The sequence below is a fragment of the Lontra canadensis genome, unplaced genomic scaffold (assembly GCF_010015895.1).
Source record: "Lontra canadensis isolate GAN:19392208 unplaced genomic scaffold, GSC_riverotter_1.0 scaffold65, whole genome shotgun sequence".
NCBI lineage: Eukaryota > Metazoa > Chordata > Mammalia > Carnivora > Mustelidae > Lontra > Lontra canadensis.
Window position 1 is genome coordinate 6,452,465 of NW_022631059.1, and position 72,089 is coordinate 6,524,553.

A 72,089-nucleotide genomic window follows, 5' to 3' on the forward strand; every position below is an offset into this window, starting at 1 on the left:
GTCCTGGGAATATCCAGATACGATTTCACCAACATAACCTATATATGTGTTCAATTATACCATTGAATCGACTGCCTTTTTATATAAACAGAGGATGACCGCTGAGCCCTCCTTGAGATCAAACCTACTCTGATTTCATTCTTCCCAAGAAAGATTATGGAATATTTATCCCAGAAAAATTTTTAAGGAAATAGATTTGGGCCATTGACAGTTTTATCTGAATGTTGGCTTTCAGAATGTGTGGTTTCTCTAGGCATCCCCTGGTCATGATAATTTTCCAGGGAAAAAAGAGAAATTAAAATTACCTTGAATCAGTCATCTTGTTGATTGAAAGGCCTTCTTCATGCCTTCCGTAACCCCCAGTTCTCTTAGCTACTGTAGGTATGACCTATGGTTTTCCTGTAGTATTATTGGAATAAAGCCCTTAAAATTCCCCTTTCCTGTCTCCATTGGCTGACTGATATTGGGTATCAGTGGGCGTACTATCCCTTATCCCAACCCTCCTTCACTACTTGGTTTGAATTATATGGTTTTGCAGACAATGAAAAGATTCGAAGATGAAGACAAGGTCTGGGGAAAAAACAAGTTACATCTTGTCGTGTCATAGTCCCATAGCACACCAGGAGATAAGCTAGTCAAACCCTTCCCAATAAATGTTAAAGGTATTTCCCCTCTATGGCCCACTGCTCTTTATTGGTCTCTTTTATTTTGCACCACTGGCAAAAAAAAAAAAAAAAGAGCAAAAAGAGAGTGTGAGCTTGCTGATTTCATTTTATGGGCCAGTATTTGCAAGGCGTGTCTTCATGACCTTGACAGATAGTCTACCCAGTGGAGGCAGGAGTCTGGTTTGTTTCCCAAGCACCCCCGAGGGGTTTTGTGTCTAAATTCCAAATCTTGCCCAACTGTGAGCTCGGACTTAAATCCTTATGCAAAATAACTGCTGAACGAAAATGGTATTTGCACCAAGTCCTCTCTAAATTCAAGCAAAATACAGTCCATAGAATTATGAAGGAAGTGTTGATTAAGAAGTGACAGGAGAGATTTGTGATAATGAAGGAAGGAACCACTGTTGTTTGGAGACCCGCCAGCTTCTTGCAATTAATTTTGCTCAGAAGTCAGCAGGATGCCCTCCTCTGGCTCGCAGACTGAGTGGGCATTTTGCCTCCCAGATTGGCTGGGAGTTGGTTTGGTATTTGAATTTAGGAATGTCCCCCACCCCCTTTACCCCAGATTTCTAAAGCAACCATGGTTTCATATGGAAAGCGAGGGTCATTTTTCTCCCTGTCCATGGAGCGAAATAAAAAGGAGAAAATGTATCAATAGAACAGTGGTCTCATCAGAGGCCTCCTCCTATGTCATTGTGCCTCAGGTGTAGAGCGGGAACATGGGTTGCGAAAGCGAAGTGAGTCATTTCCAAATGCACGGAAAGGCCCACATATGCAGTAGACATAGCATTATACATCTGCCCTATCAGCTCCAGGCTGGCTGGGGCTGAGCCTGCGATGACCTCCACGAGGTGTTTGGATGAACTATTTGGCCATGATCACGAATAGGAAGAGGGATTTGTGCTAAAATCACTGGGTGAGTTTGTTAGGGAACAGAGTAATTACACAACATCAATATATCTTCCCATAGCTTACTTTTATAAAGGGACAAAAGACACCTTTACAGCAAGGGAGTCTCCCAGAAACTACCGCCATGAGATCCAAGGTAACATCACCGATAGGATATCTTGAGAAAGACACATGATCTCTCTCTCTCTCTTTTTAAAAAGATCTTATTTATTTATTTGAGAGAGTGAATAAGAGAGAGCACGAGAGGGTAGAAGGTCAGAGGGAGAAGCAGACTCTCTGTGGAGCTGGGAGCTTGATGCGGGACTAGATCCCAAAACTCCAGGATCTTGACGGGAGCTGAAGGCAGTTGCTTAACCGACTGAGCCACCAGGCGCCCACGTGATCTCTTAAACAGCAGGTGCCTGTAACTGGAATCTAATCGCGTGGAGGTAATCTGACAGATGGAAATAGAGGGGATCAGACAGACGGAAATAGAGGGCTGTTCTACAAAAACAGTCCCATGTCTGTCCCGTGCCCTTCGAAAACTCTCAGAGCCGTGTCTGTTCCAGATTGAGCACACTAAAGAGACAAGATGATTAAATGCAGGGCATGACCCTGGCTTAGATCCTGGGTCAGAAAAGAAAAAAAAAAAAAGGCCAAAGTTTGTTATTGGGACAACTGGTGACGTTTGAATATGGAATATCTATTAGCTCTTAGACATTAGGTAATATATCAATCTTAATTTCCTGAATTCAGTTATTGAATTGGAGTTATGTCAGGTAATGTCCTTATCCTCAGGAGCCTCAATACATCAGCTGAGGATGTATTGAGGATGAGCTGTTCAGCAAAATAATAATAATAATAGTGTGTGTGGCAGTCATGCCTGCATGGGTACACGTCGGCACACTCGTTCACAGAGACAGCAAATGGGATAGCAGTAGGGATTTAAACGAGCAGTGTATAGGGTGCTATTTTAGAAGACAGGGCCGTAGTTTGGCAATTTTTCTGTAGGTTTGTATTATTTCAAAATGAGAAGTTAAAAAAGCGGCAAAGAAAGAGGGGATTGGAGAAGAAGACAAGAGAGCTTTGGAGATATTTGAGGCCCATTGTAGACCCTTGTAGAGATGCTGAACCCCCCTGCTCAGAGACCCCAAACTGTGCTCAGAGACCCCATCCTGGGCTAGATGAGAGATCCCATTCACCATTTGTTATGCTCAGATCACCTGTAGTTGCCTTCAAATCCACTGAGACAAAACAGTGGGCAGAAGGCAGGGTGTACTCACCCTTTGGCTTTTGAGTTTGGAAGGTCTGTGCATAGAGCAACAGAGAAAGTTCCTCCTTTAGCTCAGCAGCTCCCTCAGTGTGAACTCCATCACGATGGACTTGCTGGGACTTCTAAAGCATCTAGTTTCCCCTGGAGATATCCCATCGACCACCCTTTTCCTTAGATAGTTCTCTATTCAGTGTTGCCAGGGCCCGACTAACTAACCAATTAACCAACCAACCCAGGGCTGTTTTTTCTTTTCATGATAGCCGAAGCTCATCTTTCTATCATCCTAAACTGGCCTTTGATTTGTGACAGGAATATTCTTCCTGCTCCGACCTTCCAAAAAAAAAAAAAAAAAAAGTTCAGGAAATAATGAAGAAGCACAAAATTCCTACCTTCAAAAATCTTCAACTTACCATATTGATTTGATGACAGTTTTGCTGGGAAGTTGGAGGCGGTTTTCCCAGCACCATTTATTGAAGAGACTGTCTTTTTTCCACTGTATATTTTTTCCTGTTTTGTCGAAGATTATTTGACCATAGAGTTGAGGGTCCATATCTGGGCTCTCTACTCTGTTCCACTGGTCTATGTGTCTGTTTTTATGCCAGTACCATGCTGTCTTGGTGATCACGACTTTGTAGTAAAGCTTGAAATCAGGTAACGTGATGCCCCCAGTTTTATTTTTGTTTTTCAACATTTCCTTAGCAATTCGGGGTCTCTTCTGGTTCCATACACATTTCTGGATTATTTGCTCCAGCTCTTTGAAAAATACCGGTGGAATTTTGATCGGAATGGCATTAAAAGTATAGATTGCTCTAGGCAGTATAGACATTTTAACAATGTTTATTCTTCCGATCCAAGAGCATGGAATGGTCTTCCATCTATTAGTGTCTTCAATTTCTTTCATGAGTGTTCTGTAGTTCCTCGAGTACAGATCCTTTACCTCTTTGGTTAGGTTTATTCCCAGGTATCTTATGGTTCTTGGTGCTATAGTAAATGGAATCGATTCTCTAATTTCCCTTTCTGTATTTTCATTGTTAGTGTATAAGAAAGCCACTGATTTCTGTACGTTGACTTTGTATCCTGCCACGTTACTGAATTGCTGTATGAGTTCTAGTAGTTTGGGGGTGGAGTCTTTTGCATTTTCCATATAAAGAATCATGTCATCTGCAAAGAGAGAGAGGATGTGGGACAGAAAGCCATTGTGGAAGAAATTATATGCAAGCATTTTCCTGAGCTGGGGATTTTCCAAAGCCTGAGAAGGAGGGAAAAGACATTAATTAGTTAAATTTTATTAAATGCAGTTCCCATTTAGCCATTCTATTGTTCATTTACGTTTATGTTGCTTTGAAGATCTCCATTCCATAAAGCCATTTAAAAAATGTTTCCGCTGCATCATTATACTCGGGGGGGCTCTCCCTTATCTCTCTCTAATAGCCTCTGGTTTATAAATGAGTGTCTGGTAACCACTAGACTGTACCCTACCAACGAACTTCTAATAGCTGGAATTTGGTTCTTTAGAAGTAAAGGGTAGAGTGTAGCTCTGGAGGGAGGCAGGTTTTGGGGGACTGACTAACAAACTCCCATGAGGCAGCTTTTGGGTTTTCTCAAAGAGCAATGCTGGGACCTGTGTTAGTGCCGTAACCAATGTATATCGAATGTTTGCAACTTCATGTAGTTCCTTCCCAGAATTGTAGCCCAACATTCTTTGAAAATCCCTTTCCTTTCCATTTGCCTCCCCTGTACCCCTATCGCTCACTGTGGGTTTTTTTTTATTGTTACCTAATAGTTTATTTTTATTATATTTTACAAATAAGGATTGATTTGTGATGAATCAGGGATGGGACGGAATCTGTCTCTTTACTATAGACCATTTGTGAAGCACTTTGGGAATTCAAGACTTGGTTTGTGTTAAATGTTTTAGAAATTCTATCTTCATCTCTTGATTCTGTTTGTTTCTGGAAATGCCCATTGTGTTCTCTCTTCCCTATAGACTTGTCATCTTAACTTCTCAGGTCCCAAAGTAGAACACAGCTTCTGACCAACCCACACATTGAGTCACAGTGTTGCTTCCCACAGCTGAGTGACTTTGAGGAGGGTACTTGCCACCTTGAACTTTACTTTTCTCTGCAATATGGAAATAATACTAAGAGAATTGTTTCAAGGATCGGGTGGGATATTGTGTGTCTAATACTTAGCACACAATGTGTGCTCAATAATAATTAGCTGTCATTTCCATTCAGAATGTAGTTGACTTCTTTTTCAATGGGTCCACACATAAAAATAAATCAGTTAATGTGACTGTTGTCAAATACTTCTTTCTGGTAGGTCTACTCTTCTCCTCTTCACTGCCATGTACCGCCTCACAGGTTGTACACTGCCCAAATTTAAAGGGTATTGTTCACTTAGATGATGATATACACAGTCAAGGTGGAGGTGTACATAGCACAAGGTCCTCATTCTCTGTTAATCAATTAATAATACCAGTCTTTAAATAAAAGGAAAAATATGTGGTGGGATCAGAAACAAATACCTCAATGGTTTTGTAGATGGATTTTCTTTATTATTATTAAAAGATAAAATGAAATTATGAATAGGGAGCTAAGTGGTTTAAATATTATCATACTATTTTAAATATTAGGTGTCATCATTATGATTACTCAATTAAGAACATTTATCTAATTGAGGAAGCTTAATAGATTCTGGAATCTAATTTTAAGTCACGTCACAAATAGAAAGCACTTATTGAATGATTTGGATGGTTAAATGTTAGGAGAATGAGTAAGTGGTTCCTTGATCCACACTTCTCTCTCATTATTCTCCCTTGGATTTCTAGGTAATCTATTAGAGCTATCAGAGACAAAAATTCATTGGGACAAAACTGGATGGAAAAGGGGTAAAATGATAACATGCTGAGGAAAGTCAGTATCTACTTATTTATCAGATAACAGGGAGAACCATTAATCTCCTGTGCATGACCATGAAATGGGATAAATAACAAAATGACAGTTTTATGAAGTTAAGCCTGAATCACATTCATCCTGTATCTTCTAGACATGCCCTAGATGTTTTGCAGTCAAATTACTGTTTTAGTCCACTTCAGGGGCAATGATTAGCATATTTATTGGCTAATGATGAGCTATCAAATTATCAGCCACTGGTCAGAAACATGTTACTTGCCAGGTCCGTGGTGAATAACGTGGAGCCAAACAGATGGCTCTCGGCTCTGGAATGCCAACAGGCTTGTTGGAAGGCTCTGACTCTGCCCCTGACCCAGAGCAGCTGGAAAGAAGGATTTAAGGAGAAAAAAACAACCTTACGCCAGAAAAATCAATTTGCATAAACAAGATGGACTTCTTATTGGGGAGGATAGGGAAAAAGCAGAATCACTGGAGAGAGAGAAAGTAAGAGAGAGAGAGTGAGAGCAAGAGAGAGAGAGAGAGAGAGAGAGAGGAAGTGGGCAAAGAGAGGTAGCGAAGGAGAGAAAGAGAACGCGCGTGAGAGAGAGGGAGAGAGAGCTCTTTGAGTTTTCAGTCTCATATTGGAGCTTTTCTTAAGCTTTATCTTTGAGATAATGATAAAAAGACTTCGGCTGTGCAAAACCATGTGAATTGAGAAAGAAGCAGGAAACGCTGAAAGAGGTGGGGGTATTGAACCTGGTTCAGCAAAGACCTTGAGGAGGCATGCCAGCAGAGCAGTGATGTCTGCAGTGTGGCCCCGTAGAGAAGGTGGTCAGCCAGATTCCTCCTGGTGTCAGAAAGAAGCTCAGGACCCCCAAGTAAAAAATTGCAGAAGGGCAGATTTGAACACCAGCTGAGGAATTCCCCCTTCTTTCTCTGTCTTTCAGAATTATCTGAAATGAAATGAGATAGCTCTGCGGGAGTAAAGGGATGCTTGCAGACAGAGAGACATTTAAGCAAAGCCTGGATCATCCATAGTTAATACACGACTACTGATCTCCCGAAATGGGATTCTGAGATACACTAGACTCTGCTCATGGATGCCCTTGTCCTTGTGAAAAGTTTATTGTTGGGAAATCTCTGATATTTCCCCCCAGCTTTATTTCAAATCATTAGGCTGCACAAATCATTCGTTTCAACAATTTCCCCACCAAGCTTTATAATTTATGTAAGCAATGGCAATTAAAAGCTGCATTGCTTGTCCTCTTGTTTAGTTTGCTTATACTCAAAACAAATTTGTGCTAATTTTTCTGTTATCGTACAATACAGACTGCTAGCTTCTAGTGTCAGACAAGAACAACACTTAGGTCTTCTGTTAATCTGTCACGTATTTACTTACTCCTGTGACATATAAATATATTTGGGGGGGTCCAAATAGACCTCAGGGCAGAGACCTTTCTTCATATGAACCTATTTGCTGAGAAATGAGTTTGATAAGTGTCTTCACACCAGTGGCCTAGAAGGTAGAATATAACATAAAGTTAACCAGATAATATGCTAATTCATCAAATTAATGCCTGTGCATCCAACTCCAAATATATTTCATAATACAGCAGCAGGGCACAGTTACATAAATATCTACAGATCAATGTGTGAGAAGAATCATATTTTAATGCAAAAAGTTTATCTCTTTTAAAAGCTTTTTGCATCTCTAACGATAATAGCTATATTTTGTATTTGTTTGTTTTCTCAGTGCTCTGGAGTCTTTAAGGAACCCTTGGCTCTTCTGTTATTTTTGATGAAAAGTATTGCTCGGCCACAGGTTATAACTTCCAAACTGAAAACAGGTCACCCTGTAATTTAAAGGAAACAAACAAAAAAGTTAATACAATACAGCACTGGAGGAAAATATCTCAGACCTTAATGGGCATCAGCTGATGGGACTGATGGCTGTTTCCTGCAGTGGTACTCAGGGGTCCAAGCTGGACCTGCTGGAATCAGTTTACAACTCAAATCAAATAAAAAGATCAGGAAGATGAGGAGTGGGGGTGGAGGGGGGTGGGGGGTGGCAGACTTGGGATTTAAAATGTGTACTTTTTCCCTTTTGAGTAGAAACTATTAAAGCCCTGTGAAATCTTCCAACAGTCCAGATCAAGAGAGGAAAGTTGTATTTTTTTTTTTTTAAGTCATTTTACGATACATTTTCAGCCTGGGGCATCTGGGTGGCTCAGTCAGTTAAGAGGACTCTTGATTTCAGCTTAGGTTGTAATCTCCTTGCTCAGGGTGGAGTCTGTTTTTCTTTTTCTCTTTGCTCCTCCCCATTGCTCATGTGGGCTGACTCCCTCTCAATCAAATAAATATATAAATAAAATCTTTTAAAAAACGCATTTTCACCCTATGACATTTCTTAAAATGTCCAAATTCTCAATATTTTTAATATCTACACTCTGAATACTAAACCATGAGCCTTATGACTGAGTTGGTCTGATTTGTGGATTTACTCAGGAAGGAGGAGGCTATATTACAAGCTCAAAATGACTTTCAGGCATGTGAAGCCATGGGTGCCTGCCCACATGGGTGCAGAGTTTAGCCTGGGGGGGTGTTGTTTGTTTCCTTTTGACTTTTTCCTTTCTTTGGGGGGATATTATGAACTTACTTTTTGAGTAATTTTGAAAGTTCAGAGAATAATATAACAACTGTATTTTGTGTGTAGCTGTTGCGTATTGTGACATAATGCTATGTAGTTATTCTCTGATTTTGGTAATGTTGAGATGTATTGATTTATGTTACTCATTTTAGTAGCTTCATAATGCCCCATTATGTGCGTACACCATGATTTATGTATCTCGATCACTACAGACGGATGTGTAGGTTATTTCCAATTTTTGACTATCACAAAAAATAACTCTTCAATCAGACATCCCATCTAGAATATATATATATCAGAAGGGAATTGTGGTGTCTAAGCCTACATGCTTGTAAATTGTCCTCCAAATGTCTCAACATAAGTTGATTGGAATACCCCTCTCTCCACACACTTACAAGTACCTGGGGTTCACTTTCTCTTATCTTTAATGGGAGGTAGATGAATTTGAAGTCACTGATTTTCTCTCCAGGTGTAATGTTCTGTGACTGAATGCTTCACGTAGGATCAATGCCCTCTCCTCCTCTCCCCTTGTCCTCCCTCTTTTCCTCTTCTCTACTCCTGTCCTCTTCCCTCTTTTTCCTTCCTCTCTCCTACCCCTTCCTTCCTTTCCCTCATCTCCTTCTTCTCTCTCCTCCTGTTTTCTTCTTGTTTACTTTCACATCCATACCCATGGCTTCAGTTGCCCACTACATGCCAAAGACAACCAGAAATCAAGAAAAGATAGGATTTCAGTGAGGAGGTGGTCAACTCTGGATTGTGAGTAATACCACACAGAGGCACCAGTGTCTCCCCTAGTTGACTAGTACTGTGTCTGTCCCATATCAGATGGTCAATAACATAGTTTGAAAGAAATGAATCTTAGTTAAACATAGAATTCAAAGATATATTGCAAGCTTCTATAACTTTCCCATCTTGTAAAAGAGAGCCATCACAAGTGGCTATTAGGTCAAAATATACAAGGTACAGAGGTCAAGCTGCTTCTTCTTCTTCTTTTTTTTTTTTTTTTTTTCCTGGGCTTTGCTAGATATTTCTCTGTAGTGTTTTAAACCAAATTGCTTAGTAGAAAATGCTCCATGTCTTTGTTCTCTGCTTAAAATGGATTGTTTAGTTATTTTGTATTTTTTTTATGAATAGAGATTCCTCCCCAACTTTGAAGAATTCTGAAATTTAGTCAATTCTAGTGACACCCCAAACACAACAATCACTATTCCGTAGCTCTGGAATAAACAGGTTCTGTCTGGCTTCACTCTACAGCACACTTGAAAGTTTGAATGTGTCATTCACCAGAGGTCGGTGGGTTGGTTCGTTCCTTTTTCTGGGAGAATAAGACTCTCAAAATGTCTATAGTGGAATTGACTTACTAGAAACTTAGAAACCAGATGGACTCTGAGTATGAGGCCAACATAGAGGAGAACAGAGATGTCCCTGTGTCTAGGTCCTGGTGACATCATCATCATGTGGTCAGCCCATTTGGGCCCCGTACTTTTCAGTTACATGGATAAATTCCCTTTTAGTTTAAGTGAACTTTGGATGTATTTTTGTCACGTACAACTAAAAGAGCTTACACAGATCTACCTTTAGCAGAGAATTATGAAACAATAAATACATCCTAACTTCATTCTCTAGAATCTGGAGTACTTAGAATGGTTACATGATAAGGGTCACAAGGAGAGTTAAGGGGTTAGAAATTAACCAACAAGTCTAGTCAGAATACAGCAATACTGTTGTTGGAAAACTGAGGCCCAGGCTTATTCCTCTCTGATATTAGGAAACTTAGATAAAAGGTTTGCTCCAGTAGGTCCCCACTGTCTGTATGGTTCTCCTTCACCTGGTAACTCGAAACCATCCTCTCCTATTGAGGTGAGGACATGAGATATGAAGGAGAGACCCCGAATGGTCCTAAACACCTGCCTGGGTTGTATAAAGTTCCTGAGAATTTAAACACATGATAAATAAGTGTCCTATTAATCAACAAGACTCATGGTGATGGAGTGACCATAAAAATGTAAGCTATTTAGGGGAAGATATACTGTCAGTAGAATGAGATTTGAAAAGCATTTAACACTGGATCATTTTCTTTACAAAAACATCCCATCTCCATCTCTGTCTCCTTGGAACATTAAACACAAATGAGTCCAAGCAAAATAGTAAGTCTTTCGATGATTTATGGTTAATAGTAAATTCAGAGAAAAACACACCAATTTGAGACATTATTGTTATTAAGGGACAGTCAATGCTTTCATCTTCACAATCAGCATGTACACTTATGTTCTCTCTTTTGCATATTCTCAGTCATGGTTATTTTCGAGGCCGTATACATAACTGGATTTTTTTTTGGGGGGGTCACCATGGCTTCTTCTGTTTGGAAAGATTTCATAATTTAATATTTTCCCCAGCAGACAATTTTACTTTCGGAGAAAAGATATGAGGCGATGCTCATGCAAATGGGAAACACATCTGGGATGCTGTGTTATCACCATCTGGCCCCCAGAGGAGTTTTCCTTTTATACTTTCCTCCTGTGCCATTTAACGCACACATTTTTATTCCACAGCTACATGGCTGTGAGTTCCTTTGTCCATCACTTCCCTCATCAGATTGGAAACTGTTTATCTTTTCCTATCCCGTTCCAGCCAAAATGCACTATTTGTACCAAGTCAACAAAACCTTATTTATAAACTATGATAGGACTGAAAACACCTAAACCCAAAAAAAAACGGTTGGTGGTATTCTTTGACAAATTGAACCATTTAAGGAAGACACAGAACTTATCAGATCCTCACTCCAGGTACATGAACTGAGATCATCCTGGGGTTCATTCAGACTTTTCCATTGTGCTTCGGGCGATGACTAAGAATGGGAAGCAGCAATCCCACAACCCCAACCAAACTCCCTTTTCTAAACATCCAAAGCAAAATGGAAAGTTTTTAAATTATCAGGATGGACACTCCCAGGACAGCTACCAGGAGTAACACAATTCAGAGATAATGATGACACACCTAGTTCAAATAAATCTCAACCATTCCCAGTGAGCTTATTAGAACAGCAAACATGTTTATGTGGGAAGATTATGACCTGAGTTTTAGAATAGATTGAGGAATTAATCATATGAAGTTTTAATATTAAAATATAAATGGAATGAACAAGGAGGGGCAAAAAATGTCCTAACTTTATCCCCAGAAAAGTTATTCCCAGCTTGTACCATAAAGAATCTCTTTGTTTCATGTTCTCATTACCATAGTCTACCTTTCAATAAAAGCACAGTCAAGGTTGGGGCACCTGGGTAGCTCAGTCGGTTGAATGCCCAGCTCTTTATTTTGGCTCTGGTCATGATCTCAGAGTTGTGAGATGGGGCCCGGCTTTGGGCTCCAAGCTCAGCACAGAGTCTGCTTGTCCCTCTCCCTCTGCTCCTTCCCCTGCTCATGTGCACTCTCTCTCAAGTAAATAAATAAAATCTTAAAAAAAAATAGGAAATAATAAAAGCACTTTTAAGGTTGAAATTTTTTAAAGATTTATTTATTTATTTGAGGAAGAGAGAGAGAAAGAAAGAGTGGGGGGAGGGGCAGAGAGACACAGAGAGAATCCCTTCAGACTCCGTGCTGAGCTGGGAGCCTGACAGCGGTTCAGTCTCAGGACCCTGAGATCATGACCTGAGCCGAAATCAACAGGCCAACCCTTAACCGACTGAACCACCCAGGTGCCCCAAGGTGGAAATTTTTAAATGTATTTGTGTAGATTCTCAAGGGCAGGGGATGAATAGTTTTTTGTTTGTTTGTTTGTTTTTTGTTTTTTAAATTACCACTAATGCCATGTGTGTTTTTTTAAAGATTTTTTTTTTTTGATTTATTTATTTGACAGAGAGAAAGATCACAAGTAGGCAGAGAAACAGGGGGAAGCAGTCTCCCTGCTGAGCAGAGAGCCCGATGTGGGGTTCTATCCCAGGACCCTGAGATCATGACCCGAGCTGAAGGCAGAGGCTTAACCCACTGAGCCACCCAGGTGCCCCTCTAATGCAATGTTTGATATGTAGGAGATACATACATATTTGTGAATGAATTTAAAAGTTATACAAATAAGTGCCCACTGAATATTGTTTATTGTGGTGATTGGGAGGGAAACCTATGTGTTAAACAATAGGGGAATTGTTTAAAATGTATTTTGGTACATCTATAATAATGTGATGGCATGAAACCAGCAAAATTAATGTTTTTAAAGAATTTTTAAGGATATTGACAAATGGACATGGTACTTAGTGAAGGAAGGCAGGACAAAAGTCTGCACAACTTTGAATAATGATTCTAGGGAATTCGCACAATTTTTTTTTTTTTATCTCTTTCCTTTTCTGTTGCTCCAATTAATTGCTTTAGGGTAATTTTCTTACTCTCCCGTACTCCTCAGATAGGAAGTAATCCCATGGATATGTAAAAGTGAGGCTTAAAACCTCTTTGTGGAACTGTTTGGCTCCTGTATCAGGCTTGGCTCTGAGCATTATTTGATTTCCAGTGTGTCATATAGACAAATAATTCCCTTAGGATTCTTCTATGCACTTCATTTCCATTGAAGACAGGGAATGTAAAAACTACAACTTGTAAAAGAGGATTCTGTTCCATGGGAAAAAACAGAATAAACCCATGTAATACATGATAGCCAAATGCTATGTATCTATAGACTACATTAACTGGAATAAACATAGGGATAGCTTACAGTTTTATATAGTAGACCACTGTTTCTAAGACTATGGTCCAGAGAACACAGACTCCCAGAGATCCTTATCTGCTGGTCCAAGAAGGAAGGGTTTCCACTCAACCAAACTTGAAAAATTCTGTGTACTGTCTCTTTTCTTGAAATTCACAAATTGTATTTACATATTCAAGCTTCAGAAAAGTCCCCCAGCCAATAAAAAACTGATGAACATCATTCGTAATTAAACAAACTTATTTGTGCCAGATAACATTGTTCCCTAGGTGTGTTTGTTAAATTGATACATAGCCACTTTGTATCATTTTCTCTCAATAGCAAGTTAGTAACATCACCGCACCTTTGTTTTTCTGAAGAACAAAACCCTAAGACCTTCTTGAAGCTTCTAGATTCTGGAATATCACTATAACATCTTATTTTATTTATAGAATCTAGTACAATATAATCTTGGGAGCATGAAGGTGTGGACATTTAGTAGCATATAACAAAGCATCTTGAGCAAGCACTGACTCATAGTCACGGGACTTAATCATTTTGCTAAGAAACTTAACTCCCCAAGCAGTAGTATCACAGATCATACTATTCAAGCTAATGAATAAGCAAAGTATAAATTACCATATGTGGTGAATATATGGTGGGTATTTGGGGCCAGTGAAGAGGTGCTTTAATGCTGTGAATTCTGTAGTTTCTATAAACAAGATGAGTTTAGGTAATACACAGCTTAGTTTTTCTAAATTGTTTTAATAACCTACAACCATCTTGTGTACAGGTATCACACTCATGTTAACACTGCATATTTTAATATGAATTAGAAAAAAATATCACCAGCACACCAAACCTGTGATTTTCCAGATGCTATTGTTTAGAATGAGGCTAAAGTAAGTCTAAAGTTTAGAAAATGAGTTGATCTAAAGAAAAATATTATAAGCAGTAACAGTACAAGTGATACACAGCAAAAGTCTCTCAGGGGCTGTGTAAATGACAAATTTGCGTGGACTGTCTCAGGAGATTCTTGTTAATTACCATCTCCCACTTCAAATGACATGGTTCCCCAATCTGACTGTGCACTGGAATCATTTGGGAAGCTTCTACAAATACCAATGCAATTTCCACTCACACCAATTAAATCTAAATCTCTGGACATGGGATATGGGCCTTAGTAATTTTTGAGAGACCCTGGATGACTCCAGAGTACGGCCAGGTTTGAGAACCATTGGGTTTAGGTATCATCCTAATCTTGCTAGTGCTGCCGATTCATTTCTTTCTTCCAGCTGCTTCTGGATCTTTCTCTGATCTGACTTGTCTACATCTACCCCATGCTAGTCCATCTAGCCACACTGGTTAGCTATTTCCTTGAACCAGAACTGAAATATTAGCTGCAGGGAATTCTTGATCTTTCTATGGACATGGTTCACATTCCAGCATTTATACTAGTTTCCTGATTCTATTCCATAGATTTTAAATATTTATTTCTATATCTTAGAGAGAGAGAGTACACACATGTGTGAGCAAGCAGGGGGAGGGGCAGAGGAAGAGAGAAACTTGCAGCAGGCTTACTGACATGGGGTTCATCCCAGGACCCTAAGATCACGTCCGGAGCCAAAACCAAGAGTTGGATGCTTAACTGACTGTACCACCCAGGCACCCCAAATTACATAGGATTTTTTTAAAAAAATTTTATTTTTATGTATTTATTTGATAGAGAAAGGGAGATCACAAGTAGGTAGAGAGGCAGGCAGAGAGAGAGGGGGAAGCAGGCTGCCAGCTAAGCAGGGAGCCCAATGCAGGGCTTGATCCCAGGACCCTGAGATCATGTCCTGAGCGGAAGGCAGAGGCTTAACCCACTGAGCCACCCAGGCACCCCCATTACATAGATTTTATAATTGAATTTTTACTGTTCTAGTGTCTTATGTACAACTGTGCAAATCCCATGTAAAAGTTGGAGATATAAGTTTTCTCCAGTGCAAATGAACTCTGCAACAAAATTCTAAAACATTTGAAAATGGTTTCTATAAGATTTTTCTCAGCAAGTTTTCTATAATTGTGCTGGTCAGTTTCTTTTGTAGATGTCTTTTATTTGGAGATATGAAAACATCTCTTCTGGACTGAGTTAGAGGGTGTTTACCCTATTATTTAAAATTTTCAATTCTGTTCCTTTCTCTGTCCTCCACATGTCTATTTCCCCTGCCCCTGCCAAGTCTGCACAGACTCCCACTCTCAGACTTCTCTCAACTGATGGTACTCAAATAAAAGATGATTTTTGTTTTATTTTTTATTCTATAAGTAATTGCCAACTGCCCATCAATGCATAAAAGGTGGAAGTTGTACATGCAAAAATAGATTTTGTTTGATATATCCAGGTTGTGTGCTCAAATACTTTAGTTCATGATTCTGGGACTGAAGCAGAAAAACTGCAGAAAGCAAAGGGATATGAGGTTATTTCCCTGCCTCAACATTGACCTATTTATTCTCTCACACCTGCAACTAATTTGTTCTTTTCTGAATGCAAGCAAATGTAAAAAAATGATCTTTCTTTAAAAAATATTTATTTATTTGAGAGAGAGAGAGATTGAGAGAATGAGTGGGGAGAGGGCAGAGGGAAAAGCAGACTCCCTGTGGAGCAGGGAGCCCAACATGGGACTTGATCCCAGGACCCTAGGATCATAACCTAAGCCAAAGGCAGATGCTTAACCGACTGAGCCACCCAGGTGCCCAGGTCTTCTCTTTTAAGTCATCCAAATTTTACAGGGCATTTTAGCTGTGGTTCTTCTCCTGTGAATTTTCCTTGTCTACCTTCCATTCCTCTCTTTGTGAACCCCTTCCTTTTGTGAACCTCCCAGTTGACAATAGACTCTTGGGATTCAGAAGGGATCCAGTATGAAATTTTGTGAACTTCTGACATTGAGAACTTCTCTGTGACAGATTGTCAGATCTTTTCTGTGACGGTAAACGTTAGTAAATATTTTCAGCTTTGTGGGTTGTACCGCATCTGTGGCAACTTCTCCACTCTGCCATTGTAGCATGAAAGCAGCTATAGGTGATAGGAAGGAATGAATATGAATGTGTTTCAATAAAACTTTATCTAAAAAAAAAAAAAAACAACAGGTAGAGGGCCAGATTTAGTTTGCTAACTTTAGTCTACAGCATATAATTATTCCCACAAAGCAGGGTAAAGCAAAACTGAGAAATCTTAGTGACATCTGCAAACAACTCAAATAAAAGACTAAAATCACTTACAAAACTATTAAGGTTCATCCTGCCTTTAAAATAAGCTCTGTACATTGTACATTATGTTAGTATGTTTTAGATATTGGTTCTGAACTTCCCTGAATCTGGGATGTTTTATCCACTTACCAGAGGTACTACTTGTAGGAAGACAAGCAGAGAACGACGAAGCGGTGCTAAGATGCACAGGCCAGATGCGAGCCCCACCACTAGCTCAAGTGGTTCATGTCCGCATACCAGTCCTTTCAAAGGGCCATTGACCTTCAGTAACCATGATGAAGAAAGAAGAGTGGAAACTGCAAAGTGTCTATTTGTACATATGAAGACTTCTGTGGATCGGGCAAGTGACCCCTAAGTTATATACACCACCTGCAATCAATCCCTCACTGTTCCGTCTGTCTGACTGGTCGCGTCTACCCAACCAGATGACCCACCCCCATTTGTCCACACCTGCCACAACACTTAGCAGAGGATGAAACACACTGTCAGTAAATGAACGTATTTTAATTCTACAGCCAGTGGCTTAAGACATTGTTCCAGCTCAGGCATTGCTTCGGATTTGAAATATATTCATCAATGAAGGCATTTTGATTACATGAGTGAGCAATATTATGCCAGTTCTGTGGGTTCAGCTGAAGTGGTGGGATCGATGTTTAGGGTGGGTCCCCTCCTTTACATTGCATGAGTGGACCTTGGTAGCCTTCCCTTAATTCTTAAATAGTGTTGATGCTCTTGGCACAACTGGGAAGTTCAAATTACTTGCTTATTATTCTCTATATAGCAATTCTTTACCATGTAAATCTCTGTACTCTAGTACTCTAGTAGTACTCTAGTACTCTAGTACTCTGTGCAAACTGTTGTAACAACAGAGAACAAAGCGTGGTCTCTGTCCTGGAGGAACTCTAGGCAAGTGGGAACGCTGGGCACCCCAAAGGGAATAGTAACTCCATTCTGCTGTAAGAACCATTCAGGACAAGGAGAGAGGCAGAGCAGGAGATTAATGAGGTCTAGGATGGCTTTTCGAAGGGAGTGACATCTGAGCTAAGATGAAGGAGGGATGAGTGAGGGCTAGCTGGGTGAAGGCCAGGCTGAGGGTACAAGGCAAGGTGCTCCAAAAAGAGAGAATGGCTTTAGGAAGCCCCAGGGCATAGCCACATGATCCCAGTCTCTGCAGAAAAATATGCCCAATAATCGTGCTGGCCCCAGGATACGTGATTTTTGTACGGCATGTCCTGGACATCCAGCGACCGGAGAACGGTGGGGAATCCGGGTCACTGTGTTGACTGATTTAACAAATGCTGATACAGCCGAAAACTGGAGCAAATATGCTAGAAGTAATCTTCCCAATGAAGTTAAAAGCGGGAGTTGATTGTGAGGGGAATTTGCGATGTTTCCTCCTTTTGAGGCCGGTTAGGATATGATAGATTGTAATGGACCTCAGAGTGTTTGCAACTACATAATTCTCGCTTTGTCAACAGAGCCGACCTTCAAAAACAAGGAGAAATGAAGAAACCATCAAAAGGCAGTTTTGCTTTGCCTTCAGTTCATCTCCAGACACACGTCACAAGTTTCCGGGTCCACCAGGGTCTTCTTCCCCTCACACTCTGTCCTCGCTCTGACGCTCCCCTTCTGGGCACAGCTATTACAGAAATGCCCTCTCCTAGCATTGTGAAGGGCTCTCGATTTCTGAATTTTCATTCAGAAAGTAAGTCCCTTTTTGTTTGGGTAGCATATGCATTGTTGAGTACAACCCCCCCTCCCCTCCTGCTCCCTTTCCCCACATGGATTCATTTTAGTACATATTTGAATGAGAAAGTACGTGGTTCAGATGAATGTTAAGGAGACGGTAGTGAAGTGCCACCTGCATATTTTGATACTATAAATGATTGGCATTTTGGAAATACTATTTTAGTAAACGGATGTGCATTTTTGGGGTGTAATCAAAGTTTGAATCACAGATTTACTAGGTAACATCTTAGGTAACATTTTAGGAAGTTTTTAAATCTGTGAAGTGGATTAGTGTAACGTGCAACATCAGTTTTGGGTTTGGGAGGCACTGGTTAAGACACTTAAAAGAAGATCCTGGGGCACCTGGGTGGCTCAGTTGGTTAAGCAACTGCCTTCGGCTCAGGTCATGGTCCCAGGGTCCTGAGATCGAGTCCCACATCGGGCTCCCAGCTCTTTGGGGAGTCTGCTTCTCCCCTCTCATGCTCTCTCTCACTCTGTCTCTCTCTCTCAAAATAAATAAATAAAAATCTTTTTTTTAAAAAAAAAAAGAAGATCCTGGACGGAGTGTCTGGTACGTTGCACATGGTGTAAATGTTAGTTTCTCCCCTCACTGCTTCTCATCTCTTCTACCATACTTCGATGCTGTTCTCCTTCACAGAGACCTGGGCCTAATCTTTATGATCTAGCCACCATTTCCTGGCACACTGCTTTCTGCTTGAATTTACAGAGTTTTTTGGGTTTTTTTCCCCCGTTTTGGTTTGCAGCTCTTCATTTTCATGTTCAAAATTATTGAGCAAAAAGGCAAATGACTTTCTCTTTTAGGACCGTCTCTGGGGTTGTAGTCTGTTCTGATAAAGGAGATCACAACCTTATGTTTCTGTGTTCCAATCTCTGTGATTACTGCAATGGTATTAAGATATTTTTATCGTGGGCTTGGTGTGAAAATAAAGTGTGCAGGGTAGAACTTACTGGTGGTGAAATGTAACTCATGCCTCATATTCTCCAGAAGTTAGGTGGTTTTAGTTAATAGAAAAAGCACAAGGTCTTACTGCAAACCCATTTTCAATAATATTGTAAAATCCAGGCTTCATCTGGATTTTGCCATGTTTTCTCATTAATGTCCTCTCTCTATTCCAGGATTCAGTCCTGAGTACCACACTGCATTTAGGTGTTATGCCTCCTCTGTCCACTTTGGTCTATGATAAATCCTTAGTCTTTCTTTACTTTTGTGACCATGAGCGTCTTGAGAAGTATCCTCATATCCTGCAGAATGTCCTCCCATCTTCCAGTCTAGGTCTGTCTGATGTGTGTGTGTGTGTGTGTGTGTGTGTGTGTTTTAATGATTTGACTGAGGTCATGGATTTGAGGAAGAAAAGCACAAAAATGAAGTGCCTTCCTTGTCACATCATAGGAGGATACACATGACATTCACAAGACAACTCTGGTGATGTTGACCTTCATCACTTGGTAAAGCCAGTATCTGCCATGTTTCTCAACCATACATTGCTATTTTTACCTCTCCAGACTCTATTCTTTGGAAGCAAGTGACTAAGTCTAGCCTACTCTTAAGGGGGAGGGGTGGAGACTATCCTCTGGAGGTGGAAATATCTGCAGGTATTAAATAGAATGCTTTTGTAAGGAAAATTTATAAGCTCATTAAAAAGACCTAACTGTTTGTGGGTCTTTCCACTCTATAAATCAACCCAATAGAACATAATAAAATCCATACCTAGAGTGGTCTTGATATTTCCTCTGGTCCTTGTGATTTGAAGTATTTATATAACAAAGTGCTATTGAAATGTATTCCTGATTTTCATCTGTAAAACAGAAAGCTTGGTCTCAAATATGAGTCTTTCTATTTTCTTTTGAAAAAGGAATCCTCATATTAAAATGTTGCAAGATACACGATGCCACAGGGATTTAGCAAAAAGAGTGAAAGATGGATTACCAGCAAGTCTAGATAGCATTTCTGTCAATATTCATGGAGCATTTTCATAAGGCAAATTTTACTTATCTAGAGTAGAGTAATTTCTTCAGTGCTGTTCGCAGATAACAAAGCTATTGCCAGAGATATCTTTCTATCTGAAAGACCTATCTGTATGGCAGGGCTAACATCTAATTACCAAATATCTGCTCTTATTGCCTGTGAGTCACCCTCCTCTCCCTTGAAACTCCAGGACCCTATCCCATTCCTTGGCTCAGGATGGCCTCACCTGCCCAACTTGTCCTTGGGTCTCATATTTTTTTTTATGGAGCTATGGTATATATGGATTGAAGTTTGTTTCCCTCTGGTTAATTTGTCTCCTGTCAATTTAAGGACTAGAGCAGCCAAAAGAATCTAGAAGGGTAGAGGAAAAAATTTCCTTCCCTATACAATGTTACATTTATCTTTTAATATTCATAGACTAATTTGCCATGGATCTTTGTGTTTTGATTTTTGAGAATGTAACTTGTGGGTACATATAATTTGAAACTTGCATAATATACAGTTGTTCTTAATTTTTCTTTGTTACTTAGTTTTAAAAATATTGTAAAACTTAAGTATCTAGGAAAAATGGTTTAAACAAGAAAATAACCAAGAAGAAAATCATTTAAAAAGGCTGACTATGTGCTAGTGCTTTAATCAGCTCTCTCATTTTATCCCCTGGAAAATTCTCGGCGACTAATTGCTACTTCTATCTTTGTTGCCTAAATGAGGTAGCTGAGGTCTGGTGCAGCTGAGCCGCTGAGTCAAAGGTAGAAAGGCTTACATAAATTAAATTGTTTCTACCAGGTCACACAGAGAGTTAGCAGGAGAGAAGGGAATCAATGCAGAGTCTCTGTCTCAGGGTGGAATTCTGCAACGCATTTCCCTCCTAGCCACTCACTTGGATGGCAGACCACCTCCCAAAGAGATGAAGCTGGAAACAAAAATGAAAATTGCCAACTACCCTTCTCCTGTCCCCTGACAACCTGAGCTCGAATCAGAAATTCTAAGCATTAGGCTTTAGGTCTTCCAAATTAAATGTCTTTGTGATATGTTAATTAGAACCATTAATCTCTTAACAACCACACCTGCTACAAAGCTCCTATACCTGTTAATGGGAACTCTTGAGTGGGGAGTAAATGAAGAGGGTTCATTTCTACAGTTCCACTGTCTTTAAAAAACACTGGTAGTTTTATGCAATTTAGAGGGGAAAAATAAAAGCAACTACTTACGATAAAAAATTATGACAGACTTGCATGTAGCAACAGAGAGAGACAGAGATGGAGATAGAGAAAGAGACACAGAGACAAAAACAGAAAGTAAAGAAAGATGAGGAAAAAATGTGTTTGTTTGTTTATTTGCTGTGTTATTAAATACAGGCTGCAATAGGAAGCCTTAGCTTAAGGCTGGAAAAATGGTTGTGCACTCATTTAGAATATGCAAAAAACAAAATTCAATAATGATTGCACTTAAACACATTCAGAGCATACAAAATAGGCATGATGAGCCCTGTTTTGCCTGTGGTGAAGTTCAGACAAAACAGGGGAGGAAAAGTGTTTTTTCAGTAGTAAAGGGCCGTCTAGAAGTAGAGATTATTTTCACAATGGTTATCAATTTCTACCCCAGCGGCCAGAACACGTTTGGTATGCATTTTAATGAAGTGCCCGGTCTCATTGGGTCTCTGTATTCCTGCCGCACAGAGAACAGCCACGGGCATGACGAGCTGTTCTCCATCAACTGGTTGTTTCCTGCTTCTAAATCTTGCTACAGATATTCTTAGGTCTAGATATTACCTCTCATGTCCCCAGTCACGATGCCAGTCCTTGGAGAAGAAACGAATGAACCCCTGCATCAGTAGGAAATATTCTTTGGATGCTGTATTGCCTTTTGCCCTTGTGGTAACATAGTTAATGTAGGAGGTGACAAAGCCATGTTCCTGGGCTGAGTCATGGAGTCCCCATCAGACTGTGAGCGCCAGTCTGGCCCGTGCACCTTTGTCACCTGGAGCATGCTTACTAGACAATAAATATCGTTGCAACACATGAAGGAGTACATAAATGGAGACGCTTATAGGATCCAAATCCAAATCCTGCAGCATTGAAAAGAAGGCACCTTGGCTCTTGATTAAGGAAATGGGTTAGTGGATTCAAAAAAAAAATTTTAACTTAAATAAAAATAGATTTTATCATATGTCTTTGGGTTGTTTCCAGTATCAGTGTGAAGGCTGGTGAGCAAATCTAAGAAAAAGGCAGAAGTCCAGAAAAGCTTAGAGCCAAGGACAGAGCAGAGGTCATGCCAGACAAGTCAGGTCAGGACCCTGCCTTTGACAGTCTGGATTTGGACCCTGGCTGCCATTTTCCCTGCTAGATTCTTAAATCCACTGTAGCCTCTGAAAATCTGCTTTCCCTGTCACCACTTCTCTGAGTGCTTTCATGTGAGATAACATTACGGGCAGGAGCATCTGACTGGCCAGATCTGGGCCTCACGCTTCCTACCAAGGAGCTGGCATAGGGATATTTATGCCAACTGGAAGCTGGGCTGTTGCCTCCCATCACAACCTAAGTGATGGGGAATCTCGCCATCTAGAAAGAGAGCCCCCAAGCCCTGCAAACATCCACCATACCCTCCAGCCTCAGTTTTCTTGCCTGTACCATGGAAATATCCTTTTTAAATTGTTATTCTCTACTATGATATTTTAACCTAATACACCTTTTATCCTTTTCTGTTGCCATGAAGAGTAAATTACATAATGCCTGTGAAATACAATAAATCTTAGTTGTTAATGAGTTTGAATTCTGATGCAGAAGACTATGCTGTTTCCAGCTCTCTCGTGGGGCAGCCGTGCGCCCTGTGGAAAGTGTGCTCTGTCTCTCTCTCCCACTTCCTCTCTCGCTCTCATTCTTACAATGTTTAAAAGCTTTGCATTAGTCATGGTCTTCAGTCGATGGCATGGTACTAGCATTGGTCCTTATAAGGCTCTTCTTGTGTTAGTCATTCATTCACTCATTCATTTATACATTTGTCACCTCACCCCAGTAGTTCCCTCCCATTCAGATGTGTTTAACTGGAATCTTTTTGTTACTTGTATTCTTGCAAAACTAGTGCTTTTGAGCCTGGGTGCGTTTTTACCCGGTGTACGGCTAGGGATCGCACTCTCATCTCTCTAATACAGGTGGCTGGTGCCTCATGCCCCGGGTAGATCAAAATGGTTATTTTTCCTGAACTACCCTTTCTTTCTCTCTCCCTAGGGATTTAAGATCCACCTGCCTTGTTATCCTCATATTTAACTTTTGTCTCCACCAGTGATGGGCACGTTGGTGCAGGGAACATCACCAGACCTATCCCCTCGGCCTCGGGTGAAAACTTCTCAGACACTACACTCGGGGACTGAACGGCTGGTACATCACTAAACAAGGGGCAAGTGAGGGGTAAGCCACAGCCGGCCCCTCCCACAGGTCCTCTCCCCCTCGACTTCCCGCAGCCAGATTACAGCCTACAGGGGATGGGGCCCCGTGGCACCTCTCAGTCTGGCAGGGGCTCCCGCAATCTGGTGACAGAAGCCAGCGGCTCTCAAAGATGCCCTGGCATCAAGATCCCCTCGAGGGTTTGTGAAGAGATTTGGGGACCCTCCCTTAGATTTTCTGATTGACTAGCTCTGCGATGGAGTCGGAAAATGTGTTTTTGCAACAAGTTCAGGGCAGCTGCTGTGCTTTGGTACCCACAGGGGCCCCGACTCAGTGCTGCCCAGAGTCAGAACCAGCACATCTTTAGCGGGTCAGCAAAGTCAAGGTAACAAATGAGAGAGTTGGGGCACCTGGGTGGCTCAGTCGGTGAAGTATCTGCCTCCTTCAGCTCAGGCTCAGGTCATGATCTCAGGGTCCTGGGATTGAGGCATCCCCACTGGGCGACCCGCCCCCGCCCCCTGCGCCCTCCCCCAATCGGTCTCCCTGCTCAGTGGGGAGTCTTTCTCCCTCTCCCTCTGCCTGTTGCTCTACCTGCTTGTGCTCTCTCTCTCTCTCTCTACCTCTGTCAAATAAATAAATAAAATCTTTTTTAAAAAAATGAGAGAGCATTTTTAGTATTAGATATTAGAAACATCCATAAATGCAGCTAACAAGTGATCGGGGGAGTTAGTGTTCGGTTTTCCTTTGCTTACTCCTCCTTAGTCTCTCTACCTCCCTCCTTCCTTCCCGTACTGAGGGTGTCTTCTACAGTATTTGCCCAGCACCTGCTTTTACTCATTTGATGGTGATTGGATCACGTTTACAGCAATTGTGGCTGGCCTAGAAATACGTCAAGTCAAAGGGTCTGATCATGACTTATGTGCAGTCAGAAGTTTTCCACAGCAGTTGTGACTCACTCTAGTGTATGTGTGTGTGTGTGTGGGGGGGGGGTTGCCTGTGCACTGCTGGCTCTATTAACTAGACCAATTACCTAGACCAGGCATGAGTTTTAATATCGCTCATCGCCTTTAGGCAGTTGTCAGTGTGACTTTTGGCCACTTGCTAGGCATTATATCTGATAAGATTAATTTTAATAATAGGGAGCTTATAATTTGATCTGTTTTAAATCAAGGTTTTCTGGTCATTTGGCAATATGTTCCTCTTGATTGAGAGGTTTCTTTGTTTGTTTGTTTTTGCTGTTGTTTTATTGTTCCTCATTCAACTTCTTCTAAATTCAGTATCTGTGTCTCAACCGCCCACTGCTGATCTTCCCCTTTTTACTTAATATGTTTATTAGCTCTAAAACAACCGTTAGTGGGAGAGGACAGGTGCATTTTCTTTATCTCCTACACAATTCCTGAGGAGCTGGGATGACTCTGTTCTCAGGGGCTCACTAGATGCTCAGCCAGTGCTTCCTGAATGAGTGAGTGGACAAGGTAATACATGGATAAAGACTGATTGACTGTTTTTGACTATTTGATAAGTTCTGTGTTAGGTCATTACTATTTTCTTATATTACTTAAAAAAAAAAAGAATTTGTTGATTGAAATGGCCATCTTTTTTTTTTTTTTGTCCTAGCTTGGGACTCTGAAAACTATTATACTGTAGACAAATTATATGCCTGAGAGCTTTTTCCACTTAAGAGTTTAGCTAAATTAAGGGATAGTGCCTAGAAATAAACCCAGCTCTAGTGAATTCCCAATTAAATGCCTGAAATCTCTTTGGTAAGTAGGTGGCAGATAAACAAATGCGTATAAAAAGAATTCCAATTATCTACAATGGTTAAAAATGAGATACTCTGTTTCAAGTTAGCTTTCTCATTATTACAATGTTATTATTAAGTTAGTTTTCTCATTAATAGAGAGTTGTATATTCCATGCTGTATTTTCCAGTTTTCATTTGATAATTTTTATTTTTGGCTCTGATTATAAAAAGCAATCAAAGCCCATTGTAAAAATGTGGGGAGAAAATAAAAGAACAATGTAAAAGAAAAATGCCTACACCACCCAGATAATACCATTGTTAATTTCTTGGCAAACTTACTATAGAAATAGGAGTACACTTAGAATTCTTTCTATATGTTTGTAATATTATACTATTGTGATTACATTGTATTTTGAGCCTTGCTTTTATTTTATTCAGCATTATCTAAGAATTATTTCTCCATGCCAATAAATATTATTTGAAAACAGTCTTATTTTCACTGCTGTGTGGTGCGATATCACAGGGATAGATCAACATTTATTTACCCAGACTTCTGTTCTTTGGGACGGAGGTTGAATAGCCTTACATATATGTGTACCTTTGTCTTCCTCCCTCCTAGTTTAATAAGAATAGATTTGCACATGTGGAGTAAGGAGATAACAGTTGAGACTCTCTTAAAATATTTGATGTGCATAAATATATTTTTCAGAAAGGACTGCCAGTGTCCATTAGCACCAGCAGCTATGAGTGTATTATATTGTCATGGCTAAATATTCCTATGTTATCAAAATGACTACCAATGTGATGGACTAATTTTATAAGCTTCCAGTGCTTTAAAACAGAATATGCTTTAAAATTAAGATATGTTCAATTAGCCTGAAAGCCATAGATGTTGTTATAGAAGCAGGTAAAGATGTTATGAGGCCTTGGAAGGAATACATTCTTCATCGCATGGTAACATTTGACTTTTTCTTTCAGATTAATGATCCTTGTTTCTCTGTTTTTTATTTTCTATTTTTTTATAAAAATGGGGAATAGAATGCCTTTCTGTTGATATGGTTTTCCCATGACCCATCATCCCATCCCTAGTAACCTACCCTCTATGGAAGATTTGTTTTTTCCTTTTCTTTTCAAATTTGCAGGTGAGGACTATGTCTGCTCAAAACAAAGACACCAGGTCATCTGCATTTTATTATGAGGTTGTGGCATCTAGTAAAAATTGAACATCAGAATTTTAGAGTCATTTCTACCTTATTCATAAAAATAATGGAGGGATGATTTTCCAAATGAATGTATGAATGTATGACTCCCTCAAAGTAAAGACCCAGAGTGGTTTCATTCACAATTGTGTAACTTTGTTCATTAAAGGTGCTTAAAATACACCTGATGTACAGAGAGAAACCCATATTCTTTCTGTGCGGTTGACAGAATACTATAAGATAGATTCACATGGAAATTTTCTAAATTTAGAAGGTATATGGCATAGGAGGGGTAATGAATAAAGTAGATGGGAGAGGTTCAAATTTCAGTTCTGCTTCAAGGAAGTATTTTCTAACAAGAGATTTGATATACCCTTGCTGCCCCCACCCTGCAGTCCCTTCCAGTTCCCTTCCAAGCATAGGACAAGAAACATAAAGGAAATCTGGCTCTCCACTGATGACTAACCTTTGGTGCTTTGTGGACTTGCGTTCCATTTTTAGCCTAACGGGGCCACCATATTTTGGCACAAGCTCTTGGGAATCTGACCGTCGCAGACTCTGCTGTATAATCTTTGACAGTATGAGTCCTCTGACTTAATTTTTTTCTTGTGCTGGAGCAAGTGAGGGGGCTGGTGGGAGGACTCCAGTGTAGAATAACCATCCTTAAAGACCCAAGGAAAAGACATGATCAGCATTATTGTTTGCTCTCTCCACTCCTTCTCTTTCTCTTATTTTCTTTTTCTCATTAAACTTTGTTTTAATAGGTCTCAAAATTCTGTGACATATTTTTGATCAAGTTGTTTCCATTAAAAAGTACAGATTTTAAAAACTAATAACTTAAAACTGCCACACACACCCAAAAACAAATGGTCCACAAAACATTCTCCTTTCCTTCTGGAGGTTTTACGATGCATCGTTATCATTCACCAGGCTTTTACTCTTAAACTTAAATGGCCAACTGACACAAACAGTTCTGAGACCCTTCTCCCACCACTGATTAAGACTGAGGTGGCAGGTATTGGGGATAACATTCATTTAGCCTTCTGAACTTTCTGGGCAGACTTGGTGACCTTGCCAGCTCCAGCTGTCTTCTTGTCCACTGCTTTGATGACACCCACAGCAACCGTCTGTCTCATGTCACGGACAGCAAAACGGCTCAGAGGAGGATAGTCAGAAAAGCTCTCAACACACATAGGCTTGCCAGGAACCATATCAACAATGGCAGCATCACCAGATTTCAAGAACTTGGGACCATCTCTAGCTTTTTTTCCAGAATGACGATCTATCTTCTCCTTCAGCTCAGCAAACTTGCAAGTGATGTGAGCTGTGTGACAGTACAGCACAGGTGCATCTCCAGCACTAATTTGGCCTGGATGGTTCAGGATAATCACCTGAGCCATGAAGCCAGCTGCTTCCATTGGTGGGTCATTTTTGCTGTCACCGACCACATTGCCATGACGAACATCTTTGAGAGATATGTTCTTGACATTGAAGCCCACGTTGTCCCCAGGAAGAGCCTCACTCAAAGCTTCATGGTGCATTTCAACAGACTTGACTCCATTTGTAACACTGGCTGGAGCGGAGGTGACCACCATGCCAGGTTTAAGAACACCAGTCTCCACCCAGCCCACAGGGACAATACCAATACCACCAATTTTGTAGACGTCCTGGAGAGGCAGATGCAAGAGCTTGTCAGTTGGACGAGTTGGGGGCAGAATGCAATCCAGAGCTTCCAGCAGGGTGGTTCCCCTGGCATTCCCGTCTTTACGGGTGACTTTCCATCCCTTGAACCAAGGCATGTTTGCACTTGGCTCCAGCATGTTGTCACCATTCCAACCAGAAATTGGCACAAATGCTACTGTGTTGGGGTTGTAGCCAATTTTATTAATGTAGGTGCTGACTTCCTTAACAATTTCCTCGTACCTCTTCTGGCTGTAGGGTGGCTCAGTGGAATCCATTTTGTTAACACCAACAATTAGTTGTTTTACACCCAGAGTGTAAGCCAGAGGGCATGCTCATGGGTCTGCCCATTCTTGGAGATACCTGCTTCAAATTCACCAACGCCAGCAGCAACAATCAGGATGGCACAGTCAGCCTGAGATGTGCCTGTTATCATGTTTTTGATAAAGTCTCTGTGTCCTGGAGCATCAGTGATGGTCACATAATACTTGCTGGTCTCGAATTTCCACAGGGAGATATCAGTGGTGATACCACGTTCACATTCAGCTTTCAGTTTATCCAAGACCCAGGCGTCCTTGAAGGAGGCTTTTCCCTTCTCAGCAGACTCCTTCTTGAATTCTTCAATAATTCTTTTGTCGATCCCACCACATTTGTAGATCAGATGACAAGGAGTGGTAGACTTGCCCAAATCTACGTGTCCGATGACGACGATGTTGATATGAGTCTTTTCCTTTCCCGTTCTGGTTTAGGTTGAGCGGTGGTTTTCGTGACACCTGTGTTCTGGTGGCAAACCCATTGCGGAAAAATCTCTTTCTCTTATTTGAATGTACTCTTCAACATCACTTTACCCATCAATTACTGAGCAGCAATTGCTTGCATGTCATTGAGTAATTTTATTGATTCCATTCTTTTGACACTTTACTCTTTTAAGCACCTTTTTATGAGTAAGATTCTGAAACAAAACCACTGCAATTTCATACTGAGGGTTACACATCCATAAAATCCTCAACCAAATGTGAATGCAATTAGTACCATTATAAATGCCTTTTGGAGATGCACATGGTGCTCCAAGATTGCTTGAAAGAGTTGCTTGACTCAATTGGGAAAATACGGTAGAAAGGACCATTTCTAGACAAAGGAAGCACGTCTAAAGACCCTGAGATGCTGGGGGAATGAATGGCCTTGCAGGGGAATCTTAGAAGGAACATGGACTCTGTTCAGGGAGAGCTGGTAAGCAAGGACTAGATTCTTCAAAACCTTTTAGGTCATAGCAGCATTTTGGTCACTGATGAAAAGTCAGTGAAACATTTTAAGTACAGAATGACATAATTTGCTTTAAAAAAGCCTTTCTTTTAGGGGCAATTTTAAACACATAAAAAATAGAAAAATATAATGAAGCCTTGTGCGCCCATCAACTAACATTTTTTGACTCACATTTAATCATGTTTCCTCATAACCCAAACCACGTTCCCTTGCTTCTCATCACATTTATTTTGAAGTAAAACCCAAGACATCCTATTATTATCTTACTCAGCAGATCTCTAAAAGTCAAGGTCTCTGTCTTCAAAAATAAACATGAATACCTAAAAAAACCCAATAACTCATATTTCTTAATATTATTAAATATCCAACCGGCGTTCAAAGTTCCCAGGTGTATCATGTGGGTTGTGTAGGTATATATATGTGTGTGTCTGTGTGTGTACATGTGTGTAAGTGTGTATGTGTGTGGGGGTAGGTGTGTGTGTGTACACGTGTGCAAGTATGTATGTGTGCAAGGGTAGGTATGTGTGTGTGTATGTGTGCAAATGTGTACGTGCATGGGGGTAGGTATGTATGTGTGTTTGTGTGTGTGTGTACAATTTCTTCAAGGTCCAGCTAAGATTTATACATTGCAATTATTGCTATTTCTCTTAAGTCTCTTTTAATCTATGCATCCTTCTACCATCTCTATTTCTATTCCTTGCACTTTGTTGTTAAGGAATTCATGTTATTTATGACATCATGTCCCCCACCATCTGAGTGTTGAACAGTGTATCTCCATGGTGGCTTTAGCCAGTCTCTCTGCCCCCATATTTTCTGAAAATTGGTAGTCAGATCTCTGGAGCCTGTCCCTTTGCATATTCAATTTCTGGTAAGATGACTTCATAGGTGGTGGTCTGACCTTCAGAAGGCACATAATTGTCTATTTTTACCCCCTTTTCACAGCCATGGGTGATCATTGTCTACTTCATGAATTTACTGGAGTTTAAAAAATAGTGATGTGTGAATTCTACCATTTTTTTTCTTCATTCAATAGGTAGGATGGTTTACAAAAGGAAATTTCCTCATCAGTGATTTGGTTTCCCTGTGGTCCAGTCCCCCAGGAGAGGCAGGATAAATGCTTCCTCCATTCCTCATACTTCATCTTCTTACAATACCACATTGATCCTCCAAATTCCTGCGAAGATGAACAATGAAGGTTTTTGTTTGTTTGAGTTTTGTCTTTAGCATCCATAAAAATTCATGGATTTAAACTTATTTGTTTGTTTTAATCCATTGTACTTATTATCCTTATTGATGCTCTGGAGCCCGAAAGAGCAGTCAGCATTAGGCCTTAAGACTATTGAGGATTTCTATCTCAATCCTCAGTTGAGAACTGGAAACATGGTGTTGTAGAAGGAGGAGTGAAGCGTGCACAAAACCCTTTGGCTTATCTCTTTGATTTGTTTCTGAAATATTCATCTCATCCCAATCAAAGAATGTAGGAATGATCTGGCCCAGAGAGAGAAGGGAGGCAGTTCTAGGTGTGGTAAAGTCAGAGAACAAGGACATCATATTAAGTTTTGTTTTGTTTTGTTTTTTGGTGATACGTAACTCACCACAGACTTAGTGGCTTAAAAGAACCCTCATTTAAAAAATATCTTACAGTTTTCATGCGTCAGGCATCTGGGTACACTTTAGCTTGACCCTCTGCTCAGTGTCTCACCGGACTGCAATCGAGGAAGGTGTTGACTGCGGCCGCATTCTTATCTGAGCCTCAGGGTCCTCCTCCCGAGCCCACTGGCCACTGGAAGAGTTTAGTTCCTTGTAATTGTAATACCGAAGCCCAGAGCTGCTGGAGGCTGCCCCCTGTTCCTGCCACGTGCCTTCTTCACAAAAATGCTGGTTTTCTTCTTCAAGTCCAACAAGAGAATCTAGTGTTTTGAGTCTAGACACTTTCTGAAAGAGAGAGCCTTCTTAGGTCAAGCCCACCCAGGATAACTTCCCTTTTCATTAAGTCAACTGACTGAGTTTTATTTATTTTTTTAAAGATTTCATTTATCTATTTGAGCAAGATAGGCAGAGATAGTGACAGAGGTAACAAGAGAGAGAACAAGCAGGGAGGAGAGGGAGAAGCAGGCTCCCTCCTAAGCAGGGAGCCTGATGCAGAGCCTCAGTCCCAGGACCCTGGGATCATGACCTGAGCCAAAAGCAGATGCTTACTGATGAAACCACCCAAGCACCCCCTGGTTAGAGTTTTAAATTGTATCTACAAAATCTTTACACTGTTGCCATATAATATAACTTAATCAAGGACATGATATCATATCATGTTCACAGGGGAGAGGATCAGATAAGAGCATGACTCATTGGAAGCCATCTTAGAAATCTGCCTACCTCAGCTATTTGTAGCTGTTGAGGAGGAAAAAAAAATTTTCCCCTTCAAATGTTCTTCTAGGTGGCCTAAGAATTAAATCACATGAGACACATTAGCAAGAGAAAATCAAATTTAATTTCCTACATGTAGGAATCCCACATACATGAGAGGTTCAAAGACAAAGAGGTGGAAGGAGGCAAAAATACCATCCTAAGTTAAGAAATTGGATAAAGGTCCAGGGCTTCAAAGGGGAGGAGGACAATTCACAGGCAATAAGAAGAGGAGGTGTTTGGTAATTGTTTTCTCTGCCACACAGATGGGTCATTCAGATAAAATTTCTCTCTGGTAATAACTCTTATTCTGAGAAAGACCTCCCAATTTACATTCTTCTAGGTAGTGAAGGGAGGGGCAAAAGTTTCTCTTGAGCCTGCAGAGACTTGGTTTCCTTCAGGTCAAAAATAGCACATAAACCAGAGTGGCGTATTTTGGGTAGAATTCATAGCTTTATCATGGATTCAGTCACTGTCTTGCTGGGTCCAAAGCCTGTCCCATCTCTGAGCCTCAATTTCCCTGCCTAAACAATGAAAGAACTCAGTTAGATTATTCATAACGCCCTCCCAGCATTAACATTCAAGCGACTAACAGATCTGCTGTTCTCACACTTTAATGAATGTTGGTTCCTTTGCTTAATAGCCACACTTTTCCACAAAATAAAGGAGGAAAAACATGTCCCCAAATCAGCCTCTATAAAGAAACAGACTTGTAAATAATTAAATAAGCTCTGTGGCTTTGGTGGCTGGTTTTTACACAGATCATAAGTCAGTCATTGAGTTTAAAAGACTTGATATGCTCACACTTAGGTTTACAGAATCCATAAATTTGCCTTTTAAAGGTAAAATACTAATTTGACAAGACACATTCATGTGTTCTTTTTCGTTCATTCTAGGAATAAAAACATGCGAACAAACCTTATCATTGTTTTATAGAAATCGGAACAGACGCTACAGTGAGTAATTTTTAGTAAGAGCAATAGCATACTTAGCAGGAAACCCAGTTGATAAAATATCTGTTTAATTTAAGCAATTGGTATACTACTTTTAAAATAATCAGATTAACGTTAAATACAGCATTTGGAATTATTTTTATGTGTACTTTAGGGCTCTATAAAATAAGAAAATGTAATATTCAAGCATTTAAAATAGAATCCTGGGGAGATTGCCCCAATTTAGTAGCTGACGTAACACAATGCCACCTCAACTCCCAACATTCTTCTTTTTCTGCTTTTAGACATTTGAAGAAATGATAATGGAAAACAGACCATGGCATAGTCCAGGAGAGTGAAGATTTGTAGGAGGGCATGCAAGTTGACCTACGACAGTGGCACCAGGATGGCTCAGTCAGTTAAGCATCTGCCTTAGGCTCAAGTTGATCTCAGGGTCCTAGGATTCTGCCTCCCGTTCTGCCCAGCAGGGATTCTGATTCTCCCCCTCCTTTTGCTGTTCCCCCAGCTCATGCTCTCTCTCTCTCTCTCTCTCTCTCTCTGTCGCTCTCGCTCTCTTTCAAACAAATAAATAAAATCTTTAAAAAATTTTGATCTCATTGTCTTAGGTCAATTTTTTAAAAAGATTTTATTTATTTATTTGACAGACAGAGATCGCAAGTAGGCAGAGAGGCAGGCAGAGAGGAAGGGAAGTAGGCTCCCCGCTGAGCAGAGAGCCCGATGCGGGGCTCGATCCCAGGACCCTGATATCATGACCTGAACCGAAAGCAGAGGCTTAACCCACTGAGCCACCCAGGTGACCCAGGCCAATTTTTTTTTTTTTGAAAGATACTTGTCGGTAGCCTTCAATAGTTAGAAGTAGAAAAAAGTTCCAAGTCCTCCCAACTTTGCTGCAGGATGGTGCATTAAAATGAAAGTGGTTTCATGCTCACTTTGGCAGCACATATACTAAAATGAAAGCAGTTTCAGCCTGAATATACAGTTGACCCTTGAACAATATGGGTTTGAACTGTATAGAACCACTTACATGTGGATTGTTTTCAATAAATACAGTACAATACTGTAAATGTATTTTCTCTTCCTTATATTTTCTTTCCTTCTTCTTCTTCTTCTTCTTTTTTTTTTTTAAAAGATTTTATTTATTTATTTGACAGAGAGATCACAAGCAGGCAGAGAGGCAGGCAGAGAGACAGGAGGAAGCAGGCTCCCTGCTGAGCAGAGAGCCCGATGCGGGGCTCGATCCCAGGACTCCGAGATCATGACCTGAGCCGAAGGCAGCGGCTTAACCCACTGAGCCACCCAGGCACCCCTTCTTCTTCTTTTTTTAAAAGATTTTATTTATTTCTTTCTCAGAGAGAGAACACGAGCAGGGGGAGTGGCAGGCAGAGGGAGAAGCAGGCTCCCGGCTGAGCAGGGAGCCCCACGTAGAGCTCGATCCCAGGACCATGAGATCATGACCCAAACTGAACGCAGATGCTTAACTGACTGCACCACCCAGGCATCCCTCTCCCCTATAGTTTTCTTAATAGCATTTTCTTTTCTCTGGCTTACTTAATTGTGAGAGTACAGTCTATAACGCATATAATGTACAGACTATGTGTTCATCAACTCTTCACGGTACTGGTAAGCCTTCTGGCCAACAGGAGGGTTTTAGCAGCTCAGTGTTTAGGGAGTCAAAGTTATATGGTGCCCTTAACTCCGCTATTCAAGAATCAACTCACTAGCGAAGCAGACACAAAAGCAGGCTTATAGCCTATCCTGGAATCTCAGCAAGGTCCCAGCTCTCTCCTGCTAGACCAGGGTTTCTCATCCTTGGCACTACTGACATTGTAAACTGGATAATCCTCGCTTGGTGCTTGTCTTGTGCATGTAGGAAGTTTAGCATCTTTCCTGGCCTTTATCTACTGGACGCCAAGCCCTCGTCTATCCCCTTCTCCAAGTTGGAGGCGGTCAATGAGTACTTGCAGAGGGAATAAATGCTGGTAGAAAGTTTGGAAGGAACAGCAGGGCATGGGAGGGTGTGGAAATCAACAGTTATGCTCTGTGATATTGTGGTTTCTAAGAAATACACCTATTTGGCCATTCATTTCTGATATATATTTGGTCTTCATCCATGGTTCCTGGCTCACAGCTCCCTAAACCCTTGGGATCCCCTGAGCAGAAGAGCAATGGAGAATCTTCTGTTTGGTCTCTTGTCCTCAGCTTCTAGAAACAATTCAGAGCCATAAAGGTGAAATGGGTGTCTGATTATCCATAACAAGCCCCTTTCTACCAAAACTGGGCTTGTATTAATGAAGTGACTTTTGGAGAGGCCCTAAAGATGGGGGCTGGTTTCTAGGGGGATACAATGAGTTAATCAATCGTACCTATGTAATGAAGCCTACATAAAAACCCACAAGGAGGGGGTTGGGAGAGCTTCCAGGTTGGGGAACCAGAAGGCTTCCATGTGCCACTGTGCTGAGCCCCAAACTGCCTTAAGGACAGAAGCTCCTTTGTTTGAGACCTTGGCCTCTCTATATCTTCATCTGGCTGATGTGTATCCTTCAATAGGCTTTGCAATAAATTGGTGGTCTAGTGAGTAAACAGATTTCCTGAGATCCGTGAACCATGAGCCATTTTAGCAACTGAATTGAGCCCAAGGAACCCCTGATTTATAGCCAGTCTACCAGAGATGCAGGTAACAACTCGAAGTTGCGGTTGGCATGCTGAGTTGGATGAGGTTGTTGAAATCTCCAGGTAGTTGATAAGTCAGAAGTACAGGTAACAACGTGGGCTTGAGATGAGTTTCTAAAGCAGAGGGAGACCTTCTGGGGGCTGACCCCTTGACCTGTGGAATCTGCTGTTGTCTCAGGGTAGACAGGGTCGGAACTGAGTTGAATTCTCAGACAACCTGCTGGTATCCATGAATTGCTCATTGGTGTGGGGAAACACACACACCCACGCATGCACACACATACACATATTAGAATGGGGTCCAGGAGCCCAAAAGATACTGTAAAATAAAGGATCTATGACCTGGAAATGCAACAACTGTGAGGCAGGTGGTGCTGGCGTGATCATCCAAGGAGTGGGTGGTCCTGGTTTTTTTGGAATGAGCTCAGCAATCCGGGGTGCTTTAAGCAGGTGTCCACTCTGAGCTCTTATATCAGGATTCAGGAAGCATGTATGCTAAGTTAACCCGAAGGCTTTTTATTTCTCTAGACTTCATACCTTGGTCATTCCTATTCATACGAAATAAGAATTTCCAAAAGAGCTTAGGTCTTAAACTCACTGCCTAGGAGAAATGTTCCCTAAAATCATCTCTTATTGAATATAGGCTTACCTAAGTATTTTTAGAAGTTGTTTTGCAGATTGCTGCAGGGAATTTGCATGTACAATGGGTGCAGTATTTGAAAACAACTTAAATCAGAATGAATTCTGAGAGCACTAGAAGAGTCAGCTGGTCTTCGATATTCCATCCTCCCGAAAGTGTTCACGGATGGAACGTGGCCTTCCCACAGCACTAGCTGTGGGTCACGTCTGTTGATTGTCAGACGTTACTGAACAGCTACCCTGTGAAAGATGCTGGTCAGTGATGAACTGACTCCCTTTGCTATTTGTCACTGACACTTCTTTTTCTAAAATGAATTAAAAAAAATGTACTGATAAGGTGCATAGTGTTGTCTCTACCTTGCTTCATGGGATGAATGAATTGTTACTACTGGTCTCACTTGAAATTCAAGAGATTAACAGATCAAGTAGATTAATTCAATCAAGACAATAAATGAAGATGAACAGAACAGGGTTCCAAATGTGAACCCTGAATGAGCTACAATATATTTCAATTGAGTTCAGCAAACATTCATATCACTTACCAAAATTCATCATGGAATTCACCCTGAAGTCCGTGAAGAATAAGCTTGAAACCAGGAGAAGTCACTTCTGGGGCAGCAGAAGCTTCCAGGGGAATGCCTAAAACTACTTTGAACCCTCTAGTTTTATCTTCAGTATGCCTAGGGATTTTATTCCATTCCAGAAAAACATCATGCATTTATAATAGTTAAGATGTCTACTTCTTCCCTCAAATATTAAGGCATATTGACATTTCAGAAGCATTTCACATGTTGATATAGTTTTGAGAAACTCCACATCTTGTGTTATCACCTCTGCCATATACATCCCGGTTGGGGACACGTCGGGACCCTGGGGGTGAGCTGGGGTAACAGAAACACTGAGAAACCATAGTCTTCCCCCCAAGATGCTTAAATCTGGTATTGATGCTTATAGTTGATAATGGCCATGTACTTAGTCCTGGGATCAAGGCTTTGATATGCCTCATCTCATTTATTTAATCTTTACAATAATTCTGTAAGGTATTAATGGTGATGACAAGTATGTATGTATGTATCTGTCTTGTACTGAAAGTGCTCAGGCAACTCAGCCAAAGTCTTGAAGCCAGAAAGTGGTAAAATCAGAATTTGGACCCAGAAATTCTGGCTGCAGAGGCCACCCCTCCCTATACAGACTGGGCCCCTTATTCTCAAAATCCAGTGAAAATGAGAGAATTCAGTTAGTTATGGGGAAAACATTCTAATGTGTATTGCTTTTCAAAATCTCATTTTAAATTATCAAAGAAAAATATTCTTACTATGGAATGCTTATGAATTTTAGGTGTACAGTGTAATGACCTTTGGCAAATTCTTACATCTGTCTGATTCATACCCTTTAGGATATGGACCATTGTCCTCGTTCCCAGAAATTTTCTGATAGTATTCTTCTTACCTGACCTTGAAACCCCAGAAAACATCTGCTGTTCTGATTTCTACTACAATAGATGAGTCTGGCCTGCTCAAAGATTACTTATTAGTGGACTTATACAGTATGTACCCCATTGCATCTGGCTTCTTCTACTCAGCATTAAATTTTTGAGCTCTGTCTGTATTGTTTTTGGTGTCAGTAGTTCATTGACTTTTATGGCTGTGTTTATAATTTCTACTCATCTATTTCTTTTTTTTTAAGATTTTATTGATTTATTTGAGAGAGGGAGAGCAAGAGTAGGAAGAGGAGCAGAGGGAGAGGGAGAAACAAAAGGGAGCCTGACTTGGGGCTCTATCCCAGGACCCTGAGATAATGACCTGAGCCAAAGTCAGACACTTAACTGACTGAGCCACCCAGATGCCCCTCCTCTTCTATTTCTTTAAATAAGGAAGGATTTTTATCTGCCTATGAGACTTAAAGCCCTAAAAGGGGACTCAACAGAAAGAGGTCAATAGGTCTTCAGGGTCTGTGTGCTACAGGTGTCTGTTACTGGCCTGACCTGGTCCATTCCTGCACACACTCCTTCTGCTGGCTCTGCTCTCTGAGCCTAAGCCCTGGGCCACAGCAGCTGGTTGGTGAAGGACCCATGCATATGCTAAAGGTATGTGCTAGTCTGGACCCAAGGGAAGGTAACTGACTTCTGAGATTCTCTGATGCTACATTGTATCCAAAAAGAAAGCTTCATATTTTACAGTGAACAATGGAATCCATTAAATCCATGTTTGGAAAATGGATATGCAAGGCAAACAAGTGACTAAAACAAGCAATCCGTTAGAATTGTGTTTAGGTCCTGTGACACTGGGTTATTGCTCTGGTTCTCTAGGGCCCAGAGCGATCTGGCCTTCTCACTGTCTCACACCATACATACTTCTGATAACCCCCTAAGACGGAGTGGAACAGAGGTGAGCAGGAGTGTTGGGGACAATGTGGGGAGGTGCGGGCACTAACAGTGGCTCAGAGCTTGGACATTCATCGAGTGGAGCACAATAATTAAGCCAAAATCATGTAGTAGAAGAGAGGGCAATGATATTGTGCAGATAAATTGCATTCAAATTAGGGAATTCTTAAAAGCCAGAGTGAGAAGTTTATACTTAATTTCTTAGGCACTGGGGAGCCATTTTGAGCAGAGTGGAACAGCCCTCCAGGACAAATAGTGTGGCTGAAAACTTTATTACGAAGAGTGAAAGGAAGCCGGCAGTATCTTGAAACCTGAGCTATGGCACCACACAGATCTCAGAAAGCCGTGATTTCACTTCTTGTTGGAAGAATTTCTTTGGTTCTTTTTCCTCATGGTGCGCGTGTGTGTGCATGTGAGCGTGTGTGTGTGTGTGTGTGTGTGTGTGTAATGGACCTGAAATTAGCTTCTTTGCAGCTTTTAAGCATCATTAACCTCACTGTGTTCAAATCTTTAAGTTTGTTATGCTCTAGACCTTAAGCCAAGACACAAATAAACCCAATTAGGCTAGTAATAGCCTTGGATTAAATTATATTAACTATTAAGAGAACACAATTTACACATAGTCAGCATGTTTGATTCTTGTTGTAAAGAAAATTCTGAAATGGTAATTTAATATTGAAACCTGAGAGAAAACAAATCTGCATAATATAATCAAATCGCTTTTACTTTGGGATCCGGATGGGTTGCAGGTAGTGGAATTATTACAGAAACAAACTGTGCTAACGTTTTTTCCAAGTCAGGGCATGAGAATGAGGAAAAAGTAGGTTTCTTGGTTTGGAGGCAACAAGCGTGCTTAGGTGTCAACTGTAATTAAAATAAGAAACTAGGGGTGCCTGGGTGGCTCAGTTGGTTAAGGGGCCGGGTGTTGGTTTTGGCTCGGGGCATGATCTCAGGGTCCTGGGATTGAGCCCCATGTCATCATCATTGGGCTCATGCTCAGTGGGGAGCCTGCTAGAGCATTCTCCCTCTGCCTCTCCCTCTGCCCCTCCCCTCCAAAATAAATACATCTTTTCATAAAAAAGAAACATTCATCTTTGTGTCTCTGAGACGGAAGAAAAGTATGGGGAAAAGGAAAACTACCTATTTCACATTTGGGATGAGCATGTTATAAGAAGAGTAAGTGAAATTGTAGGGGAAAAAAATAATCAAGAACGTTTTCCACATTTACTTACTTTTTCCTCTTCTACTTTTAAACTTGTTCTGAATCGGCCTCTAGAATGATGGGGACTTGAGATAAAACATCCATTATAATTGTCATCAGCCTCTTTACCACTGTGATCATGTATGTTCAGGTGTTTTTCTCATGATCTTTGTTGTAATACACTAATTTAAGTGCATAGTTCAAATGTAAATATAAGTAAATATGTAGCTGGAAAAACCTCTAATAACACACGATAGCAGAGTATGAATATCAAATATCTTCTACAGATAACATGTGCATCTCCAGGATTTAAGAAACATAGTGACCAAAGACCAAGAGAATCAATACTATTTCTAGAGGTTGAAGCTCAGCAGGTTTTAATAAAACATCCCCCTCTGATGTGCGAGGGTTATTAAGATCTAAGTTAAGATGTTTAATCCGGGCTTTTTATAATAGACTGGTTTTCTTTTTGGTCGAGAAGCAGTGCTGAATACTGCTTTGATGTGAGGCTGACTTGAGCAGGAGTCCTGGCTAAGAGATGCGTGGCCAGTGCTTTATCTTTCCGAGACCTTCCTCGTCGGTAAACTAAGAATACTAATGGTGCCATCAGGTCTGCCTTATGGGATTTTTGTGATAAATAAATAAGGTTGTGAAAAATAAGGACAGTGTCTCGTACCTAGAAAGCCCTCAATAAGTCTTTATTATCCTCATCACCCTCATCACCAGAATTCATTACTGTCAGACTTTGTTAGGGGTTAAAGTTTGGAAAGAGATTTCATCCACATACGGTGTTGTCCAGTTAGATAGGGTCTCGGGATATAACTTATCCACAGGCATTTGGATTTGTCTGGCTTTTTACAATAACAAATCATGCTGTAATGATTATGTTTATAAATATTTTAATGCATTTTGAGGCATATCAGTGTAGGATAGTTTCATGACATCAACATTAGGGGACTAAATATTTATATTAGTCATTTTTGTTTTGTTTACGTGCAAACAAAAAACTAGCATTAAGCTAGCTTAAATTAAAATAGTTATATATATTTCTCTGCCTCGGTTATCACACAGTTAAAGTATCAAGGCTTTGTCACAGTATCTACTGATTCTAGCTGGTAAGCCCTTTCTCTTCTTTACTGTAGCAACTTTGCTGCTTCTCCTGTATTTACTCATTCAGATGGACTTTAGAATCAATCTCTTAAATTCTAAAAAACATAGCACGGGGGCTTTATGGGAATTTTATTGAATTGCTATTGGTGAGATTAATTATTAATTTGGGAAGATTAGATAGATTGGCAATATTGAATTTCAGTAAAGCTTTATGGTCTCTTCTTATAGCCTTGGATTTTAAAAATTTATTCCTCAATATTTGATATGTACATATAATCTTCTTCATAATAAAATTTAATTGGTTGAAATGAATATATAGGAAAAACATTCTTTTTTAAATACTATTCACCTTTGATTCAAAACAATAAAAATACCAAACAATCAAAGGAAATTTACAGTGTCTAAGTATATTATATTCAGTATCTCATTTAATCTTCACAGAAATGTTTTAGATGTAATTATTTCTATTTTTATATTTTACCCATAAAGGGTGGGAGGCTTAAAAAGGTTATGAAATGTCCACAGTCACACAGCAAGTGGCTAGGGTGTGGAGCATGTTTTTAACCACCAGTATATATTATCTCCTTTTATTTGGGATAAAAGGATGATTTCTAAGAAATTTAAGTGGATTAGCATGCATTAACAGGTATTTTCTAGAAAATTGATACTTTATTCTTATAGATGATTAATCTTATCTCTTTCGTAAGTTTCCACTTTCTCATTCTTGAGGGAAGATTATCACCACCGTTTTGGGGTTGTGGGAAGGACCCAGCACGGGTAAAAAGGGAATTCCTAGACTCTTAGCTGCCGTTTTGAAATTCTCATAGTTAAAAATAAATCCTTTCCCAAACCCACAGTCCCTGCAGTAAGGGTTGGTTTTATTCAAAGAAAAATGTTTGTATTCTGTTTATTCTGTTCTGTATTCTGTATCTATTCTATATATATTCTATATCAACAGCTAGTTAAAGTGTCTGGAACAGAGTATGTTGAGGCAGTGGGTGTGTTTGGAATAGTGTGTAGAATTTCAAAGCAAGCAAGGCAAAGGACCCAGAGAACACTTCACCTGTAGAAAGGGTGAGTTACAGCAACTCCGTGAGAGAAACAAAAGCAATTATCCAGCTGTTATGGCCGGCCCAGTTTTCAGCATCGCTCCGCGTGATCCTCTAAGTATCATGTTTCTTACAGAGTCACTGGACCTGTTTGAACAGACCATTCGGTATTTCCTTGAATGCAGCTGAGGGCTGTAAAAGGCTCCCGGGCCCCATCTCCAGTCTGGACTTGGGATGTCTGGCAAACAACTCCCAAGCTAATGGTAAAACCCACTGGCCTTAGAATTGTTAGCTCAACCCGGACTGGAAAACAATGGCGGCACTTAGCTGCCACTTAGAGTAGAGAGCACTCAACTTTTCTGTACAGTGTTTAATGAAACAGCTCTTCCTCCTTTCTGAAAACCAGAACAAAACAAAACAAAAACCTGTCCCACTCCTTAGTCAACTTCACAAAATTTTATTATGCAAGATTTAAGTAGAAGATTCCAGGACTAGAGCAATTTCTACCACTTGATCAACAGAACGCAGAACTTGAACCTGTGTTGTAGCAGATAATGAAAACCCATACCTTCATTTTGCTGCTACAAGTACAAATTCCCTTCCTTGAGTACCTTTACAGTGGAAAATTCTGCAGAATAAAGAAAGCCCAGTCTGAGCCTTGCCGAACTGCCCAGGGCAAAAAAGTTTTGTTTACCTGGTTTTAGGGACAATTCTGAGATGAAGAATCACAGACAACACATGCCCTTTTTGCTCTTCCTTAAAGAAAAGTTTTATAAGTTGGGAGAAATGGGTTAGGAATTGTCTCATGCAGTTTGCTCGTGGGGTCTCGGATCTTTTCTGATTTGGTCATTTAACAGGTCGTCATTTGAATTCCCCCGGGATTATTGTCCTCTGCTTAGTTTTCACTATATCCGTGGCTGCAAACCTGTCTACACTACCAGCATCCCTCACCTGACTGGCGGGTCACTAACTCTCGGCCGGTCTTGCTTCCACTCAACACGCTGTCTCCTGAGCACACTCTAGCCAGTCTCCCAATGGCAGCAACAGTGATCGTTTCAAAGGCGGCCTTTTTAAAACCGTGCCACGACTTCCTGTTCTCTCAGGCCTAAGATCAAAATCCTTCATTTGGCTTAGGAATCCTTGCTTCATCTGGCGACTCACATTTCTCCAAATTTATTTTTTAATATCCGTACCTCTATTGCCAACATCGCTTCCTTCCCTCATTCTTCCACCTGGTAGTACGACAACTCGTAGTGTTCTTTTTTTTTTTTTTTTTTTAAAGATTTTATTTATTTTATTTGACAGACAGAGATCACAAGCAGACAGAGAGACAGGCAGAGAGAGAGGAGGAAGCAGGCTCCCTGCTTAGCAGAGAGCCTGATACGGGGCTTGATCCCAGGACCCTGAGATCATGACCTGAGCTGAAGGCAGAGGCTTTAACCCACTGAGCCACCCAGGCGCCCCAACTCGTAGTGTTCTTATGATCTCCTAAGAATCATTCCTCAAGACGCCTGAGATACAGATAAACTCCCTTTTCTTGTGTGCTATCAAAGAGACAAATCCTTTTCTTGCAGGGACTTACATCAGTGTGTATTTAAATATGCATTCATGTGATAAGCTTTATTAATAGATATCTTTTATGCTACACTGTAAAACAACATCTTTTTTTGTTTTTCTAATATTATATCCTAGCATCTAGCCGTATACATCCCTTAGTGCATATTGATTAAATGAATAAGTAAATCTTCTTCTACCCAAATCAAAATATCTTTTTTTCCCCCCAAAGATCACGTTCTTAAAAAAATAGTTTGTCTCAGGAGAATTTCAATTTATCTGGAATCCTTACGTTAATTTTCCACATATAAAATATCTTTCATCCTATCTCCTGGCAAAGATAAAACGAAACTCAGATAATTTCACCTTCAAAGCGCTGATCTCATCATTTGTGTTCTTTCTGCAGTGATTACAAAAGTAACGGTATTTCTAATTTCCGGCCTTCAGTGCCCATCTTTTGTGTTTTAAAAATTCAGAAAATTTAATTGACTCCTAATGTTTGCAGGCTCACACCTGCCTTCTTCTTTCTTCTGAGCCTGAGCACTCCCCATCCCATTACTTAATGGGAATACTCATTGCAAGCTAATGTTGAATAAATATTTTACGGAGCCGCTTGCAATCACTGTCACGTCGCTGATGTGTGGGTCGGCTCCACACGTGGCTGGAATACAAAATCTCGAGAAGGGCTCCCTGGCAAAGCAGATCTGTGACCATCAGTGACAAGGCAACATGTTTCATCCTCTGCCTGCCTCTGGACATACAGAACACAGAGGCAAAGAGAAGCGATTGTATGGCCCTCAGCACGCCTGTTAGGAAGGCCACAAACAACCTGGCCTGGGGGAGTGCTATTGGAATAAAATACACTGAAAAATGGAGAGCAGCTCTCACAAGTTGTTATTTTCTTGCTCAGTCTGTCCTGCAGAGCACAGAATCAGGCATGAGAGAGAGTAGAAAAAGCACAGACCTGGAGATCTGGGCGTAGCTGGCAGATTCCTCCCTGGCAGACTCATTAAACTCACTGGAATGTGAGATTTTCTTTGGTGAAATGCAACTGGGATTTTGTTGCTGGGATTTTTTTTTCTTTTTTTCAGTTTCCTCCTTCCCTTCCCCAGAAAAAGTTGTCCTGGAATGAGTTAAACAGGCAAGGAAGACTATATTCAAGACCGTTATGATGGGGTGGCAGAGAGATTGAACTCATCTCTATTAAGATGGAAGGAATGAGTTTTTAAGTGCTGGGATGAACTAAGGGTGTATTTAGTGGGGAGGTTAGTCAATATGATAAGGTCATCTGTGTTTGCTGATTGGCTCCTATCTAAGTTAGATGCCCCCATAGAGAATGGGAGATAGGAGTCCTAGCTTTCCTTTCCTTTCCTTTCCTTTCCTTTCCTTTCCTTTCCTTTCCTTCCCTTCCCTTCCCTTCCCTTCCCTTCCCTTCCCTTCCCTTCCCTTCCCTTCTCTTCCTTTCCTTTCCTTCCTTCCTTCCTTCCTGTAAGAATAATCAATATACAATATCTTAAAATTTTCAGTGTGCAATAGGCACAATATTGCTAAAAATAGGCAAAGTGTTGATCTATCTCACTCACATAACTGAAATCATCTCACATAACTGAAACTTTATACTCATCGAACAGCAACCCTCCCCTTCCCTCTGCATCTGGCCCCTGGCTACCACCATTCCACCGTCTGCTTCCATGACTTTGTCCGAGATACGTCCTCTAAGTGAAATCATGCAGTGTTTGTCCTCCTGTGGCTTGTTGGTCCCACTTATGCTTGATGATTGCATTTCAAAGGGCTGGTTTTCAGGCCCTTGAGAAAGTCATTCCTGGCTTGTAAAACTGGCAAGAGTCTGGGAGATGATTTACATCTCAAAGGGGCAGACACAGAATTTACATTGCAAGTTTTCTGAAGTAAATTCTCTTCAGAAAAGGGGCATGTGGGGGAGGGGCACTCTGTTCAGGAAGAAATTTGACTGGAGTTTAGTCACTCTGAGGGGAGTACCTAGCGATGCCATTTGCATTTCCCCCCTTCCTCCTTTCGTTCTTCCCTTCCTTTAAAAACTCTAATAATATTTGTTTTAACAGAATTAAACCTTGTTAAAGGGTAGTTTTATTATATTATTTTTCCCATTTTCATTGAGATATAGTTGACACATAACACTGCATATGTGAAGGTATATAACGCAACCTTTGAATAGGTGTACATATCCTGAAATGATCACCATAGTAAGGTAACATACGCCACCTCACTTGGTTACATTCTCTTTCTTGGAATGAGAACTCCTAAGAGTAACTTTCTTAGCAACTTTCAAATATAGAATATGGTACCGTTGACTGTAGCCATTATGCTCTACAGTAGCTCCCAGAACGTACTTATTTTATATCTGGAAGTTCGTAGCTTTTGACCACCTTCACTCATTCCCCTCAATTGCCCCCAGGCCCCACCTCTGGCAACCATGAATCTGTTTTTTTTTTTTTGTTTCTACACGTTCTTTTTTCTTTTCTTGTTAAAGAATAGTTTTAAGAAGATAAAATCACGATTTGATCCATAAAAGAAAGTATACATGTTAAAATGGTATTGAGCTCATTAATTAAATGAGGGAACCGGGCAGATGTCACAACTGATTCAAAGGAAAATAGAAACACCAAACATTTATAGATCAGGAGTATTGAAACAAATGCAGGTAACACTAGATTTTTCCACAGTGGGGGCAGGAGGTCATGGGACGTTTACTGGAAAGAGTTTACATGTCTATACATGGAAATTATTTTACATTGCTAGGAGTTATCTCCAACGTATAGATCCGTAAATAATTCTCATAGAATCAGAGTTAGGTAATCCAGATGGATTTGCTATAGACATTATAATGTTTTTCAGTGAAGGACAATTTTTTTTTATAGGTCTTTACTACCATGACATATTATTGGCCTTCATTGCTTCTTAAGCATCCTCTCATATTTCAGTACTGAGTACCCAATATGGGCCAGGCATACTGAAGTAGGTACAGACCCATAATATAGGCCTCCTGCTCTCAGAGAGCCCAGCCTAGTTCAGATATGCTCACCATGATCAACCCCAAGAAACACTGTGATTCCTGATAATAGCTAGGATCTGAGAAAGCTCTAGGATTTTGCTCTTGGGACTAAACAGGAAGACTTCTCAAAGGATGTGAGAGCTTGTCAATAGCTATGTTCCCAAATAACAGAAGTACATCCTGTTAATAAGACAAAACTTAGTTGATTACTCGCCCTGGTATGAAAGAACACTATCTTTCAAACTTTGACAGTGTTCCAGACAGGGGAAGTTAAAGCCAGAATTCTTAATGCCCTGCTATAGCTTTTTCAAAGTCTTAATAAGTTTGCATAAGGGGCCCCACATTCTTGTTTTGCCCTGGGTCCAGCAAATGTTGTAGCCAGTCCTAACTATGACCACGTGTTGTTTTCCTGATATAGCTACAGTGTTGTAAGATTACACATGAGGAATCCATTACATCTGGGGAGGAAAGAAAGGATGACAGAGATGGTCAGATAAATCAGGGCTCTGTTTGCAAAGTGAGTAAAAGTTCATAAGGCAAAGAGAGAGAGAAACATGGTAGAGGGTACAAGTCGGTGGAGAGGGTACAAAACTCACCTGTTACGTTTGGAAACGATACATCCTTTGCTCACTTCTGTGCACCATGGGCAGTACCATGTCACAGAAGACGGCAAGCCAGGTGCTGAAGGACTTTGAATGATTGCAGTGAGTGGTTTAGAACCTACTCTGTGGACAATGGTGGGAGCCTTGCACATGATTTGAGAAGAGCATTGACAGGCTCAACCAGGGATTTTGGACAGCTACTCAAAATTGGTTGAATTGGGATTTTGAAGGGTAATACTTTAGTTCAAGCATGGCAGACGAATGCATATGCAAATTCCATTCAATTCTGTCATTTTAATGCAAAAAGAACAAAAATGGTCTTCACAATTACTCTCTGGGGAAAATGCTAATGTCAACCACCAAGGGAGGAATCCATAGATTTGCTGAAAGCTGTGTTCAGAGTTTAAAGTGTAAGAATTAGCCTCAAGAACCAGAAAAGAAAATCCGAAGTAAATAGATATAATTCAAGATTTAAGTTCAAAGCTTTATCATGCAGATGTCACAGTCAGCCCCGAACTGTCTGTGTGACTGGAAAGGGGGAAGAAGAAGCAGGTGCAACATCGTGTTTTATTGAGCTATTAACTTGTGTCTCTCCTCCCTTTATTTTCCTCTTTCTGCTGATTTGTTTCCAGCAGGTAACCAGGTGTCGAAGGATAATTTTCCAAAAAAAGATAAAATCATGACTTCCATACAGATATAAAATGAACACCTGTCAAAGATTTTACTTAACTCATTAATGAGAGACCAATGAGGGTTTACAGTTGCTTCAAAGGAGAATTTGAAGTACTATCCTTTTATGGATTAGGAATGCCGACATAAATTTACAAATAGGTGGAATCTGGAGTTTTCTACAGAACGGAGGGGAAATTTTGCTCTGCTCTGGACAAATTGCGTATGTATGGACAAGCAACATTTACATTATTATCAGCTTTCTACAGGATATCTTCTATTTCTACACGTTTGTAAAACAGCCTTGTCAAAACAAAGGAGTGCCCTCCCATAGTAGAAGACCATTCCTGGAGAGGCTCCAGCATTCCACTCAAAGGGTATCTAGTAATCTCTCTTAACACTTTCCAAAGTCTTAAACCTTGTGCATACAGAGGTCCTTTTGTGTCTCTTTGTCTCAGTGGAAATTTGTGTTTCACAGGCTCAAAACCAATAGCCATCTGCCATCTTCTTCCTTTCTTCCTTGTATTAAAACCTTCACCCTTGGGTGGGAGTCTGGGGCCTATAGGGAAGGGTTAGGAGAAAGTCCGCAATGTAGCCAGGATAGAAAACAGAGACCCTTTTAGAACTTGATGCCAGAGTCCTGTGCAGGTGTCAAGGCCTCTGAGAAGGTGGCTTTCCCCAGAAATAGCCAAGCCCCTCCCCCCCCTAGATGGCCCAGACACACAGCATCCGGCATAACCTAGACTGATGGCCAGGGTGACCGTGGAATTCATCATCTCAACCAGGACACATTTGAAGATGAAAGTGGGGCACTATTCCAGGGCAAGAGAATAAACTGGACAATCCCAGGCCATCTAGGCCATGATAGTTTAGCCCATGAAAGACCCCAGGACCACTGCATGTGCTGGTAACAGGAAGGCCATATCTGATTTGATTTTCAGGGGACAATGATAGATGAACTTCAGTCCCTGAAAGGGAATTTCATTGTAATTACCCACGGGTGCTGCTCTTAGAAAAGGCCATTAGCATGCCTGATGGTCATAAAAAAATGATTTCAAAGGCATGTTTTGGGTTGTGGGATGACAGAGTTTGAATATTTCAGAGCAATGAGTTAAATGGATTCTGAAAGACTTTTTTTAGGGATGATATGATAACAGAAGAGGTAGACTTTATTCTTGTAAGGGGGTGTGAAAAATTTCACATAGTTGAAGAGTTTGCGTGACCTCCCTTGAAAGAGTGTCCATTTGAAACTGGTTCTTTGTAACCCACAGGGGCAATTGCTGTCCCTCGCAAAGAAAACTAAGGTCATTTCACTAGATGGGGCCAGCTCCCCCAGGACAGCCATGATTTCTTGGCACTGGCCCTTTAAGAGACATTTCTTGCTGCTTTCCTTAGTTGGAGGTCAGTCCCTATTGTCCAGACCTCAGAATATGAGAGACTCAATGAATTGTCTTATTGGTCGCCTTTTAACTTTCCCCTCACTACCAGTCCCCCACCCCCATTACCTATTTTGAAATCTAGGGCTGTTTAAAGTGAATCCCATATGACTCGGACTGTATTACCTACTACCATGCATTCCTACCCGCACCTCGATTACATTATGGGGAACTGGGAGGGAGAGTTATGCATAACTGCATTTACAGATTTAGAGGGTAACCCAGCATTTGGCTGAAAGAAAACAAAAGAGAAATCTAGGAATGCTTGTCTACTTGAAATGAGGACTGAGAATTGAACATGTTAGGAAGTGAGGACATCATATCATACCCCCCAACTACAGAGAACAGGGCGACTGAGGTCTCCCTTGTACGTCCTCCACGGACTCATTAGGTGGCCTGGTAAGATCAATGGGCACCCCGTCACCGTACAGGTTTTATTTTATTTTTTAAATTTTTAAGAAATTATTTATTTATTTATTCCACAGAAAGAGTGAGAGAATACAAATGGGGGGAGCAGTAGAAGGAGAGGGAGATGCAGACTCCCTGCTGAGCAGGGAGCCCAATGTGGGGGCTCTATCCCAGGACCCCGGGATCATGACCTGAGCCAAAGGCAGACACTTAACCATCTGAGCCACCCAGGCACCCCATCACGATCCAGGTTTTTAGTGCATGCCAAAAATATATAGGGTTACAAACAATAATCAGTACCATTAAAATAGAATTATCAAAATATCTCAATGACCACATTCATACTGTCATGGTGTATGTAATGTATTTCTTTATTCACATACCGAAAAACAAGATCTTAGTAATGGCTCAGCTATGATTACAAGCTAGTGATGAGAGGAAGAGTGATTGTGGGGCACCTCAAAGAACTATAGGAGGGTATGACCTTGAAGGTGATCTCCGTTGGTGATAAAGTCATAGGCGTGTTTATTCTATTGTGCTTTGTTACCCATAGCCCCAGATGGAGGGAATGCTACCCTTAAATTAGAGACTGAAAATAAAAGGGTGATTTATTTACTTATTTATTTATTTAGCATCTGAGTTTGCAGACTCCTTGATTCCTATCTCTGATCTCCCTTGGTAATTAAGGGCCCCACTTTGGGGCACTGTTCTCCAGCTCCCTTCTCCTGGGTTAGTGCCCCCCGGGACAGGTCCACTCAGCCAGCAAGTGGAGAGTGTGCAACCCTGTTCTGCAAATCTGTGGTAGCCGCGAGTGAAACTCCTGTCCAGGGGTTCCTTCCCAGGTTGGAGGAGTTGCTCTTCTGGGGCGTGCGGGGGGCAGTCCGGGGAGCCCCCACTCTTCCACCCTGGGCTCTCAGTCTCTGCCAAGAATTCAAAGCCTTTATTTGCTTTCCTCTCGTGGCACAGAATCTGTAATTTTAACGTCTCTATGATATCGAACGGTTTCCATTTCATCTTTAAATCAGTTTAGTGGTTGGGAACTCCACTGCAGTCTTGAAATTCAATACAAGAGGCGTGGAGGCAATCGGGGGCCGAGGAAGCGGCCAGGCCCCGGAAAGGCCCACGAGGATGGAAGCCAGAGTCAGCACCCCCATTCGGAGGGAAATGATTTTCTTTTTGAGAGACCGGCGGCTGGGTCTTCTGAGGGAGTGATGTGGGACTCCTTAGCATGTTATGAGGCCTGTTATGCGCCTGGTCTCCCACAGCCCTTAGGACAAGATCCAGGTCATCTCCTCTGGCCTGTGATTGAGGGAATGTATATTTTAGCTTATCTGGGACACTCTTGATATACGCCTATTTCCCCTACTGAATTATGAATAAGGACCCTGTTCACTGTTAAAACTACCCTGGTTTGCAGGAGAGCTGGTGTGGTCATCACAGTGGGTGCTGTAGGGTCCCTCTGATCCCTCTTCCAAGACTGAAGGGCCATTTCTGCAGCTGCTGGGAGTGTTGGTGGCCCATGTCTTACTGACACAGCACCTTTGCTTGGAGAACCACTCTGCAGGAGTTCCTGCCCCTAGGGTGTGGCTGGCCAGTGGAAGAGGAGCAGATATACAGACCCAGCCTCACTGAGCACAGGTAGGACAACTCTACCGGGACATCCCAGCTCAGAGCCCCAGTGGGGTCTACCAAGGCCATTGCTGGGACTTGACTGTAGCTTCATGTACACCTCTGCTCAGTGCAGCTCCCCACACTTCTCCCACACTTGCTGCCCTCAAGGCTTTCCTCTAGGCCAACCTCCAGCTCAGTCTATTTCTCCACAAACCTGAACTGAGGCCACAATTCCATCTCTGTGGCTCTAAGAGATCTGATCCCAGGTCACCACCTTGACCTGATCTCACACTGGCCTTTTTCCCCTTTCTCAAATGGGCTAAACTCTTTATCATACCTGGGCAATCCCCCAGCTCCTCCCTCTTTTGCTCCACTGGCTCTGTCCCCAGCTCACCACCTTGTCCTTTAGGCCCTAGCTCAAATCGTATCTTCTCAGTGAGGTCTTAGTTTTCCTGATTCTGTTGCTTTTCCCAAAGCCTTTTCCTGTTGCACTTTAAAAATTTGCCTCCATAGCCCCATCACTAATGGAAACTATCTGTTTGTTTACTTACTGACATCTTCTTCTCCGGCATGTAAGTTCCTTCTGGGATGAAATCTTATTTGTCTTTTCACCCTAAATCCCTGGTACGCGAGAGAGTGTCTGGCAGATAGTCAGCACTCAGTTAATCGGTTGAAGGAGTGGATTAAAACAAGGGAAAGAAACAAAAAAATGTGGTACAGACTAATCTATAAAACTCTCCCTTCTCTCTCCATAATTCATCTTAGGTGTCCACTTAGCCAGCAACTTTGGCTTCATTTCCTTGGGAATATCCTTGCCACTTCCTCTTGAATTCCTCATCTCCCACTCTTTTCACCTTGACAGTTTCCATTTTCAGAGGTTTCATAGTAGATATTATCCCCAAGTATTATTAAAATGAACCATCGTGGGGCACCTGGGTGGCTCAGTGGGTTAAATCCTCTGCCTTCAGCTCAGGTCGTGATCCCAGGGTCGTGGGATCGAGCCCCGCATCGGGCTCTCTGCTCATCGGGGATCCTGCTTCCCCCTCTCTCTCTGCCTGCCTCTCTGCCTACTTGTGATCTCTGTCTGTTGAATAAATAAATAAAATCTTTAAAAAAAATGAATCATTGTAATAGTAACGAGCATTTACCAAAGGGATCAACACTTCACTGACTGCTTCCTATGTGGTAATGTATTTAAACCTCACCTGTGCCCTTTGAGGCAGTGTTACCATCATCCCTCTTTCATAGACGAGGACAACCGAGGTGGAGAGATGGTCACACAGCCAAGACATGAAACCAGCGTTTCTGAAGGAACTTGCCGTGCGGCTTCAAGGCTCACGCAGTGCAAAGGTCCCACCATGTTCCCAACCAGAGAGCCCCGGAATCTCCATTCGTGGTCCCTGGCATCTCGGACCTTAGGTGCCTCCTATGACACAGCTCCCTCACTACGAAAGGGGGCTTGTAACGATCCTTGTTTTGCTGCAATGATTAAGCTAAGTAATAATGTATGGAGACATCTGGCATATGGTAGGAAATCCAAAGGATTCATCCCCTTCTGATGTGTGACACTGTAAAAACAATACCGGTTTTTTTTTTAGCTGCCGTTCGTCTTAGACCAGTGAGCAGCAGAGGACATTTTCAGGCCTGCTGGCTAAATCTGCGAGTATTGCGTGAACTCCGCTATGTGTGTATTTAGTCGTGCACATAGATGTACACGCGTGGGTCGGGTTCTTGGGTCACATGGACTTCGAAGAGGATTCCATTTTGGTTCTTACCCCCTCCCTGCTGCCTCCTTCCTTCCCACTTACCTTAGGGGTAAATCCTATCTTTTCACTCTCCAATACTGTGTTTCCTCCTCCATAAGTGGACTGGTATAAGAATTAAATGAAATATTGCCTATCGAGTTAGGATTTGAACTCTGGCAACCCATCTCTTACAGTAGTGCTGCTTGATAATGACAAGAGCTATGACTCTCGTTCCATTACTTGGCTCCATTTTACCGTAGAACGTGCTTCCGGTTGGGCTTCTTACCGTTATGAATACAGAACCATGCGATCTCGGAGTAAAAGTGATAAAAAATGTAAACGTCATGAGGACAGGTTCAGCGAGCTTCACCCGAAGCTCAGCCCTAACCTCCAGCACCGTGGGACTGAAGCTTAGAGCATCCCACATCAGCCAGGGATGCTCAGTGAGAATGTGACGACAATCGAGCCTGACTCGGGGCCCGGCCACATCAGGCTCTCTCAAGAGCTTTGAAAATACAGAATTCAGGGATCTGCTCCTGGAGATTCTGACCTGAGATTCCAAGACACTGCGTTTAAAAAGAAAACAAGTAAAAACCCCACAGTTGATTCTGAGGCCTGACAGACTCGGGGACCATCTGGTGCCCCCCTACCCCCACTGCCGAGGGAGTTTGGGAATGCGCGTGGCACCGTTGACTCCCTTTGGAATGGCGTCTCCATGTGGCCCTCTACTTTCTCTGGCTGTTTGAAGAAACCACCCAGAGCATCTCCAAGTTACCGGGATCTTAGTTTCATCATCTTTAAATGTGACCGTCTTAGAATTTTGGAACAGGATTGCAGGATTGTAGGGGACCTTCCAGATCTTTTTAACTCACACCTGAAGCCTACCTCCAAAAGAGAGATAGGCTTGCCTATGAATTTGTAGGAAAAAAAAAAAGAACCCTAATTTCTGAGAAATTGGAAAAATTCACATTCTTAATCTAGTTGCTATTCCATCAGGCAGGGTCTCCTGATGAACGAATTGCAAGGACGCATTCCCAGCTCGAGAGTCTGGATGTGACATTTCCCTGGCCTTTCTCTAATCTGGAAGGAAAACAGCTGACAGAAATTTAAGAAGGATTTTTTGTTGTATTTGTCTTCAACTCAAAAGATCATTATTATCTTCCTTTTATCTGAGAAATGGCCTCGAAGAGGCTGCTTTCCTGCTGCTGTTGGCATTCTTGCTGACACACTCAAAAAGGCCAGGCAAGCAATTGCCTGGCATCATTGGCAAGGTTATTGCCTCCCATTCCACTTAACATAATTAAATCTGATTATATACAATTACTCCCTTCTACAGGAAAATTTCCTTGAAAGGTTAAAAAAATTGATTGCTGACAGTGAGCAGGGATTTCAGTTTCCTTTGTGGACCCTACGTAGAAAAAATGATCAGGGGAGCCACCCTTATCCAATGTGTTTTATTCAAATATATGTCCCCCCCCACCCTGGTCAAAGGTCTTTGACTTATTGCCAAAAAAACTATCATCAAGATTAACCCAAATGAAAGAGCCCAAAAACAGAATTTTATTTCCATATTTCAGGGCCCCATGTTCTTTCTCTGTTATTTTTACCATCCTATGGCTTTAACATGTAAATTCCACTTGATTGTAATAAAGAAATAAAAGGAAGTGAGTAAACTCATGGAAAAACTTTGGCATTGCACTTTAGTTGGGTGAAAGTAAGCAAAAAAAGGAAAATGGGAAAACCACAATTAAGCTGTCAAGACAACCTTTTTCTGACTTTCTTCCATCCTATTCGCTGTCTTTCTTTTTCTCTTAATCTCTCATCCAGAGATGTGTTTGCTTTCTTGACTAAGAAGTAGATGGAATAATCCTAAAGTCTTAAGCAATAACTTTCCATCTCAGAGAAAAAGCCAAGGTCCTTCGAGAGGCTAACAGCCCTCTCTATGGTTCTCCCTCTCCCTGGTTCTTTCATTTTGTTTTGTTTTGTTTTTGTCTACTGCCTTCCTGTCCCTTCCTTTTGCTCTCACTACATGACCTTCTTGCTGATCCTATAACATATCAGCCAGCTTCTTATAAAAAAAAGCCATTGCCTTATTTTTCCTGGAAAGCTCTATCCCACAAGCTCATCCAGTACCTTTTTTATATTTCTACACTCAGTTTACTTCCTGTCTTCTCTGAAGAATAAGGAAGTAGGTTGACTGTTGTTTATTTCCATTCTCATTTATTGCTGATAGCATCTGGTTTATCCTATAACCCCATATTAAGTCCTGAGAAAGCCATGAGGATAGGAACAAGTTAATATTTAGACGTATTGATGATTACTTCTTTTCACCATCACAGTAAAATTAATTAACTTCACAATAAGCCAGAAAATAGACAAAATGAATAATTGGAAAGAACACTGGTTTACAAAACTGGAGGCTATTGTAGAACAGTCCTTGTTTTAACTGTGCATTCTAGAATTATAGGGCTATATGTTACCTTCATGATCTTTTAAACTTGCAAATGAAGCCTTTTAGGTGATGCATTCTAGATGTTAATTTTTGGCATTTACCACAGATTCCCATTTAAGGTATGACTTAAAAGTCATGTAAACCAAGCCCCCTCTGTACACACTCATCCAGTTCCCCAGTGCTTAAATGGGTTCTACAAACTCATTGTGACTTATGCGTCTTGCTTTTCATGCACCCTTCTGGGTTTGTGGAGCCCACCATTCCTTATTTAGTTAATTAATCAAATATTTATTGGATGCCCACTGTGTTCCTGGTTTTTGCCTATGTGCTGGGTGCACAAAGAAAAACAGGACACAGTCAATAAGGTTCACCTATGATGGTGGCCCAGCAGATCTGATTACTAGAGAGTTTGAATTTACTCTAACTCAATTGCCAGCTAGACAATTCAGTTCCTTGTGAAATCATTGTGAAATCAGCGATGAAGATTTCTAGGGTAAATGTAATTGGATGTCAACATCTTTATATAATTCAATCTACTGGTGGAGCTCAAATCCTTATTTCAAGCCTTGCAGACATCCAAATTCTTATCTGGGTATCTTTGAACTTGAGAACAGGACGGGCTGGGGCAGACTCATGGGCAACTCTGAGAACGAGCTCTTCCTTCCTGGCAGGTGCACACTACGTCCCACCCAGATGGTGAATGCAGCCCCACCTCCCCATTCCACAGACATATCCCATCACACCAGCACTTGGAACGTAGAAAAGTTTTGCTAAAGATTTGAGGCCTTGAGATGACAAGGGACTAAGTTGTGCCGAGGCAAGCAGTCCATGCTGCCTGAAGTTTTGTGCTTTAGGTAGGGTCCATTCCATGCTGCTGCCTTGAGGAGATCCCCAAATGCAATGGATTAGGGAGATAAAACTTGATTTCTCACCCATCAGACAGTATTGGCAGAGGAATAGAGGTAGTAGATGAGGTAGTAGAGGTAGTTGGATGAGAAAAAGCAAGTGATCGGTTGATCGATCAATGTGCACATTCCAGGACATGTCTGCCCCCGACCCTACACATCTACACAGAACCCTGCGGTTTGTGGAAGTTGCCAATGCAGACTGATTCAGGTGAGTTGTATGGGCCACTCCAGTAACCCAGAGTGGTGGTATCATTTTCACGTGATTTTTCCAACCTGATGGACAAATAACTTTTGATAATATTTGTAACAAAATACATGCCTCTTTAACTGAATTAAGAAAAAACCAATCGCTGATTGTAGGATCATTGCATTCCTGAAAAATTGACTTTTATTAAAATTATGCAAAATACATTCTTTCTCTACATTCAGTGGACCCATTTGAAGGCCGTGCAGGTGTGGAAACAATCTTCCATCAGGTCAGGGCTGTCCAGTGCTTCAGAGGACATCTAGCCCCCTTGGCCCACCCACTAAATGCTGGTATGACCCCTAAATATTATGACAATAAAAATGCCCCCACTGGTTTCCCAAATGCCCCCTAGGCAACAGCATTGCTCCTACCAAGAGCTGCTGCTCTGAAGGAATGTAGGTGGAAGGCTCTCTCCGACTTGGGGACCAGGTTTCAGGCTGAGCAAAAGTAAAGTAGTTACCATCGCAGGTGCCTTCCTCCAAAGGTTTGGGTTGTAAGAAAGCTAAGTTCTTGCCCTTGGTAACCGGCACAGGTTGAGATGAATGTGTACCTGTGTGCAGACACATTAACTGAATCACTGAGGCTTTTCTTGATGTCCTCTTTGGACTATATAAGTGTGATTTTCTCCATGTGGAATTGAGAAAGAAAAAAAAAACTGAGGGAGAAAAGGCAAAGCAATCGTCTTTTGCTACCAATGTCTTAGACCCATTATTGTAAGATGTGTGAAAGTACTAAATTTACAGAAAGGTCTAAGTAATAGCAAACAAGGTGAGGAAATTTACTTCTAACTGGCAAGGTATAATCTCCCTAAAAGGCACCTTAAACTAGGTGTACCTTTAGGTTACTTTGCTGTCAAGAGAGACTGGAGGAAGATTTCAGGGCAAATGTTACCCTGAAATACACACACAGCTGCATGCAAATATCTAGGGCACAATTTTGCTTTAGTTAAGTGGAAGACCTTAATCATTCTTGCAAACTTCAAGCTCCTGGTAATAAACAAGTTTCTTTCTTAATGATCAGATTCTCCTTCTTTAGTCTTTATTTTTTAGTTAGCTTTCTTTTAAACATTCCTGGCTACCGAATCCTTGCTTTCCAGGCAGGTCCACGATTAATGATTATCTAGGACTGTAACAAGCTGTCACTTGTTGGTGCCTCAGACTCTTCAAGGATAAAACAGGGAAAGAGGTTAACTAGATCCTCTAATGGCCCTTCCAGCTCATGGTTTTGGGTTTCAGGGACCTAGCTGTAGCCAAATGACTGTGTTTTTAATAGCAAGGATATTCTCTTAATAATGGGTAAAATGACTGACTTTACAAGTGAGGAATGAGGAGACTCTGGAAATTCACCTTCTTCTTCTGCAACGTCTTGTTTATCTCAACTTCGTGTCACATCTCTGCAGCACTCTATCTGAGTTTGAATTTCAGGCAGGCTGCTCATTAGCTCTCTGACCTTGAGACAACCACGTAAGACTGTGCCTCAGTTTCTTCATGTGTAAAATGGCCATATTACCCGGAAGTGTTCTGGTGAGTAGAAAGTAGCTGCTCAGAACGGTCCCCAGCACATGGTAGTCACTCAGCATCATTTGACTTCTTAGATGAATCCCTAGTTCCCAGCACATGGTGGAAATCCGGCTGATGTTCATGGTACTAAATGAGGTCATTTCATCGCTGGACATTTCTCCAGTCTCACGTTTACCTATTGCTAGGGCATCATGTAGAAAATTTAGTATTCGGTGTTTCAGAGATTTGGACTCGTGATGAATTTTTGAAATCGCATTGACTGTGGCGGTGCCTGCTTTCCACAAATAGTGCGGAGCATTTTCCCAGCCTGTTATCTGTGGCTCCACGGTAGTTCTGCTAACACATTTTGGGAGTTAACCCCTCATGACAGTTTTGTAGCACAGTAATTTCAGTTTGTCCATAACCTTGAGAGAGGTGCACTTGGGGTTCCTATTATAATGTAACAAATGAAGGCTTGAGTCTTCCCATTCACATCAAATATATGGATTTTTAACCCTGGGAGGATTTTACTTTTCCATTATAAAAATGCTAAGTATCATGGACTTTGTTTTTCCCTAAATTGATACAGCTCTACTCTATCCTTCAAATGCTAAGGACCACTCTCTATCTTCTTTCCTTGTCCTTAGGGGGATTTCAGACATCAATCAGAGATAGTGGGGCCAAGATTGGTGCTATAGACTGAATGTTTGCATCCCCCCAAAATTCACATGTTCAAATCTGACCCCCAGTGTGATGGTATCAGGAGCGTGGAACCTTCATGAATGGGGTTAGTGCTCTTAGAAAAGAGTTTCTGTCTGTTTTGTGTTCTTGACCCCCAGAATAAGTTTGACACAAAGCAGGATCTCAGTAAAGATTTGATGAATACAAAAACACATGTTTCCATCTCAAGAAAAATAGAATATTTCCATATTTCAGGCTCAGCAACAAATACTGTGTTTGTAAACACAAGCATACTTTTGTAGAGATTTATGAAGACATTAATCCAGTAGGAAAATAACACTGTTTCATTCTCCAGAGGAAAGATACTCTTTAACATTATTAGGCTGTATTAAACTACTCTATTCTCTGATCTAAGTTATTAACTACCCACCATAAAATAAAAAATCGAAGAAAGACTTAAATGGTTATATCTTAGCCTTAAATGAAAAGAAGAAAGTATTTCTTTACTTTCAAAATAAACCAAGAATCCTGAAGTTTCTAAATGTATCAGTGGGCTGGTTTTCAACAGGGATCAGTCACTCTTTGTTAACATAAAGGAAATGTCCTGAGTCTGGTAATTCAATTTTAAGATCAATGTTGTTCAATTATTTAGTAATAAATCCTCCTAGAATGGCATTACACAAGCACTGTACTATTTTTTTAATAGGGTCTGGGGGAGATGAGAAGGCAATTTATTGATCAGAGGAGACTATGGAAGACTGATAAATTTCTGCAAATGCCAGAGTATGGCCAATGACACCAAATGCTGCTGAGAAATTATTCTAGTATTTTGTCTATACATTAAGGAGAAATTGCAAAGCACTGGCAACTTTTTAGGGCAAAGCCGTCTTAGTAGATTCCCATCCTATCTCTGGTAAAACTCTAAGGTCAGGACATAAAACAAAAATCATCCACAGGGAGAATGACCTTTGAAAACCTCTGAGGAAGGCATCCTGTTGGAAGCTGACATGCAGTAGGTCAATGAATTCAAGCTGACCACTTTTTCTCTTGGATAGGAAGAATTCTTTGTGTTTTCTGGGTAAGCACCACATGAAGCAGCTGGTTTATGTTTTGAGGCAAGGCTGTAGAAAAGTGAGTTCTGCATCTTTAAGTTCCAGAATCTAAGGTTAATACTTTGAAAGTATTTTCAAAGGGGAGAAAATTTTCAAAAGGGAGAAGGGAGAAAGGGGATGAGGGAAGAAACAGACTTGTGTTTTCTCATAGCACTCACTCTGGAGCAACTTGTGCATTGGTTGGATGGAGGGGATAATTTCTTGCACTGTTGAAAGTTAATTGATCTCCACTCAACCAACTTGCCTGATTAGGTGACTCCCCTCAATCCCTCTGCAAAGCACACCGACAGCTTCTACCTCCGTGCTAGCTATACTTGGCTGTGGGTTAAGATCTAGTTCTCTCACACATTTCTATTAAGCTGTGTGTTTACCAAGTGTTAGCTGTGTTGTCTTAAATCTGTTCATGTAATTGTACTTGCAATTATAATAATTACACAATTTAGTTAAGTATTATGTCAACTGATAAATTATGAGTGTGAAAAGAGAATTATCTCTATGAAACTAAATTGAATACTTTGAAAAAAATTGATAAAGGCAATTAGCTAAAAAATGCTGTCAGATGAGATGTGAGGTTGACAAATGTTAAGACAGTGAAAAGATCATAAAAATCTAGGAGTTGACACTTCAGTTATATTAAAAGTTTCTTGAGGTCTTGCAGCATTTCTAAGATACTGAAAATGGAAATTAGAGATTTCCACTTTGCATTTTTTTTCATGTGAGAAACAAAATGTGGAATTCCAATCAGCAGACCCATACTAGGATTATACATGAAAATGGGAAGAATGTGGATTTCTGTTTTAAAAAGTTAAACAGATGAACATAGGGGAAGGGAAGGAAAAATAAAATAAGATGAAAACAGAGAAGGAGGCAAACCACAAGAGACTCGTAACAAACTGAGGGTTGCTAGAAGGGAGGTGGGTGGGGGGAATGGGGTCACTGGGGGATGGGCATGAAGGGGGACTCTTGTTAGAATGAGCACTGGGTGTTTTACGCAACTGATGAATTGCTAAATTCTACCCCCAAAACTAACAATACGGTATATGTTACCCAAATTGAATTTAAATTGAAACATTTAAAATAGTTAAGCTGCTTAAGGCAGAGACTGTGAATTCTTCACTAGTGGTTGTTCTTTACTTCTTCCCTTAATAATAGAAATCCTGAATTCTAGCTGGGACACATGATCCGGACTAGAGGATAGATTTCTATGGTATCTTTGTGGCTCAGTGTAACCATGTGCCTAAACTTGGCCAAAGGGATATGAGCAGAAATGATGTGTCCCATTTCTGTCACATCCTTAAGAGGAATGGATGTGCTCAGTTTGATCTTCCCCTTCCCATTGACAAGAACACTGATACAGTGGTGGGAGCTGGGACTGCTCCCCCAGAACTGGAGATGATGTGGGCCGTGTGTTGACATAGACTTACCCCGGGGACCCTGACCACCTCTGTCTCCTCTGCCTATACTGTTCCATGGGGAGATAAATTAGTTTCTGTCTTTAGTTGTCTGTATTTTTGGGGTCTCTTTGTTCTAGCAACATAGAATATATCCTAACACACTATTTAAATTTTAATATAAATACATATGTACATACATATAATTTATACAAAGATCTGTATTTTTATAGGCTTCATGTATTTATATTTGTGTAAGTATATTATATATATGTGTGTGTATATACATATATATATATATATATATATAAAATTATCTGATTTGCACTTTAAATGACCTTTGCAATTAGCTAAGCAATCTACTAGTTCTGATAACAAAGTTTCTACTGTATTATTTTTTCCTCTCCTTTTAAACTGGGCATGAAAGTTGAATGCTTTTGGTGAGGATTGATTTTTGTATATCTACAACAATGTACTACACAGATGGCACCTTTGTCTGGTTAAATTTCATGAGTAGGACTGGCCAGCTGGCAACTGTCAGCAATTGTACTACGGGAAGAAAGGGCAAATGACTGGAGACCCCTGTACCTCTAAGGGTCGCCATTTTGAAGGACCCCATGACTATCATTAACACCATAGCTTATATGAATGGCACTCCCAGGGTTTGTCAGTGCACAACCTGAGCAGCCGTACTTGGAGCTTTTGCTGATGCTTGCTGAAGGAGCTTCTGGTTCTCAAACTCGAAACTACCACATTAATCAATCATTGATACCTGGTGCTGACCTGCACTTAGCCAAGCACACATTCTCATATATTGTTGGTGGTAGGGAAAACTGGTCAAGTTTTTGTGAGGGCTGGTAGCTATCATAAATTGTATGCTATATCTGCTTTGAGCAAGACTTTCTTCTTCTAAGAGGTTACTTGAAAGAGATTCTCAAACATGTGGATGGAGATGTGTGTTCAAGTGCATCCCTTGCAGCAGGGGAAAAAAATTCAAGTGTCCTTTTTTTACCCCTTCATTCCTTTCTTCAAGACGTGTTATTACAGCTCATACAATGTATACAGCTTATGGAAATTCAGACTGGACACGATTTACAATAACCCTGTCCCTCTGAAGTTTATCTTCCTGAGGGGTATCAGGTTCACAGTAACCAAAGGAATAAATAAATATGTGTCACTATGTCAAACAGCCAGTGGATGCATAGTTTATGTTTCATCCACATCATGGAATGCCATTACATTACACCAATTTTTACAAAGATGAAAAATTACTAAAGATAGACTGTCAAATGAAAAAAAATCACACTGTGATGTAAGGTGAGCAGTGTAAAAAGTATATGTTTATGGGCCTATATATGCCTGTCATTGCATAGAAAACATGTGAAAGCAGATGCACCAGAGAACCCGCAGCAGCTCTCCCTGGAGTGAGTCTCAGGGCCAGGCGAGTGCTCCTGTACATGTGGCAGAGGCTGGGGGAAGAACAAAGGGATGTTTATTAACATATTCTTCAGAATTGTTGCATCTTCCACATTGAGACTGTGTTCCCACTTTCTTTCTGTCTTTGAAAGAAGAAGCCAACAAGAAATCATCAACGCCTCCCTAAAGCTGCTACGGGTTTAGGGCAGTGGAGAGAGATCTTCTGTTCAGATGTTCATAAAGCAGCAACTGCATTTCTAGAAGTTGACCCTAGAGAAGTAACCCATGATGTGCGACAGAAATTTAAACAGAAGAATGTTCACTCCAGGATTGCCGATAATAGTTTGAAAAATGATATCCAACAACAGGGAAATGACAATAAATTATAGCAATTCCATGTAATGAAATATCACACAATTCACAATCTTGTTTTAGTGACTCTGGACACATATATATGTTCCTAGCATGACAATTTGTGAAAAAAAGTAGCAAACCCAAACTGCCCACATGGTATAATCCAATGTTGCAATAAAATTCTTCTATGTATCTAACTATGCCTTTCTGTATGCATGTATGCATGTATCCATCCACCCATCTATCCACCTAACAAAACACTGGAATCAAACAATTTTTAGAGAGTATTAATTTATAATTGTGCTTGTTTTAAATATAATTTGGGAGGCAACTGGGCGGCTCAGTTGGTTAAACATCTGACTCTTGATTCCAGCTCAAGTCTTGATCTCAAAATCATGAGTTCAAGCCTCCCACTGGGATCTACATTGGGCTTGGAGCCTACTTAAAAAATAAATAAATAAAAATAAAACTAATTTTGTAAAAATTTCCAGGTATGTGTAATGCAGAGGTATTACTTTGATAATTCACACACACACACACACACACACACACATGTGCATGTGCACACACATACACACACTTACACACTCATGCAGAGCAATGCAAGCTATCTTAGTACAAACACCAAACATAAAAAGAGCCCATGTATGGCAACTGTTACCTCCATATCTTCTACTTTTTGTTGTGCTAACTCAAAAGATTATTAACCCTGGGAAAATGCACTACCCTGACAGTTACCATGAATTACATTGAATTGTATGAAGTTGCTGTGTTTGTAGGTAAAAATACTGGCAATTTTATATAGTTTGACATATTATTTATAGCATATTCTTTAATTTGAATGATATTACTCAATCCCTCCAGACCCATCCTTTACTCTGAAGGGCCATGCTTTCTGGAAGACTTTGTGATGAAGGTGCTTAGGTGCTTCATTTTTTCAGACGGGGGATTTCTGCAATCCCAGAAGCCCCTACACCTTTAGAAGGGCCTCGATTTTGGTATATATTGTGTTATTCCTGTTGCAAAATTCATCATGACTTTTGACCAATGGGATCCATATTTGCCTTTGCACTGGGCCCTTCCAATTCTGTAGTGATCCAAATGGGAATATTCTTGAAGCCAATGGCCTGTGATTTCAAGTATGCATATAAAGAAGATGGTATTTTTGGAAACCCTAGGGGAGAAGTCAAACAAAATTGCCCTCATTTTCTAAGGCATAAACCTATGCACATTAACACCAGCCTCTGTGTCATTGGGAACATCTCAGGGGATGCAGTAGGTGGCCGGGTGTAGGAGGTAATGGAAGGCATCACTGGATTCTTCTAACCAAAAAAAAAAAAAAAGGTGATAAAGTTATATAACTCCCTAGGGTCCAAATGGGCTTATGGAATCCTCATTATTGCATTCATAAGCTTTCCATATGCCCATCAAGAAGAAAACACCTTCTACTTGCTTGCTTGTGGAATGGAACTGGCAGGAAATAAAACAGCGCTACTTCTGTTGTGTCCCCCAAATACAGCAAATCGGATGCTTGTTAGGGTGGATTCCTGCCTTATTAAGACCGTTCCTCCATCGAAGGTACTCAGCTGCACTCCTGCTCCCTGCCGGAAGGATACCCTTACTTAATGGGCAGGAGAGGGAGAGGCAGAGGATAGAACTTTAGTTTGTCAGTTTCCCATCCTCCAACTCCTAGGAAACACGCCACTGCATCTGATCTATCCCACTTTGGAGGGGCTTTGGTGCAGTCTCTTACTCTAAATAATAAAACTTTCAGAAGGAATATTCTCGGGATACGCAGACCAGTATCTTCAGGGAGTCCTTGCTTACATGGGATTGTCTCCATATGTTTTGAGGATTTTATTTATTTATTTGAGAGAGAGAGTGCAAGCAAGGGGAGCAGAAGAGGGAGAGAAAGCAGACTCCCCACTGAGCAGGGAGCCCGATGCGGGGCTCAATCTCAGGACCCTGAGATCATGACCTGAGTCGAAGGCAGACGCTTGGCTGACTGAGCCACCCAGGTGGCCCATGTCTCCATACCTTTTGTATGGCTCTTTCGAATCCAGCAATATTCTGTTGTCTAGCATAACCCACTATGGAATTTGTTGTTGAAAAATCAATCCTTTTGCGTGTATATCCACACCTAAGAATATATCTCAAGTAAATACTTAATAATATTCACAAACATTTAAGTACAAGAACACTCATTTCAGGATTGCTTAAAATCCTTTTAAAAACTTATGTCCAGGGGCGCCTGGATGGCTCATTGGGTTAAGCCTCTGCCTTTGGTTCAGGTCATGATCTCCGGGTCCTGTGATCAAACCCCAGGGTGGGCTCTCTGCTCAGTGGGGAGCCTGCTTCCCTCCCTCTCTCTCTGCCTGCCTCTCTGCCTACTTGTGATCTCTGTCAAATAAATAAATAAAAATCTTTAAAAAAAAACAAAACTTATGTCCAACCACAGGGAACTAATTTTAAAAGTGATAGCAACTCCATAAAATGGACAATTGTACAGTCATTAAAAATCTTATTTATAAAAATTTACTAAGACATGAGGTAGCATTATATCTCAACATATTAATCTGCCTGTGTATTTATTTAATTAACCTGTGTATTTAGCTGCCCGAGACCACACAGAAGTAACAATAGTCAAAGAACTTGACAGGCTAACAATACAATAAGGATGTGGGAGTTTCTCCTCTCTCAGAGGTTAGAGGAGGGAAAGATGCTAGTTGAAAAAGACACTCAAATTCTAGAGAAGCCAGGTGGTCGGGAGAGACCATGTGTCCTAAACATGGGAGGGATGCCTTAAAGAGTGTTTCATTGTGAGAAGCAGGGCGGGGAGTGAAAGATTCTCAGAGTTGCTAGTATTAGTCACTACTGGAAGAGCCACCGTGGAACAGCCCTATGGACTCTTCAGCTCCTCCGGAGAGAGGATCAGAGAGATGGACCCACTGGGAGGGGATGTGAAGGGGGAGATCATGCTATCCTGGTCAAGGTGGAACTTGGTAGAACCAGTCGGAAATATCTCTACAAGTATGGCAGTGGTGGACAAATCGTAAGTAATAACCTGGTTATTTTTTGTTTTTGTTTTAGAATATGAGGTGATTCTGAGATTTATTCAATTGTTCAGTAACTACTTCACAAACATCTGTTATTTGCCAGCTATCCTGCTAGGTACTCACTGTATATTGTTGAACATGATAGTTTTCTGTCCTCAGGAGATTGTGCATTTTCATGAAGGAACTCTCAGGTCAGTGCAAACAACACAATAGGAGAGCGTGAGAGCATTACAACAGGATAATATTTTTCTTGATAGAAATATAATGCCATTAATATGAATGGTTGCATGAAGAATTTTGAGTTTTGCTGGTCCAGCACATAAATCAGTCATCAACAAACACTTGGAGAAGAGAGTGATGGATAGGTTCTGATTTGATTTCTTTCCAAAATTTGTTTTGAAACTTGGGGAAGGATTCTCTCATAAAGTCTCCGAGTGAGCAGTTCTCAGTCAGGATGCATTGATATCTGGTATGATGAATTCTGTTTTGAGATGTGTTACCAATCATTAGTAACTGACATAGAGTACCAAGGTTTTTTCTAATCACTTTAAAAAATATAGCCAGTCATATTTCAAGAAAAGTGATGACTAGCATCATGATACCTAGAAGAGGAAAGGCTGCACTTAGAACCAGAGGGCAGGGAATTGCCATAAAACTGACATCTAATTTTACCTCTGTCTCAACTCACTGTGGATTACCGTTACACTACTTTATTTTGAATATTTTTTTTAAATTGAAGAAATCTATGAGAGTAGATGTTTATTATTTATCTTTTGATGGCTGAAGCTTCATCTTGAAACCATTGTTCCTGCTTTTGTTTTAGTTTGTTGATAAATATCCATATAAAAGATCACATCAAGAAACATTCATGTCCAGGGCACCTGGGTAGCTCAAGCCTCTGCTTTTGGCTCTGGTCATGATCCCAGAGTCCTGGGATCGAGCCCCGTATTGGGCTCTCGGCTCAGCAGGGAGCCTGCTTCTTCCTCTCTCTCTGCCTGCCTCTCTGCCTACTTGTGATCTCTGTCTGTCAAATAAATAAATAAAATCTTAAAAAAAAAAGAAACATTCATGTCCATTTTTACATATAGGCAATATAAATTTTAAAATCAGAGATATCAAGGAAAGCCCTCCAGTGTTGTGTCTGGCCCAAACTGAAATGGTAAGATAATTAAGAGTAAGGACTGTGATGAGTTTCAGAAAGTATGCTGAATTTGAAACTCTTCATTATTAAAAGAAAGAAAATTGTATGCAGAAAAGAAATTACCATCTCAGATCACCTTTGTCTCACCTTCCCTTTCCTTAAATACCACCACCATATACTTGCTTTCAATGCCTTCTGTTCTGTTGACATGATTCTCATAATTTGTGTTTTTTAAAACCTTAATTTTTGCTAAGATACTATATACATGAACAAAAATATATAGCCAGTAATTCATAATCGGTAGAGGAATATTTAGCCCTATCATAGCTAAAGAGCTGGAGAATATAAGGTAGAATTTTCCAGAAGGCAAATGAACCTGGGGTCACAGAATTTTCTTTAATCTTCTTTCTGCTGGTATTCACAAGGAGTACGCCTGATGTCTCCATTAGTTAAAACTTTTGACTGCCAGTGGTAAAAATTCTTATTCTAGCTGAAATAAGCAGAAAAAAGAGAATCTGATTTTTGGTTTTAGATCATGAAAATATCCTAAATTGGAGTTAGTTTTCAGGGAGGCCAACAATATCAGGGACCAGGTCTCTGCATTTTGTCTCTGCCTTCTCCCACGTTTAATGGCCCTAACCCTGCATCACGCCAGCCTGAAGTGCGGTGGAGAAGGCTGTGTGCTTCTCTTTCAATATTTTTCTCAATAAGCTGGACTCAGGCCCTGCTTCTATGAGACCCACCCCAAGAGAGCAAGAAAGGGGAAATAACAGAAACTGTGTCTGGGAGAGTAACTTCCTATAGTAGGATCCCCAGTAATAGAGGATATTGGTTTTTCTACTTTTTGAAGGCTCAGATTAATGGATGGAGAAGAGTCTCCGAAATAATTCCTGCTGATTCCCATCAGAATGAAGAAAGCTTTATCATTTTTTAAAAGCTCTTTTCTTTCTTTCTTTCTTTCTTTTTCTTTCTTTCTTTCTTTCTCTTTCTTTCTTTTCTTTTTTTTTTTTGGCTAAAGAATCAAATCAAATTCACATGGCTGTTATGAGACACTGACAATGTCAAGTCCCCCAACCGCCCTCTTGGCTGACCCCTGGATTCAATGTTCTGGAGGGGCTGGGAAGGGTAAAGACCTGGGTTTTCGGGACTTGATAGCTACTTTTTGTTTTGAGTGGGTCAGAGGTCCTTGGTCGAAAGCCTTTTGTTGAGTTAATGCTGTCGTTTAATGTGACTCTACAAAAAATAAAAAACAAAAATCACGGTGAGTAGAAATTTTATGAGTAAAGAAAATGCATCTAAATTCCATGTATTTTGGAGGTGACCTCTTCAAAGCTTTCTGGCTGTCTGATTTCACATTCCAAAGACCAGGAACGAAAGAGGAAGGACCATCATTTAAGGGCACCGTATAAGCACAGTTGATTGCAAAGAACAATAAATTGCCATCAGAAATCAATACATTATTTTCCAAAGCTTGTCTGGGGAGAATCACTCCATCTTCACAGACACGGTGAGCATTTACCAGATTTATCGCTGTTTGCTGGGGGTTTGTACAGCATCATATTTCCAGTGGAATCCGTAGGGCAGGGAAGCTTGGTTCCTCAGCCTCCCCCTGTAGTGTGTGCAAGCCTCACAGAAATCTCGGAGAGCCGGGACCCAGAGTTGTAACAGAGCCGTCTTGTCCATGTGCGACTAATTGCTCAATCAGGATGGGATTCCGGGATATTAATTGAACTGTTCACTTCTTAATGCTTGACTTTGCAAATAGGGGTCCACATTAGATACATTTATTTTATTAATTCAGATGATATTAAACATTTAGGCAGTCCTCACATATAAGGCTGAGTTTTATCTATTTAAGGGATAATCTAACGTGTATCAGGACACAAAAAATATATAAATATATTGACAGTAGTCACAGAACGTACCAAATCCTCTAGGTTATAATTTAAATAGAGCAGGAAGTTGGGGTGCCTAGGTGGCTCATTCAGTTAAGCGGCTGACTCTTGATTTTGGCTCAAGTTAGGATCTCAGGGTCCGGGGATGGAGCCCCGCATCATTCTCCCTGCTCAGTGGGGGGTCTGCTCCAGGATTCTCTCTCTCCCTCACCTCTTCTTCTCCCTGCCTCCCCCACCTCACTCGCTCACACACTCTCTCTCTCTTTCTCTAATAAAAAATAAATCTAATAAATCTTCAAAAAAATTAAAAATAAATAAATAAATCTTTAAAAAAAGATCAATAAAAATACTTTAAATAATTATGTTACCTAAAAATATTTAAAAAGTAGATAAATCTTTAAAGAAAAACCTTAAATAATAAATACAGTAGGAAAATGAAGTATGAAAATTTTGGATTCAGGTGTGAACAGTTTGAAGAAGAAGTATACCGAACATTGAAATTTTTTCCCCTAAAATCCTTATGTAAAGGTATTGGGAACTTTAGATACACAGTGAAAGCTGACTTAGTTGCAAGTCACTAATTTGGAGTTCATGATGATTTGACCTTAGCTAGTCTAACATTTACTTGTTCCCTGTACTCAGAGGGAATTAGCATTGCTACATAAAAAGATTTTGCCAGGGAGCATCTTACCTATTTGTTAAAGTACTTGACAGCACGGACATTGCATTACATTGAAATTGTTTTGTAATTTACCTGGACTCCAATTAGTCCAAATTGTGATGTCTGGCCATGCTTTACTTTATGCCAAAAGAACATCTAGTTCAAATTTAAATATAACATTCCCTTCTAATGAAATATTTCTATAAAAGTAGGCTTTTTTCCCTTTTAAAAATATCCTTCTCTTAGTTTTTATACCATAAATAATACTGGAAGTATTATTTAATAAAATAGTCACAATTCTGGGTAAACCTCTGCTTTTATTATTTGTGTCCTAAAATAGTCATTTTATTAACTGAAATCATAAATTGTCTTAGCTCTAAGTATAAATTTAGCAAAGCCAATAAACTATTAGCTGGCCATTTTTAACCAGTGCTTTGGAGAAGCTTAGATATTTCCAAAGCCCTATATTGGAAAAAATAATCAATGGCCAAGGGTCTTACGTCAGGTGAATGCATAGGAAGGTAATTTCTAAGACAGACTTTAATAAAAACAAAAACATTCAAAGGATAACCTTCCTGCCTGAGACTGTCTCTCCCTCTGAATGCAAGAAGAGGTGAGAAGCACTCCATTTGTAACTTTCTCCATCTGGAGCATAGAATTCCACTTTCAGGACAGGCATCAGGGAAAATGGGGATTTTCTCATTATCCCAGGAAACTTGTCCGACCTGCCATGTCTTCTAATGAATAATCATGAGGTTTGTGAATCAGCATTGTCCCCAAGAGCACTTCCATGTCCCATGTCACTCCTGAGAAGTCTTGTCCCCAGAACTAAAGAATAGATGGGGGAGGGGGTGGTGGTGATGCTGAAGGGAAGGCTGCTTTCTATTCTGTTTCTAGTAAAAATACCATGGGTGTGAGGAGCACTGATTTTCATCAGCTTTCCACAGGTTATGAGAAAATTGGAAATCCTAGTAATGTTCCCAAAAGGATGAGTTTCTTTTAGGCACTCTATAACCTAGGGCCACCATCTCAGAAGATACACTCGCAATATTTAACAGTCCCACAAATTCTTCTATTTATCTGCACTCTCCCCCTTCTTTTACAATTGCCCTTCAGCTTAAATCACTGATCTGTAAGATAAGGCCACTTCTGGTCATTTATTCACCAAATACTTATTGTTCTAGATCAGACATTGTGGGTAGGCACTGGAGATACAGAAATTAATGTGACAAACAAAATCCTTGTCGTCAGAGACCTTATGCTCCTGGATGGGGATGTGGGGAGACAGGAGACAAGTTTGTGATATAAAACTCAAGAGCTGTAAGTGCTATAAGACGAAGTCAAGCATGGGGTTACAGTGGTGGAGTAGAGATAACGGTTGTTTTCGTTAAAAAATCAGAAAGCCTCTTTGTTTTGTTGACTGTTTCCTTTGCTGCACAAAAGCTTTTGATCTTGATGAAGTCCCAAAAGTTCATTTTCGCTTTTGTTTCCTTTGCCTTGGGAGACGTGTCTCGAAAGAAGTTGCTGTGGCTGATGTTGAAGAAATTACTGCCTATGCTCTCCTCTAGGATTTTGATAGATTCCTGCCTCACGTTGAGGTCTTTTATCCATTTTGGGTTTACCTTTGTGTATGGTGTGAGAGAATGGTCAAGTTTCATTCTTCTGCATGTGGCTGTCCAATTTTCCCAGCACCATTTATTGAAGGGACTGTCTTTTTTCCACTGCATATTTTTTCCTGCTTTGTCGAATATGTTGACCATAGAGTTGAGGGTCCATATCTGGGCTCTCTACTCTGTTCCACTGGTCTGTGTGTCTGTTTTTGAGCCAGTACCATGCTGTCTTGGTGATCACAGCTTTGTAGTAAAGCTTGAAATCAGTCAATGTGATGCCCCCAGTTTTGCTTTTCTTTTTCAACATTTCCTTAGCAATTCGGGGTCTTTTTTGGTTCCATACAAATTTTAGGATTGTTTGTTCCAGCTCTTTGAAAGATGCCAGTGGAATTTTCATCAGGATGGCATTGAAAGTATAGATTGCTCTGGGCAGTACAGACATTTAAACAATGTTTATTCTTCTGATCCATGAGCATGGAATGGTCTTCCATCTTTTTGTGTCTTCTTCAATTTCTTTCATGAATGTTCTGTAGTTCCTCGAGTACAGACCCTTTACCTCTTTGGTCAGGTTTATTCCCAGGGATCTTATGGTCTTGGTGTTATAGTAAATGGAATTGATTCTCTAATTTCCCTTTCTATATTTTCATTGTTAGTGTATAAGTAAGCTCTTGAAAGAGCCAAGATACCCTTCAACAGATGAATAGATAAAGAAGATATGGTCCATATATACAAGGGAGTATTATGCCTCCATCAGAAAGGATGAATACCCAACTTTTGTATCAACATGGATGGGACTAGAAGAGATTATGCTGAGTGAAATAAATCAAGCAGAGAAAGTCAATTATTATATTGTTTCACTTACTTGTGGAGCATAAGGAACAACACGAAGAACATTAAGAGAGAGAAAGGAAAAGTGAATTGAAAAGTGGGG

The 72,089-nt window shown here is 40.7% G+C and overlaps 1 pseudogene; it reads right to left on the reverse strand.

Moving 5' to 3' along the window:
* Positions 1–27,324: 27,324 nt before the first annotated feature.
* Positions 27,325–42,887, reverse strand: LOC116880016 (annotated as a pseudogene).
* Positions 42,888–72,089: the final 29,202 nt, after the last annotated feature.